The sequence below is a fragment of the Diadema antillarum genome, unplaced genomic scaffold (genome assembly GCF_040938485.1).
Source record: "Diadema antillarum isolate AM-2024a unplaced genomic scaffold, OU_Dant_1.0 seq00000649_RagTag, whole genome shotgun sequence".
NCBI lineage: Eukaryota > Metazoa > Echinodermata > Echinoidea > Diadematoida > Diadematidae > Diadema > Diadema antillarum.
In genome coordinates this window covers 763,270-835,358 of record NW_027271563.1, presented here as the reverse complement: position 1 = coordinate 835,358, position 72,089 = coordinate 763,270, and the positions used below count along the sequence as shown (strand labels likewise).

Here is a 72,089-nt window from a genome sequence, read left to right as displayed (position 1 = left end):
GCGGTTAGACAATAAAAGTAGATGTTCAAAATATGGACGATGGTTACAGCTTAGAAAGCGGCGTTTGGCAAACGTGAAAACATTGCTTCCCATTCGACCGCACATGAGTTTGTTTTCAAAGGAGAAATTTTGAGGCAATCAATATCTTCGAAAGATTGGGGGGAGGGGTAGAGATGGAGAGAAAGAGACGGCAAAATGCGTCTAAAACACAAAATATGTAAGAGTCCTTCGGGGGATAAATGTTCCAGCCAATTTGTTCATAATTCATTTCTAGCAGCCTTGAGTCTGTGAACACCGGGCGAGAGGGTTTCGTCCACTAAATCACACCGGACCATTTCGGCCATTTAAAGTCAATGTCCGGCCTCACGCCACAACCCGAGCGGATTTGCACGTCAGAGCAATAAATCCAGATTTGCAGCGGGCTGTTTTCAGTAGGCGCTGCGAATGTATCCCATGACATTATTCTGATGATGACATTGTATGCGCCATTTGCAAAACTTTTTTGTTTTTACATTGGCTTTGCATGTAACCCTGTGGGGTGTTTCACAAAGAATTTAAGTCGATTTTAAGTTTTTAGATCAACTTAAAAGTTATGATAGCCTGTGTGTAACTTCAATAATATTCTAACTTTCATATAAGAATAAAGATTTGGAGACTTTTTCATACAGGCATTAATAAACAATATAAAGTAAGGGACTTTTCTGTGATTTTTGATAACAATTTGAAGTGGATTCTTCAAAAAAAATATCATTAAACTTAAAAGAGAAACCAATGGCGTACCATAATTTTAAGTCAATCTGAACATTTAAGTTCAATCTAAATTATTCGTGAAACATCCTTTGACTATCAAAGCTGAAGATGTTTTAATCGCATCACCGTCCTTCTGCCAGACTGCTGGAAAATAGCACGGTTCGTAATTTGGTGCGTGTCACAAATTACAGTGATAGGTGTGAAACAGACTACATGTATTTCCAAATCTATACTATATGTACTTCGTTTTTTGCCACTATATCTTTATAATTTGTATCTGTCTGTTTCAGTATATCAAGATTTGTTGACGAAAATAAAACCAAACTAAACCATTCACTGAGCAATGTAATTATTGTTATATATTCATATAGATCTAATATCGAAAGAAATTAAGAGCACAGAATAGAAACATGCACGTGAATGTGATAACATTGATAAATTTACATGAAAAACAGAGACTGATCAATAGATTGATACAGAGATGGGTGGATGTACAGACAGACAGACAGATAGATAGATAGATAGATAGATAGATAGATAGATAGATAGATAGATAGATAGATAGATAAAAACAAAAATTGATTGATGTGTAGACCCCTGTAGAAATATATCGACCGTTATATGACGTCGAGACAAACAAACAAAACAAAACATCTTGGAATAAAGTCTTACGTAGAATAATATTAGCCTTTGGTTATCAGCGTCAGATATCGAGGGGACAGCATATAAGATCAAAGCAATAATATTTCATCTCTCAACCTTTCCTTCAATTTTGTTTGTGAACCATTTAGCCATTTGTTATCGAAATATCACTGTTGCTTCCATATGAAAGCTAGAGATTGCTAGATGTTGTATCCATATATACCTATAACTTTGACACCTCTTCAATACTGGATGATATGGAGGTTTAAAGAGCTAAAACACTCTCGGAGGAGACTGCCTATCTTACCGTGTTCTATATAGACGAATGAATGAATGAATAAGTAAATAAATAGATGAATAAATAAATGAATAAACAAATGAATAAATTAGTAATAAGAAGTAAATAGATGAATATAATTATTATATATGTAGGCCTATATACTTCTACGTTATCTTTTATAGATACATCTATGTTTATTATGCATATGCAGATAATGCATATGTATATATTCATAATTCAATTAGGTATTATTATACAGAATAATATCGCCTATTCACCCGGATGGTGCAGACTCTTCTGAAGAGGCAATTATTGGCATAGTCATAAAGATTCAAGGTCAAGGGGACAAACAACCAAATACCCTGTTTCTCTTTCGTTTGTTGATCCTTCCATTGGTGCAAATGCTTGTATGTGTGTCTGTCTATCTGTCTATGAGTCAACTACCTATTTCCCCTCACTCTCCACGAAACTCACTACACACAGTAACGATGGGGAACATTCCGTCATTATTATTCATTTACGTATTGCTTTCTTTTCTTTCTCAAAACGGAAAAAAGTGCATCGTTGCCTCGTTTGATTTCATTTTCAATACTTCAAAGATTATCGTGGTCATTATATTGCGAATTTAGTATGTAGATTTTTGTTCGAAATAATACATGTACCGTTAATTCATGTATGAGAGGGATTTTCACGGAGAAAATGCGGAAATAGAATCAAATGGTGACTGAACTGAACTTACAATGAGCAAATCGCGCTCAGCTGCGCTCACCAAGCTCCCTCACCCTTCGCGCTCTCTATTCCCGATTTCAAAGCGGTCTCTCCTTGATACTTTCCGTGGTCATCACATCCGAAAGCGGATAGACGGAATCTGCCTTTAAGGGTCTCTGACAAAACCAGCCCTGGACTCGGTAAATTAACGGCTGGGTGTCGTGTCGTTGAAGGATGCTGAGGATACATGGTGGCAGGTTTATGAAACCTTTCGATGCTCTTGGCAGCACATGTATTTATTTTTGAAAATAGTTGCCTTATTTGATTTATCACCACCCTACTCTCTCGACGTGTGCGGATACACCAAGTGATGATCGCGTCGCAAGAGCTTCATTTTTTAAAAGGAATCGAAGGGGAGGAGATGAAGAAAGGGTGAGAATTTTGGAATAAGATTTTACCACCAACCATCAGAATTCTTGAACAGGGAATCGCATTCTTTTTTTGGCAGATCTTCTTCATCGTCGTTGTTGTTGCTTTCATCTGTTATATTGTATTCATTGTTTCAGCTTTCGCAATCTTTTATTTAAAGAGGATGAGTTCTGCGCGATGTTTCCCCGCGTCCGTATCTTTGAACGAAACCAGAGATGTGGCTACCACGGAAAAGTTAGTTAAACCTGATTTAAGGTTCCTCGTATGTTGCAATTCTAGCACAACTATACTATACCAAGTACTACATACTTTCTTTACGTATTTTACGCTTTTTGAGGGGTGGGGCTTGCTACGAGAACATTTATATGTTACCAGGGTATTGACTTATTAGACTGTAAATTATAGACAATAAAAATTTACCCTTTTCCAGCCCAAATTGAATCCATCTTGTTGTCACACTTTTGGAAAAACTTTCAATTACTACGGATTATCTTATTTCCAACTCAAATCATGAGTCTGATATCAGAAGATTTGGCTTGTAATATGGACTACATGCTATCATAATTTTCCAGAGATTATTCTACTCACATATCATGGTTTGAAACATAAGACCCGTATGAAGACGCAATGAAAAACTCATTAACATTATCGCAACATGTTGCAGTCATTCTCTTCATTATAGCCAGATGTTTTGACATCAAAGAGGAACAAACATTTCTGTGGTAAGATCGCCATCACATCATTTCATTTTGTGATGATTGATTAGGTATGATTAAGAATTCCAGAGCCGATGTGGCGTTAGAAAATTTGAAAGCGACACGGATGAAAAGAGATGGCAGTAATTTCATCATCATTATTTTTGTCCGCAAAAATAAAATAAAAAGTGAAATCATCAAGCGTTTGGGGCTCCTATTTAGAAGCTCTATTTTTAGCAAATTTAACCTTTTCTGTGCCACGGACTTTCAAATATGTGTTCCCAGCTATGGGGTTTTCTTCTATGCTTGCCTGCAGGTATGATGTGTAATTTTACACTTGTTGCTGGTGCTGGTGCTGGTGCTAGTGCTGGTGCTGATGGTGGTAATAGTAGTTGTGGTGGTGGTAGTGGTGTTAATAGTGGTAATATTGGTGGTGGTGGTGGTGATGGTGGTAGTAGTGGTGGTAATGGTGGTGATATTGGTAGTAGTAGTGGTGGCAGTGGTGGTGCTAATTGTGGTAATAGTGGTGGCGTTGTTGTTGTTGGTGGTGGTGATGTGATGGTGGAAGTGGTGGTGATGATGGTAGTAGTGGTGGTGTTGGTGTCGATGGTAATAGTTGTAATAGTGGTGGTGGTGGTGGTGGTGGTGATGGTGGAAGCTGTGGATGTTTGTAGTAGTGATGGTGATGCTTTTAGTAGTGGTGGTGGTGGTGGTAGTTGCGCAGTAGTGGCGAAATTGGGAATGGTGGTAGTGGTGGTGGTGGTAACGGTGCGATTATGGAGGTATTGGTGGTGTTTCTCTAAATGCTCGGTGCTTACTGATTGATCGATCCTTACCTTTCTGTCAAGCACTCAGTAGTGTTACAGGTATTTGTGTCGTATGATTTCATTCATTTACTCTTCCTGCAATCTTTGATATTTTAGTATCGTTTTTGTCTCATTTTGTGTACTACTCTTTCATAACTTGTCGTTCCCGTAAAAGTACTTTGATGATTGATTAATGGGTGATAAGTCCCTTCATATCTAGAAAAGTTGCTATTGTGTGACCTTGGGGAGAGTCTGAAGGGTGAAGCCCACAGAGCGCTTGCAAGCACCAAGAAGCATACGCGAATGTGAGAAAATATCGCCAAAAACACGAGAGGGCAGCAGGCCAGGTATACTCGTGAGAATGTGTAACTCTAGTAGACAAAAGATTGCCACAAACAGCTGTACCTTTATTTGACTAATACTAGAACTAAAAGTGATACATATATATGATAACAAAGACAACAGATATAATAATATGATAGATAGGAATAATAATACTAATATGAGATGGTGATGATGTGTGTGGGTAATGTGTGTACGAGTGTGTTGTCCTTGTCATATTTTCCCGGTACACGTGGTTCAGTCTACAGTGTCCGGGCAGCGTGTTTTTTTTAGACGGCACAGATTGGGGAAACTAAAAATTTATCGGGGACCCTATCCCTAAACCTAACCCTAATCCTAATCCTAACCCTAACCATCAAACCCTAACCCTAACCCTAACCCTAACCCTAACCCTAACTCCAACCCTAACCCTAACCATAACCATAACCAAAAACCCTAACCCAACGTTTTTCCCATAGGTTTAACACGCGCCATGCCCCAATCTGTGCCGTCTTTAAAAAAAACGCGTCCGGGCATTAGCATTGATATTCTATTTTTTTTTCCCGACCTGCGTATCTCAATATAACTACATGTATATCTTTACAAATGACTTAAATAATATCTATCAAATACAATAGCTATAAAAAAAAAACCTCGAATAATATATTATTTACTCATTATTTATCTAGCGATCCACGTCCAACAAGCTTTGCTTTTAGTGGATCACTATTTTCCATAATCGAATCTATTTTCCGCACGCCCACGAAGTATATTCCTCTTAATTATTGTATGTATATATAAATATATGTTGTTATGATTTATCTCGGATACTACATGAATCTTTTGCAAATGTTTGAACAATATTATTTCATGACATGTATACTTTGTACTACGTTTTGATTTTCGTTGATTGGAAATGAACTATGATTGAATTGAATTGAATTGAATTGAATTAATGAAGAGAACAATAATGATGATAACGTTAATGATGAGATTCTGTTAGAATAATGACTGTTATATGATAATATAATCATGATGAGGAGGGTAATGATAGTTATAAAAATGATAATGTTATAAATAATGACAATACACTTATCAATAGTAGTAGTAGCAGTTATAGTAGTAGTAATAGTAGTAGTTATAGTAATAATAATAATAATATAATAATAATAATAATAACAATAATGATAGTAGTAGTAGTAGTAGTAGTAGTAATAATGATAATAATAATAATGATGATGATAATAATAATAATAATGATAATAATAATAATAATTATAATAATAATAATAATGATAATAATAACAATAAATGATAATAACAATACTGATAACTATGATAACAGCGATGATGTCAACGGCTTTCATTATTATCACTCTCATCATAGTACTACTTCTACGACTACCACACTATTGCCACCACTACTATTGGTGTGACTGTACTGCTACGTCTATCTACCGCACTACAAGCATCACAAGCACACTTTCTCCACCCCAAATCTTATTCTAAGATTCTTAAATTCTTATAGCATACACATAAAATAAAACCTGAGTAACTTTGATCTTCCGAAGTATGCCGGGTCAAAAGGCCTACATAATCAATGTACACTGAAGAAGACGACAAATTAACAGTGTTGTGTTCTTGGGAATGAAGTATGTTGTCTAAGGAGAGAATTAGTGTGTAATCCCTGTCTGTGATAATGATTTTAACCTTTGAATGATTGTAGTACTTGATAATTTGTTATATGAAGCCTATAGCTTAGGATTTTGAAAAAGTCAAGGGAGAATAGATTCAACTATATAGGCCTCGACTCCTCATTACTCCTGTATGACTGCACAACCATATACAATCAATTATTGCTGCCAAAACATGTCATTTCCTCCATTAGCTAGTCAATCGTCCTTTCATCGCGTGCTAGCGGAGAAAAAGAAATAACGAAAATTAAATGAATGTGATCTATTTATAAAATGCCACCATTACACTTGGCTTTTGCCCCGTTTTACATAATTGCATTGCCTAGGGAAGCTATAGGCGCTCTGCGGTGCTCGTAAGCACGGCCAACACGTATACAAACGCATGTTATACACTGTATGCTCAGAGCTGATTTTCAACTCGGTCGAGCTATTCAAAGCTAAAACACTGGCCGCAGTCTGCTATCATCTAATATCGTTGGCATGGAAGAGGATGTAAATGGACATACCGGTAACTCGTATGAACATGAAATAATTCTAACACCTTCTCCTTCTTCTTTTCCTTCTTTTTCTTCTTCTTCTTTTTTTCCTTCGTCTTCTTCTTCTTTTCCTTCTTCTTCTTCTTCTTCTTCTTCTCCTCCTCCTCCTCCTTCTTTTTTCTTCTTCTTCTTTTGCTTCTTCATTTACTTCGGCTTATTTTTCTTCTTTTCATTTTGTTTTTCCTTTGGTATGACACGGTCTGTGATTTCATACAAGATGATACGGTCTCTTATCAGCCTGGTTGCCTGTAAGGGTATTAGACGGATCTCTCCGATCTGTTTTCTTCGATTTCCACGTTTGATTACAGATTTTTACAGATATAGTAACAAGGTTCAATTTTGATATATGTTTGCAACTTTTTCAAACCTTAATGAAAAGACCAATGGATTCTTACTATACTTATTGTTATCTAAATGTAAGAGAGCTCTAGGGTGCATATGCTGTGTTTAATATGTTATAGAATGGTATGTTTATACGGAAATCATAGTTTCTACGTGTGAGACTATACAGTAAAAAGTATTTGTCAGATGAATAGAATGACATGAAAATAATTCATTCAGGGGAATAATTTTGATTGTCTTCAAAGAATTAATTTGATTGCATCTTATTTCACGTGAGAAAAGATTGACGAAAACTTAGATAAAAAAACGCTTAGATTAAAAAAATACCTAAAACAATAGGAGAGGCAAAGGACTAAAGATGACATATATTAATAACACTAGTATACTGAAAGAAAAAAAAACATGGATAAGACATGAAAAAATACAGTTGTAGTAAGCTCACTACTGCACTGTAAACATGAAGAATACGTGAGGCGTAAGATCATACAGTTCAAATTCAGGTTACCGTTACAGACCCAACTTGAAGTGCGTTGTCGTGAATTTAAATTCTCTCACTCTTCAAAACACACGAAATTGTAAGATTCACTATAGATATCCAGAAAAAAAACCCAGCATCAGTAACAGAGATTCAGAATTTGACAAAGAGACTAACTTGCAACTGATCTGTGCTTAACTGGAAGTGGATAAACCGAAAGATTGTAGGGTGGCAAGCCCTCGTATTTCTACGTCCATTTCTTCCCTTAACTCATATTTTAACAAAGAACTTAAGTGTGCTCTTCTTGTCTTATTCTTGCCTTTTTTTTCTTTGTCTTTTGCTAACTTTCATATGCACTAACACACTTACCATCTCTTTCTCTTTCTCTCTATCTCCCTCCTTTTCTCACTCTCCACAAAGATATGAATTTACCTTCTTTTGACGCGTCGTATTTTCCAATAAGATAATTGAAAATAAAGTGAAAAATGACTGTGGAGCCGGTAGACGTGTGAACCCCTTTTTGGGCACCGTTCCCAGCGCCATCCACGGGGGACGTAATTGCCGTCGAGGGAGTTGGAGCCGACGAGCGAATTAAAATTTCATCGGATGAACTCGCCAACTTTTTTTTATATATTTTTATGTTTAGGGTTAGCTTGCACTTTCGCCAAAATACACACCGGGCTAAAAATTACTTGTCAGAGCTAAAGTTCAAGGAGAGGCTTAGGTATAGCGATATCAGTGAGTAATAGGGACTGGAACAGGCTACCTTTTCATCGTCCTTGGAAATTACATAACTGCTCGAATGAACAAAAAAAAAAACAGAACTGAAGAAAGAAGAAGTATCATTTGTTCCTCATTGGTAGCTGTAATAGATGGTAGTAGCAGTAGTAGTAGCAGTAGTAGTTGTAGTAGTAATAGAAGTGGTAGCAGTGGTAGTAGCAGTGCAGTAGTAGTAGTAGTAGTAGTAGTGGTGGTGGTGGTGGTGGTGGTAGAAATAGAAGCAGCAGTCGTAGTAGAAATAAAGTAAGAGTTTATTGTATAGTAACAGTAGTATAGCAATACTTCTGCTGGGAATGAGGCCTAATTGGTTGTGGGTGGGAGACCCTCACAGACGATCTGATCACCAGGCAAATTCCTCGCCGGATACCATCAACAAAGTTTCCTAGGATATCGGTCTCTAGGCGATATGTTTGTATAGGAACTTTTCTATTACAATGTCAGTGCTCAGGATCAAACTCCCAAAATATGATAGTACGGATATTGTGCGGGTTAGGGTCAGGGTCAGGGTACTTTCATGAGCTGCATTTTCTTTTTGCTTTTGTTTTGTTTTTTGAATAAATGATTGTTGATTTCAGTATTAATTTCTCTAATTTGGAAGGACATGATGATGCCTATTCAACATTCTTATGATTACATATGATATATGTATGTATATATATATATATATATATATATATATATACATAATTATATATATGTATACAATTATATATATATATATATATGAATATATATATATATATATATATATATATGTATATATATATATATATATATATATTCATATATAATTTATCCTGGCGAGGAAATTACATGCGCTTAATTTCCTCGCCAGGATAAAGCGTTTTAATGCCATTTTAGGTTTTAATCTCATTCACTTCCGTTCGTTATTGATCAGTGACTACCAGGAAAGGCTGGTTGACTATCAGGTAAAGTCTGATTGACTATCAGGAAAAGTCTGATTGACTACGAGAAAGACCGTTGACTATCAGGAAAGTCTGATACAGTTTTCCATCACGGACAAGGCACAACTACTGGCTGGGATGTCTCTATGGGGGCCGGAGTTGTGAGTTTGCGTCAGTGAAAGACAAGATGAGGTGGGTCTCTGAACCGTTTATCTTCGTGATAGTAAATCGGAGCATGACGTTGGCAATGTAAGTCCATTGAAAAGCTATCAGGGATTCATATTTGTCATGTTTTTTTAACACTGATTTCATCCTTTCATCTTTGGCTGTTCGTGGAGGGAACCAGTCCATGGATGCGTCGTTGCTACGCCAAACGCGCACATACACACTGCGCGGTTACCATGCACTGTGGCAGCAACTACCAGTCTAGACGCATTCCATCACAAGCAGGTTAGTTTTGAAATCCGTCCGACCAGGAGCAGACGTATACCCTTGTGTGTATGTTCTGCTTCAGAAACGGATTTTTAATCTAACATCACATCGCATCCTGGTCGCTGATGAAGAATTGGACTAACCTGTTTGGTGCCTTTTCTAAAACATGCGCTTAATTTCCTCGCCAGGATAAAGCGTTTTAATGCCATTTTAGGTTTTAATCTCATATATGTACAATACATATATATATATATGTTATATAATTATACTTATCTTATAATACACATGTATACATATGACAACATAATTATTATGTATATATTCTCACAGGAATGATTTTGTGTGTATTCTTATGATTCTTTTGTTCTCTCTCTCTCTCTCTCTCTCTCTCTCTTTCTCTCTCTTCGTAAATTAAACTTTAAGATATAGTTTATAAAATCCTATATATAAGTTTTATATATACATATATATAATTCATATTTATGTGAGTCATAAACATAATACACACACACACACACGCACACACACACACACACATATATATATGTATATATATATATATATGCATATACATATATACATATATATATATATATATATATATATATATATATATACATATACTAGGAGAGAAACAGATTATTTATGATATCGGTGTGTTTGTTTTGTTTTGTTTTTTACTTGTTACCAGCAGCTCTGCAGAGCCACGCGTCTTAGTGCCTGTGTCTAAACAGAAAATGACAATGTGTGGGGACTCTTTTCTGAAGATATGTCTATATCATAGACATTTCTCTTCTACTGTCTGTCAATTCACTTTTCCCTCTCCCTCTTCGTCTGATTATCTAGTACCATGTATGTATAAATATAAATGAATGAATGATAGAGTAGATAAATGAATAAATAATAATAAATAAAAAAATAAGAATATATATATATATATATATATATATATATATATATTTATATATCGAAAACTTTGAGCAAAGAAAATGGGTTTTCATCGGGATTCGAACCCGAGACCTCCGGATTCCTTCCTTGTTTCAAAATGTATATAAATATATATATGTATATATATATATATATATATATATATATATATATATATATATATATATATTATATGTGTGTATGTATGTGTGTGTGTGTGTGTGTGTATGCGTTTGCGTATATGTGTGTGCATAGATATGACAGTGTGTATGTGTGTATGTATGCATGAATGTATGGATAAATGTGTCTATCAATCTTTTTATCTCTCTGTCTATCTCTGCATGTCTTTCTGTGTCATTTTTCTCTCTCTTCTTCTTCTCCTCCATTTCTTCCCGCACGACCCCTGCCACCGGAAGCCATATCTCACCACCAGCCAGCCGCTTTTCTTCTAAACATCCGGAGACGGGAATGAAAAAAGCACCAACAACAACTGAAGAAAGTCTAACAGAAAAAAAGTGGAACAAAAATAATTCGTGTCGACCATTTTCCATTCCATAAATATATCTACTTTCTCTCTCTCTCTCTCTCTCTCCATCTCTTCCCTCTCTCTCTCTCTCTCTCTCTCTCTCTCTCTCTCTCTGTACCTCTATTTCTCTTTCTTCCCTCTCTCTCTAGAAGACCGGTGCGTTTTCCCCGTTCTCTTCTCGACGTTCCTACCCAGGTCATCGATCACCAAAATGAACAGATGGGAGGAAAAAAATAGCTTTGTGCCCATCGCGCTTTCCATAATTATTTATCCTCTTGGTTGGTTACCAGTTTTTGACCTGTGGCTTATAAAGGATCTCTTCAGAGACGAATGAGAAGTTAAGGTGAGAAGTGGAAAGGTTCATCCATCAGTTCGTTTAGCTTACTAACTTTAAAGTTCCTTGTCTCTTTCTATGCATTTTGTTGCTTTCTTTGTTGTAATTGTTCTATTAGTACGACAAAGATTACAGTAATATTATTGATGCACACAAAAAGTCTTTACAGTTGTGCTGACACTTTGTTAAGTGTATTATATTTTATTGAAAATGGAATGCAGAAATAAAACTGAACTGAAATGAGCTGCTAAATTACCAAGTGACGTTAGCAGTAATGATAATCAATGATAATTATAAGTATGATAATAGTTGATAATGATAACTGTACTTATAATAAGAATGATAATAATGATTGAAAAAAAAATACAATAATCAATCGCTGTGATGGCCGACACACATATATGGTTATGATCACTTTTTCCATTACATAGATATCATACTATTACCAATATTGTTGTCAGTAATATATTGTTTCACTGTTTGACTTTTGTCATCTTTGTTATCATTATTTTTTACTGTTAACCTGACAGGCATCACTGTCTTGTAAATGCTTGTAGTGTCGTTATCAATACCACTGCCATCATTACCGCCGTAATGATGTAGTCCGGATCGTAGAGCAGTGGTAAATCAAGGCAATAGTACAATAGTTAAGTCGTAGTAGTACCAGTATAACACGCATCATTACTATAGCAGTGTATTATCGTTGTCATCTCATGTATGTAGGCCTATTACTGAATAGGCAATTCAGCTGAAAGAATTTACCTAAATACACAAAGATAGTGATGCACTAACGTTACAGTAAACTCTGGAAGCAAAGTTAACTAAGATGATATATAACAGTGATTCTTTACTATAATTGCTCTCTTTAAGTTCTTCTCTTGATTTTGTCTAGGAATATCTGTCTAGGATTTTCTCATAGGAACTCCTTGAGTGACCTACGCTATTCAAGAAATCGTATCAAACTGGATTGCTGCAGCGAATCTATATACATATCACTAAAAAAAACAGAGCCTGTTTTTCCTTTTTAATGAATCGTTATTTTTTTCTTACAATTCATTAGAAAAGACAGCTAAGGTCACAAACTTTTTGATATAGAAAATGAGGAGTCATACATGAACACAATTGTTCCCTCTGTCCGGGCAGATAAAAATTGGTGTCGGGCCACCAAAATTTAAGATTTAAAGACTTCAGTGGCCCTCAGAATGGGTCATCGGACAAAATTGAGCCCTGATATATAATGCTAATGATATACATGTATATTCATGTGAGTACATGTGTGTGACTGTATGTGTGTCTAAAGAGAGCGAGAGAGAGGAACATATGTACACATGTTAGAGATAAAGATATTTCAATGTATTGCCCGTGCAAAAGAATAAAGGAAATAGATAATTTAATATACCATTCTGGGACTGCACTGCTGGTATTACAATGTGCTTTGTTCAAAACCAAGAGGTGAGGTTCGCCTTCGGAGCCCACTTATTTGTTGACCCGGCTTCATCCAGCGATGCCTTGCCGTTCGACACATCACTAGCAAGATTTGTTAGAGTGCAGAAGAAGATTTAGGTCTTTCGATTCCATTTAAATCTTGACCACTTTGCCGAGAGGAGACGGAGCATATTCCTCGGACGTCAATAAAACCACAAACCCATAATTTTCTTCACGGTGTCCCTTCCATTTCACCTTCTCTATCTCCCTCTCTCTCATCATATCTCCCATCTACATCTCTTCTTCTCTCCCCCTTCTCTCTCCCTCTTTGTTTCCCTCCCTCTTTATTTAGATTTATATCCATTTCAATAAAAGCATACAACCATGATCTGCGCCATATCGATATTATGATTAGTATTATAGATTATATGATAATAATTTTGTACAAAATATTCTTATCATTACTGTTATTTTCACGATATTACTAATGTCATTAGCATCTATAGAAATATGCATGCAATATGTATTGTTAATCGATGTGCATTTGCATGTGATTCTAGTTCTCTTTCTCTCTTGTACACTCTGCTCCCTACATCCCCCTCATCCTCCCCACCGTCGCAACATCAGGGGCAAAACAAACAAACAAACAAACAAAGAATCACGACAAGTTGGTGGCCAGTATAGAGCCGAGTTTTTGTTCAGGGATTTCACGAAAATCCCAGTGTGGAAAATATATAAAATAGAGAGAAAGGAAGGAAGTAGGTGAGACAAAGAGATGCAAAATGACTATAACGAAAACGGCCGGGATTGCAAAACGAAAAGATGCTAAATCCAATCTATTAAGGGATGGGTCCATTTGTCTCTTATCCACGATGAACATCTCTTCCACTCTCCGTCGCCATGGCAACAGCATTTCGGCATGGGAGGAAAAAGCCTCTGCCCTTCGCGCTGACGCGTCAGGTACGGCGCCTCGGAGCTTTCCCGCAGCATCTCGCGGACAAGATGAGGCAAATCAGAGCCCGTGATTTCGTCCATTCCCCCTCCCCCACACCCCACCCATTCCTCCTTTACCATCTCCCCAATCTCTCTCCATCTCCCTTACCCTCCCTCCCTCCCTCTCCCACCGTCTCTCCCCCTCTATCTCTCTCAAGCACATGTTCTTCCTTGTCTTTCTTAGCCACTCACTTCACTTCATCCCACGTGCGAGCGATTAAGACGACTTACGACCAGAGATCCCGTATTTGACATTGATAGCCTTTTGCCGAGTACATGTTTATGGTAAATGAAATTTTGGCCTATTATCGGGGCTTGAGAACGCACGCTTATTGCCTGTGGCGTCACGGAATTATTATTTTTGTTTTATTCCTCGTACATGTCCCTCTTCAAGAAACAGTGAAAGAAGAAAGAGATATGTCCACCTTAACCCTATTGATACTAACATCAACGAGCTTCAATTCAACACATGGTCATCGTAAACCATTTCGATATGAAGGAAAATATTCCCTTTTTCTCTATCAGTTTTAAATCCCAGCTTTGACAATTCTCTGTGACTTCTCTGACATCTTATATTGTCATGCTTTCAGACACATGTTTTATTGTCGATATATTTACAATTTTGTCACCATCATCGAGCCTTTAAGACGTATAGCGAAAAATGAAGTTTGAAGCTCATTCCTTGACAAGACTAATCGTGTGAGAAGGATCAAGCAGATGACGAAAACCTAAAGTAATTGAGGCTGTTTCGGCAAATTTAGCCTATTATACTTGTTACCGACAGACAAGCAGAACGTAGATATATCACGTTGACCGTTGAGAAATTTTTGTGTAGAGCGATAGAAGAGTACATGCGTACATCGATGTCTTATCGGTCAGCTTCGCCAAGTCATGAGCATTTAAAGATTCGGTACATATTAGCTGTGAAAGGGGTCTCTTAAGCCCATAGAAGGTGATAGACAGACACAAAAGTGCGACACCACTCCATGATCTGCAACATTTTACGAACGGAGTGGTCAAAGTTTCTTAGTTTACCTACATAGTGAGGCCCAAATATTAAGGTTGGCTATCTTACTGGGGATCCTCCTATGTGATAGTTTGATTTTCCTTGTATTATTATATATCTCTGTATTCTGTCACGATTATTTCCTTATCTTTCAAGTGCAAAGTTAGCCATGATAAAATTGATGAATCAATGCGCATGTTTTCTAAAGTGAGTTGTTAATTCGTTCCTGGCAGAAACAATAAATGAAATGAAAATGGAATGAAAAAGATTCTTTAAAAGCTGAAGTAAGAAAAAAATCACATGATTTCACAAAACATCAGGTTGTAGTAATACTGGTCTTTACCATACTTACAGGGACAATGATGGCGTCCTTCCACCCTCAGACTAGATTTTACAAATATATTATATTTGATGATCATTATCCTACGAAAATAGTTCTTCCTACAAAAATCATCACTGTTTGGGTATTGCAACGCTATGATAATTTGCTTGCAAGGATACAAGTTATTATAATGTTTTATTAAAAAATAAACTCTGGGGAAAATAATCATGAGAGATATGTAATGAGATGGTTTCGTCTCACGTAATTTGCATGATAAGTGGCTTCGGCCATCAGCGTCACAACGAAAATATGTGTGATTTATAAAATTCTGTTAATTGCTTATTTCGTGTACGATGGTATTGAAACTTATACAATTCTTTGCAACTGATTGACAAATTGCCCTACATCGACGTAAATAAGCACTGACCATTGACTGAATTGATCAGTGTTTTAGTAGTAGGCATGATAAAAATCATGGGAGTACATACTAGAGCAGGATTCGAACCCACGACCTCCTGATCTCCGGACAGGCGTCATCTCTACCACACCACCGAGCTTCCGCCCGACTGCAAGTGTTGGTTCTAATTCTTATAGTATGCAGAGGGTACTGCGTAATTATTCAAATTCATGAAACTTCTGCCGTCGAGATGTTTTCATTGCAACTGATTGACAAATTGCCCTATATCGACGTAAATGTACGTAGTATGTACACCCATGATTTTTATCATGGCTACTACTATAAAAACACTGATCAATTCAGTGCTTATTTACGTCGATGTAGGGCAATTTGTCAATCAGTTGCAATGAAAACATCTCGGCGGAAGAATTTTCATGAATTCGAATAATTACGCAGTACGCTCTGCATGCTATAAGAATTAGAAGAATGAAAACATCTCGGCGGAAGAATTTCATGAATTTGAATTATGCAATTCTAGATTCCTATTTTGACTCTAGGCCTTAGAGACACCTTATCTTACACTCTAGCTGATTAAGATGACGTTCATGTCTCTGTCTCTCTGACTCATCAGTCCACCCTGTTTTCTCTCTCCCCCTCCCTCTCTCTCTCTCTCTCTCTCTCTGCCTCTCTTCCATTCGCTGTTTATTTTTTCTCTCGTTCAATATATATTCATCTCTCTTTTTCCTCTCTTGACAATAAGATTAGAAAATATCTGTTTCTAGTTAAAATCTAACGCTATAATAAAGGTTTACACAGACAATACAAACAGATGTTCTCATTTCATAACGTATATTTTGATCCTTTCATCTGTTCCGCCTTTATTCATCGTCTGTAAATTCAGATAAAAATGTGTATCTATTTGTAATGATATCATTTGTTAAACGTTCTTTCTTTTTGTTTATTATACAAGTAATCGATGATCTATAGTGCGGTCATCACAACATACAATTCCGTGTTTCAATTGAGTTTCAAAACCGCCTATATCCTTTTACATGTTTACAGATTAAGGCTATTTGATTCAGAATTTTCATTTCTTCATTTTTTTTTAATTCTTACGGATTATCAAAACATTCTGATCAAAACATTCTCTAATCCAATTTTGACTCATTGTCCCTCTATTTCGTCAAATTCATCAGGCCTCTGTTTGGTCGAAATCCTTAGAAGTCCGTCGCTTTTCTTTCACGACCAAGTTCTGATTCATGTTTGATTTTCTCTGTTGCGACGATGACGCTTCATTGGACTTGGTTTTCTAAATGCGTGTAAAGAGAGAGTGAAAAAACGAACACCATTTCATACTGCTCACACTCATTACTTTTACATTTCTATGCGGAAAACACTATTCATTTTAACCACCAAGCAGTTAAAATGGAACAAAATGACAATGAGTTAAAAACAAAACAAAAACTAACACACAAAGGAGTATGCTTTAAATAAGGGCAATATCTCTCAGGGTGAAATCAAGCACTCCCTACTGGAAAGAACACAGTGTCCAAAAGCGTGTACACAGTGTCTTCACAGTGTGTTCATATAGTCGACTATGTGAAAACGCTCGAATCTGACATTGTGAAGATGATTTCACACTGTGGTGTGTTTTTCACAGAATGTTCACATGGCAATGCTTTGTTGTTTCACACTGTGAATTGAAGACTCACATTGTGTTCACACTGATAAAACGCTCAAATTTAACAGTGTGAGAGATTTCACACTGTGTTCACACTGTGGTTTTCACACTGTGGGACACTGTGTTCTGTCCAGCGGGGCTTTGTTGCTGTCATTGTAGTAGCTTTCTTTAGAAATTCATGGGATTCAGTCGAACCTCAGAGTAAGGATATTTAGGGAGAGAGAGAGGTTTGATCTTCCTCCTGTTTTTACTAAATAGTAGTCACAATAAATGTGTGATAAATGTAGGGCCTAATATCTTTTCGCAAAATCCGACGAAGAGAGTGTTAAACCATGGCTTCAAAACCCATGTGGTAAATGTATCGTAATATTGTAATTAAATCTTGGTCTATCGTCTGATAATTCCGACTTTCTGGTTGTAGGGCCACTGTCCAACCACTGCAGTATATACGACAAAATTGATTGAATGTTGAAGAAATTCTCGTCGTTGTCATGACCCTTGGAAATGCTGCAACGTCAAAACTAGATATTTTACCCATCATGTGTCAGACTACATTGACACATAAATCCAGTTTACCTTTGGTGTGTCTTTATTTGTATTTTTGCATGTTGTTACAGAATCCAATGCGTAAAACATGATACGAAATATTCTATGATTGAGATATACGTATTATAATGTATACTTTCAACGGCAAAAACATTAGTACAATTGTTTTAATGGTGAATTAAGTCAACTGGAATCATCTAACCGGCGCATGGTTCAATTAGGTGAATTAAACTGAACAGTCAGTTCTTTAGTAGTAATGATCAAGCAAAACAATCTGCAATTCAGATTGCAGAGATCCCGAATTCAATTACGTAATTCACGGTGCTCACCTTTTTTTGCTAGGAGGCGGCGAGTTTGGGCACAAGGCCATTCCAGAAAGCCGCCGTGTCCGCCCGCAGAGCTCGGTCGGAGCGGAGGTCTGGTTCAAGAACCATGTACTCCAACTCGGGCACAGTGAAAGCCGGCCAGTTTGGCAGATCGGCAGAGTTAGGGTCCCTATGTGTTCGAGACAGTGAGAAAAATTGAAAGAAATATTATGATCAGGTGATGTACCTCCAATTTCGTCAAATGACAAAGTGATATTTCGTTGGGGCCAGAGCAGAGTTAGAGTCTAAAATTTACTTTCTGATTATCTATCTGTTCGGCACTTCAGACAATGTTTATACATAGAAAGTCACAAAGCAATATTTCGATTCATCATAACAGAGGAGCAAAATAGGCAGAAGTGGAAAATTAGATTGTGATACAATCAACGGAGTTGCTTTGGGCAAAAGGTAAACTTAATTACCATCAGACCATGACCCGAAGGTCTTGTACTCCACATTTACTCAACTATGTGTCAAAATCTGTGCATGAAATAGAAAATGACAGTCGCAAAAATGAAACATGGAGTCATGCAGGTAAATGTTACACGTACAGTGCGTGCGGTTACCAACAGTATAAGTTAAGTCCCATTTGAAATATATAGGGTAGTAAAAACATTTAATATTTCGTAAAGTTACCTATAAACTGTTCTTAGTGATTAATTGCGTGATTTTTAAGAACCTCGTTCAACGTAGCTCTAGGTAGACGCACATGGGATATTTAAACAGAGAAATTTGTTTCTACATAATTGTGCAGATACTAATTTTTTTTCTTTCTTCTCTGGAAACTTTTCCATCGATATGACAGCACATGTAGAGCATGCTTGGCAATAGGAAAGACAATGTAGGATCAATTATACTGAACACAAAAAGGGATGATTACGATATCACTTGCCCATTCTCCACGCTAGTTAGCGAATCTGATCATCCAGAACTGTATACGGCAGCATGTACTTCATTAACGGAAAGATGCCGCCCTATAGTTATCACTGTCATTTATGTGCTTAGCCATTAATCACGCAGGCAATTAAGGAGGAAGTCAGCAAAACCAATTAATTTTTTCCCAGTTCATTCTAGTGCATTTAGTTGAGTGGTGTGTACACCCCTCCCCTCAAAAAACAACAACAACACCCAACAAATAAACATAAACTCGATAAGTAAAGGATATTTACACCTCCCATCCCTATTTTCCTCCTTCACCGATCCCCGACACAATCCTCGCCTTCCTTGGAAACATCGGAATCAATGTCAAAGTTTTTACACCTCTTAATAACCACCTATATAATTATACCGACGTTTGTTAGATATCAAACACCTTGGAAAATTTGTATGCAGAAAAGACGAGGGGTTTAAACAGAGCATTTTGCCGTTAAAAACTCAAACATGGCCATGTTTTGCAAATCATTACATTGATGGGGCATCCATGGGGGGAGATCCAAGCTGAAACACTACTTCCACCTGTAGTATAACAGATGCAGCAGCAACAGCAGCAGCAGCAGCAGTAGTAGTAGTAGTAGTAGTAGTGAGTAGTTATAGTAGTAGTGAGTAGTAGTAGTAACAGCAGCAGCAGCAGTAGTAGTAGTAGTAGTAGTAGTAGTAGTAGTAGTAGTAGTAGTTTATAGTAGTAGTTGTAGTAGTAGCAGTAGTAGTAGTAGTAGTAGCAGCAGCAGCAGCAGTAGTAGTAGTAGCAGTAGTATAGTATAGAGTAGCAAAGATGATAGAGCAACGGCGAGGAGGAGGAGGAGGAGAATAGTAGCAGCTGTTGTCGATATTGCTGTGGGTTGTCGTTGCTGTTTGTTTTGTTGTTGTTATGCAGAATTGTTGTTGAAAAATTTGTAGTAGTAAGAGCGTGAGTGATGCTGGAAGAAGTGCTGAGATAGTGGGCCGAATGCATAAAACAAGCAATTGCTTGTAAGCAATTGCTTCAAGCAAAAGCACAAGCTCGTCTAGCAAAGGGTCTAGCTCAAGCAATTGCTTAAATCCATATGCATAACCTTTTGCTAGTGCTTATACCTTTTGCTTGTCCCGCACAAGCAATTGCTTGCGTTTTCAACAAAAGGGACGTCACGCCTGTGCGAACACATGAACAAAGGCGAGTGTGGCAGCATGTATTTGAAAGGGCATGTGTGTGCAGAAACATTTCCTGACATAGCAGAAGAGCTATGAAATGACACTCATAAATGCACACACAGACGCACACACACAACTATACACACACACGTATTACTGGCTGATTCCCATCACTTGTTACAGTAGCCCGGATCTGCCAGATCGCACGTGGAGAGGCGTCTTGCTCTCCACCGAAGTCAGACATCCTACCTGTTTTTTCATCACATTTTGCGTGCTAACCTCTGGGCATTCCGGTTGAAATTGAAATGAAAAATGTCTTACTCTACTTATGAGTAATTTCTTGTAGATTTATACCACTCCTTCACAAATGTGGTCTTTCTTCCATGAATATGAAAATGATACTTGAAAGGGAACGTCCCAGACAAGCAAACGCTCAAGCTCATTCTACAGAGCTTGGAAAATCGTAAGCAATTGCTAGCAAGAACTAGCAAAAGGTATGTTTTATGCATACGTTTTTAAGCGAATGCTTGGCCTCTAAGCAATTGCTTGCGGGCAGCAAGCAATTGCTTGTGATTGCTAGCAAAAGCTTCTGCTCACAAGCGATTGCTTGTTTTTATGCATACGGATTCGAGTAAAAGGCTAGCACAATTGCTAGCGTTTATGCATCCGGCCCAGTGACGCTGTAACCGTCACTTTTAATGAACAACGTTACAATATCAGCAAATTCTCCACAAGGAATTTAAGCGGTCTACCATTTCATTACGTTCGTATGACCTCAAGCACCTAACACAAACCCGCATGAGTCCATGCATATTTCTGTCTAATTATTTGTTAGTTTTTTTTTTGTTTTTTTGTTTTGGAATGAAACTCTAACTGAAGAAACTATTTACAGATTTCGGTTATCAAATATTAAATTACAAGACCTCATGCATTTTGGTTTGTTTGAAATCAACCTAATAAACGTCGTAAAGGTCATAACGAAACTAGTAAATGAAGCAAGCAACCAAAATTGACATATAGTTTGAAAGAAAACGTAGAGAAACTTTTACATTCATTAGTTGAGTGGGGAATAGCCATGTTATTCCTAGTAAGCTTATATTTCTATGTACTCTGAAAAAATATTTGCAGTAGATCTTATCAGCACTTGTTTCCGAATCTGACAAAATGGAGGGGGCGCTGTTCGACATATTTAGCTTCTAACTACTGGAAGTGGCGTATTTGGATTTTCGCATTTTTGGTTTGTTTCTCGCTTAAGAAAGCTTTCAGTTCTTAACTAGATTTCATTGCAGATATAGGGATGCATGGCCAGCCTATTCTCTATGCATGTTTTATTGCACCACGTTTCTTCGCACTTCCATATATTATAACCCATATCAATGTTAATGTTATTCAGGTGGCTCCAGCCAGCATTAGACATGGGCGCATTCATAATAAAAAGATTGTGCGAAGTGTGCCAGACACAACGGTGCGAAAGGCTTGGGCCCCTAATCCGGCCCATTTTTGTAAAGACATTGTTCTTTCTTGAAAAGGGTTCTAGAGGGTAATGTGTGATTCGTTGTATTTTCCTTCAATCTGTCTTTCTATTTTCCTTTGTCCTAAAAGGGAGAAAGTTACATACTACAGACTGAAATTGTCGTCTGAATATCGTCTTCTAATTTTTGAACAGACTTTTGTGTTCTGGAGGAAGTAGTGGAAGTGGTGGTGGTGAGGAGGATTTGTTCCGTTCCGGGTTGTGTGTGTGTTTTATTTTGTTTGTTTCATTGTTGTTTCGTTGTTGTTGTTGTTTTCATCAGAAAGCCGACGGCAACATGAATCAATGTTTTAATTTAATGATGGACTCACCGTTTATAAGTTTAAACTACTTTTTTGGGATGGAACCAGGTGCGAGAACGATTATCAACAATAGTGTTTACAGACATTCGGGCCAGGTGACGTTGCTATAGAACCAGTTACTATGGCGATGAATGGTAATGACATCACACTTTGCTACTCTAATCGAGAGCATTCTTCTATAGCTCACCCTGTCTTTGCAAAGTTGGTCCAGTACTGCATCATCTTCACCATGAACTCTAGCTCGTCGTCTTTCAGGTTGCGTCGATGCTGCTGTACCTCGGGTATGAAGGCCCAGCCGAAGACGAAAGGTATCTCCTCCCCGTGGGTCACGCCGAGCCAGCGGGGGCCGATCAGGCTGTAGCTGTACATGGACACGGAGGGCACGTGGGTCATCTCGTAGAGGTAAGCCTGGCCCGCGCCGTGCTGATAAAAGGCTCGGGCCAAAGCGTCGGCCGGAGCCGCGAACGACTGGTCGGTAATCTGAGGTAAGTTGACAGAGAGAAAGAGATGTAGAAGAGAGTTATTATAATACTACATCTGTGCATAGTTGACACCAACGACTAGGTTTTACATAATAACAGCACACGTTGTTTTCGAGGATTGTTGTATTCAAGTTCTTAATCAAAGTTACCACTATAATTACCATAATCAGTATCTTCAAAATGTATTTCATGTATCATTTTCGATATCATTTCAAAACAAAAATAATCAATTGTAGTCGTATGATATTAGTAGCATCAGCAATAGTAGAGGTGCTTAATTAGTAATAATTTCAAAGATCATAAAGTCATATCCAGTAGGGACACTGTGGCATAGTGGATAAGACTCCCGACTCCCAGTCGTAGGACCCGAGTTAGAATCCAGTCCAGTGCTTACATCCTTGGACAAGATGTTTTTACCCACCATGTCCCTCTCGACCCAAGTGTATAAATGGGTACCTGCCAATGCTATAGGGTTATGATAATGGCAGAACAGTCTGGTAGAAGAGTGACAACACTGAAGAGGCTGCCCTGGATAAAGAAGACCACATTGTTATCACTATCATTGAGTGATGAATATCTTATCATTAGCAGATATTCTAGGTCATGTAAGGAAAAATCAAAGATTAAACGATGTTACCTCATTCACGTATTGCTCAAGATAGTCCGCATTTGGGTCGTCAGCGACGCTCCAGTCAATGTACTGCTGGTCCATGGCGTCCAGTATGATGTCGTTGACGACGCCGTCAATGTTGTCGTCGCGGTGCTCGTCGTAGTCGGCGCGACTCATGTGCGGCGCCGTCCGCGAGAGAGTGTAGTCTGGATAGACGGAGAGAGCCCAGGCAGTACCTTCGTCATGGTTGCTACCTAGCAGGATGTTACGGTGCTTGAAGTCGCCAGACTCCAGAAGGTCTTGGGGATTGCCGGTGAGGAACCGGTTGTCGACCACGGGTGCGGACAGGATGGCGAACTGAGAGGAATATGTAATGAAGGTTAAGGACCTAGATGGGACTTGGTTTCTCAAAACATTTTTCAGATTAGTTGTGTTTACTCAGTAGTAGATGTGAAGTATGCCAGACGCGTCAAAACACACGGAGACCTCTCATATTAAAAAATGGTCGACTACTGAACAACTTTATAAACTACTCATGTTTACATTTTGCTCTCTGTACGGAACTCAGGCATAAATAGCAAGTTAGGGGAAAACGGATGCAAATGTTTCAGTTTTGTCTAACTATGCTCGGTGTCTTTTATGTTTATGCTGATTATAATGTTTCATGCTTTTATGTTTTAATGGAGATTTTATTATCATGTGTTCGTTCAATAGTGAGCTACAGACGCCCTCACCGACAGACCGAGTATATGAGTGGTCGTACTCCCATTTACCTTCAGTCCACCGACCAACACATCCACTGCCGACTTGGTCCTCAAGCAGTCCACCAGATCCGTACTCGACGACGTCGAGCAGCCGACGTTCTCTCCGAGCTTGAATGCCTCGCTGCGAGCGGCGTCGATGTCGGGATTGAAGGCAAAGGGTGTTAGCGTGCTGCCGCTCTGTAGAGAGAGAGAGAAAAAAAAACTATTATAGTTCCCAGGCTGGTAAGAACTACATGAAGTTATAGCTGGGGGTGTTTCATCAAGTTAGTCAGCGCTGACAAGTTGTCAGTCTCTGACAATAACCATAGTAACAGTCAGTGACCAGAGCATCTCAGCCAATCAAAACCAAGGATTTTGCTGAAATTGTCAGCGCTGACAACTTGTCAGCGCTGACTAAGTTGATGAAACACCCCCAGACAGACACAATATCAACCTTAACGCAAGAGTCATTAGGTCCATGTAGTTATAACTGAGTTGATGAACTCTTCTTCGCCTTCACCACGCCATACAGAAGATTCAGTTACGTTTGTGAATACCATTGCCTGGGACTATCATCAATCGTAGCAAATTGACTAAAATGCATCGACACACGTGTAAGCACTTCCAAGGCACAAACACCTTACAATCATATAATAAAACAGATAACATCACACACACATACACACTCACACATATTAATACACAGTAATACACTAATACTAATGCACACAAAGAGATATTGCTAAGTGTTTTATTCCAAGTTGACGCTTTAAATTGTAATAATTGGTCTCACTATCGCCTTGATATATGGCAGATCCAGTTGTGATCTTTTGCTTTTGTGACACTGGATGTGTGCAGAGTAAATTTCCTGGGTTATATCGATATAGATTTTGATTCATCCAGGTAGAATGATAGTAAAGCGTAAATTAAATATGTTCGTCTTGACTTACTTGTAAAAATCATAGAGAGTACAGTTTCGTGACTCGTCCGAGTCACTTCATCAGCTAAAGGCGTGATTCAGATGAATCACCGTGATTTTCACAAGTAAGTCCAGTCGAAAAAACAAAACACTAAGGTTTCTTATTTCTTTAAGGTCTACCTGCATAATGGCCGACTGGAACAAATCCTGACTTTCTTTGGAAACTACATGAAGGCCGACACTTGTACCACCAGCACTCTCGCCGAATATTGTCACTCTGGACGGATCCCCGCCGAAATCTACGGTTCGATTAGAGAGGAGTTTGCTATGATAAGCAGTCTGACTATGGGGAGCAGTTGGGGCAGTGTGAAAGAACGGACGTACTTCATTATAAGTACACTGCAAAAAGTCCGGTGTTAAATAGTGAACACCGAGCTGGTATTAAATTTTCGGTGCTCATTTCTGGTGTTAAATTAACACCTCCGAGTGTCATTTCCAAATTTTAAACTGTTTTTTGAAGAGTTTCTTGGTAACTGCACTTCTTGCTGATTTTTAATCTAAACAAGATGATTAAGAATTTTACATTAAAATACTAGATTTTTGAAAAATGGAAAATAAATTTACACCACAGTAACACCAGCTGGTGTGGTCTCTTATTGAAGCTGGACGGGTGTTAAACCATTGATATTAACACCAACAAATATCAAATCAACACCATGTGGTGTCATTTTTTAATTAACACCAGTACAGTGTCAAAATAAGACCAGGTACAGTGTCAATTAACACCACGAAGTGTCAGGTGAACACTTTTCAACACCATCACAGTGCATTTTCTACACCTGTGGGTAAGGTCCTTTATTGAAGTTTGATCGGTGTTAGATTTAACACCCGTGGTGTTGAATCTAACACCGATGTTTTTACAGTGTACATCAAAACAAGTATTTACAAATTAATTGACATGCTGTTGCACAATCGAGCATACCCGTACATGCTTTAACTAAAAAAATTAATAACGAGACAAAATGATGTTGTCATAATGAGAACTGTACAGTTTTCAATCTTTCATGTGTACAGAACTTGTATACGATTCACCGTACAAGAAATTCCAAACATGCTTGGATTACGAAACACTTATTGCTAACAGAACATTTGATAAATTACGTTTTGCAAAACTACTAGCCACACTCTCCGAAATGATATTTAAAAAGATCTCAGATGAGATTCCAAACAGATGAGGTGAACCGAAATCACAGACATCAAAGGCAATCAGACTTACTGGCAATGTTTTCCTGCACCCAACGCAGCGCCATCACTTGGTCGAAGGAGCCAAAGTTCCCCATGGCAGCCTCGTCCCCTGCAAACAGTCAAAAGGCTTGCAGAGATGAAGTTAGGTCTGCCAACAATGGTACATGTGAGGTTCCTTTCTTAACAGGCCCTTTTGATTCTTGGCGATTACGGGTCATAAGTTCCTGTCACCAACTTTCAAAGTTCTCAGCGGTGAGAAAGAAAATGCAATTTGTCAGTTTTATTCTGATTTTGGACCGAGTATGGCGTAGTGCCTTCCCCAATATAATGATTATAATCTTTGATGTTACTAATCTTTGACTTAGATTATTTATTTTTCCCATATCTTTACTCTTGTTATATGTTTGAAAGTCTCACGAGTAATTTAAATTTGATATGGAATCAACTTGGTCAATGATTCGCAGCATGACTTAGTTAATGTTAGTGGGCTGCGGTTATTTTTATTTCATGGTCTAGTCTGCTAGACGCTTCATACAACAGTGATGTAGTTTGAAGTAGTCACCAGTCGATGCATAACTAATGCACTTTCAAAGCAGTCAGAGTTATCAGTACAAGCTAAGGCAATGTTTATTTTTAGATAGACAAGGTAATAATTTAGTGCACCATAACAAATCAACAACGGGTACAAGGGAACTTTCACGAATGGATGCGACTAAAATGAGAACACTGTGAAGAGAAAAAGTAATCGTCTTATGTCTCTCCTTTAAAGACGAAAATAGATGAATAGATTCTTGGAGTAAGTTTTTTGAGTCTGACCTGTACTCAGAAATCCCAGTGAGCCAAGACGATAGTTGACGGTAACCACGATGACGCCCCCTACGGCAGCTAGAGGCACGCCACCATACATCGCTCGACCTCCGGTGCCTACATTGTACGCACCACCGTGTATCCAAACCATCACAGCTGCATTGGTGGGCTAGAGGTGGGAGAGATTGACATAGAAGATTGATCATTTATTTCGTCTCACATCCCTGATCATTATGATTAAAAAGTTAACGAAAAGTTTGCGTACCCTGTGTTTCAAATACTATGAGGAGCATAAATCTATGCATTCTACCACAAAATCAATATACTCTTTTTTGCTAATTCCTCTCTGACTTTCTCTGATATCATCTCTCTCTCTCTCTCTCCCTCTCTCCCTCTCTTTCTCTTCTATCTTTCTCATTGTTCGTCTGTTTTTGTTGTTTCTATTTGCAAACTTATGGAAAGAGTAGTAAACGCATTTGAACAGAATCTCTAGAAAAGATAAGAAATGGTGTAGTGAAGAAATTATCATTTTTATTATCGGGATCCAGGAATTTTTCAAAGAGTCCCTCTCATTACGAGTTAGGTGCACTTATGTCTACCCAGGGTCTAACCCCTTAAGAGAATTTCGGGATGATTTATAAAAAAGGGCAAGTTCACACAAGTCTTGAAACAATACAATATCTGGACAGGATACTGGCAAAGTTTCTGAATTTTCTTTTCCATATTGTTTGAATTTACGTCGACAGCTCATTATTTCGAAGGTTTGTTATATTTCGAAGGTTCGGTAATCCGAAAATAGAATAAGGTTCGTTATTTCGAAGGTTTGTTAGTACGCACCTTCTTTTCATTTTCGGATTGATGAACCTTTGGAAAAACTGACCTTTTATTCATTTTCGGATTAACGAACTTTCGATAAAACGAGCCTTCAGAATTGCGAACCTTCGGAATAACGAACATCATCCAACTTTACAGGGTTCGTGATAATTTTTTTTTTTTACAGTACATTTGCCTTGACTTTGGGGAAATATTAGCTGCCTTGGCGAAAGTTTCGTGCTCTCCTGGCAGGACTTTCTTGTTTAAATCTCTCTTTTTGGCTATTTACCATGGGGCTTGGTGAATAGACGTTGAGGTAGAGACAATCCTCGTCAACGCCGCCCGACAGCACTCCCGGCAACATCTGCAGACACATGGGCCGGTAATACGTGGCGTCGTAGTTTTCGCTCCAAGGGTCCGGCCGCTCCGGGTTGGCGAAACGGAGGTCGCCCACGGGAGGCTTGGCGAACGGGATGCCGAGGAAGACGTCGAAGTCGCTGTCGACGCCGATGAAAGATTCTTCCGTTAAGTGCTCCGTGAGACCTGAGTGACATCCACACAAAGGTATGTACATTATGCATACAGACAGTTACTTTACTTGTTCGGGTTGAATACCTTTAGAAGCCTTTCTCAGCTGCAGGAATCAGATTCGGTTGACTGTGTTATCATGTTGTTGCTGTTTGTTTGTTGTTGCTGCGGCTGCTGCTGTTGTTGCAGCTGTTGTAGTTGTTGCTGCGGCAGCTGCAGCTGCAGCTGCAAGAATCAGCTTCGGTTAACTGTGTTATCGTTTTGTTGTTTGTTGTTATTGTTGCTACGGCTGCTGCTGTTGTTGTTGCTGATGTTGTTGTTTTGGAGTGTTGCTGATGATGTTAATATCCTACAGTGATACGGGACATTCACCTTCAGCAAGATTAAGATGGTCCTGACCATGAAAAGAGTCTTTCTTTAAATGTCATGTTAGAGTGATTCAATAGCAATTAATTATCATGATTATTGTAATATTCCGTAGCAAGATTCAAATCGTCACGATCATGAAAATATTCTCTTTTTCAACTCCTGTAATAGAAATTCAATAGCAATTAATTATCATGATAATTGTAATATTTTAAGATAATATAAGACTTGTTTGGTAGTCCATATTGAGCCATCTTTCGTCTGATGTTCATGAAGACAACGGAGAAGTCATTGTCTTCATGCTGTTATCACTCATTGATTTTTGTTCAAAGAAAATAAACAAGTATGTGATACATACTGGTGATTATAGAAAAAGAGTTCCCTAGACACATCCAAAAGTTGTATTTACCTGTGACAGTTTCGACAACGATGAACTCTTTATTTGTATTTATCAACCATCCTTTAATATGAACTAATTTCGCAATATACTGGTGATTACATTAGAAAAACTGCGTATAAAATCAGACAAGCAACATTACATGTCAGAATACTCATATCTTTTATACTAACTCAAGTAAAATAACACTTTGAAATTGACAGTGCTTTAATAACATTAGTACTAATGGTATAACCTTCCTAGATTTCCATTCTCCAAGGAATGGGGCAACTCTTAAAGTTTTAATGAGTTGGCATACAATATTTTGTGCGTCAACCTCCGACGATTTTACAGGTGAAAACTACAGATTCTATGTTTGAGCAATGTTACCACTGCGGTACCATACAGCAATAGTCTTAAATGCTGGGAGGGGAATAAGTGATAAGAATTTGGTAAAGAATCACCTTCCACGGGTCCATACACGGTGTCCACCACCGGGCCGGCGTAGGTCGCCGACACCAGTCCGAAGATAATCAGCAACAGTCCCGTCATCGCCAAAAAAAAAATTGCTTTCTGTATTGTGTATACTCGTATATACGTGTGTGTAAAAATGGTTCAGTGGTACGTGTAGAGCGAGTTCTTCCGTGCGTTTGCCGTACTCTCGTCACAGACAAAGGGCAATAAGACTTGATATCATTGTGGTTAAAATATTATCTTACCAGCTGTGAAAGTTAACATCTGATGACAAATATTCTGCCATGTCGTTTTTATCAGTATTTGAATAAATAGTTACTGTGTCAGGCAGCACGTTCGTATTGCTGTGTTAACATGGTTAAAGGTCACATCTTCATTTAAAGGATCAATAATACTTATAACACTGGAATCAAAATAATTACTCTTTGAATTAGATTCGCACTTTGTAAGAACAAGCAAGCAAGCGACCAAACAAACAAATACATTGTCCAACACAGGAAAGACATCTGAGGGAGTGTCACGCCTTGACCAATTTGGGTTTGAATTTTCATAAGATCTTCACATTTATCAATTAGATTTTGATTGTATTCTAATACTACAACAGTACAGTTATACAGCGATGTAGTAGATTGACCATGATAGCTCGAGTATCGTTGTTTGCCCAAACTTGCATTCCAAATTTAGTTTTTAAACAGCAATACTTTGGTACAAGTACTCGAGTCCAACCCTTACATTATAATTCGATGTATACTGCATTAATGATGATGATGATGATGATGTTATTGACATTAATAACAGTTTTATCATAAGAACAACATACATTGAGTGATGATGGCACTGATTTATGTAATACCTACGGAACTAGAGGAACATTTAGCAGGGCGCACAGTTCAGAACACATCAGTACCATTTATTCCGAAGACAATTCAATTAAGTTTACAACATAACATTCGACGATATAGTTTTAAAAATTTACAAAATGCGCAAAGGTGACATAATACCTTTATGGGGGCATCGGAAAGTGAAAAAAGTAAAACACCATCTCAAATAGCAAAGCTTGAGTTGAGAAACCACTTATGCAACTTCAAACTTGTCATACCATTTTAACAACTAAATACGATACAAAGCCCGTCTCTTTATCATTTCGTTTAAAGGCCGTCCATGGAACATCCTTTGAGTTGATTTGAATTTGGTTTCCACATTTTTCCTCTTTAGTCCTTTATTTCGTCCATTTTTTTCCATTTTCCATCTTCTCCTGTACGTAGTCCAAAAGCCTTCTTTGAATAATTTCCCTTAAATTCGACATAAGCAGTGAATAAAATTTTCAAGTCCGCTTATTCCATTTACATTTAATACCGTTACATTCCCCAAGCTTCCACTCATGTTGTTTAAAACAATGATCAAAAGCAACATGTAAAATTACAGCGAACTGCGTTGTTACATTGACCTAATGGTGTTCAGTGTGTTAGAGTTGTTATCGAGTGATAAAGAACTCCATGCCACGTGGCTATTTTCCCACTGGTTTTATCGCGTGGAGTGCCGAAGTCTCATTTCGCTCGTAACCTTTTCGTCAACCTGCCAACCTTATACCTTGGCGGCTCCCTGGCGGTTTTCTCACATGATAACATAGCATTCTCCACCTGCATTGTACATGCAAATTTCATGATAAGATGCTTTAATCGTGTGTAACTGACAGCTGCTTAATGACAGTTGAGAAGTCGACAACTGGTAGAGTAAAATCATAATTATTCTTCTTACTCTTCATTCTCCTATTTTACTGCGTTCATTTTTTTTAAACCATTTCATCAATTTTACCGATTTTACTACCATACAACTGCTCATGTCAAGGAGAACGCTAATACTATCTTGAAAATGTCGCATTAAATTCGCTGAAAATCCATGATAGGTGACATACCGGTGTCGTTCTGGAATTCCTTCATAAGCTCCTATACATCAAACAAGAACCGCTTTATAAAAGACAATACAGCATGTCTTCTTTAATTTCGCACGCGTTTTGTTGCAGTGTGTACTTGTCTCTGCTCAGTAAAGGACGATATGGAAAATTATTGTAAAAGGGTTGAGCGCCCTCTTCGTTGAACTTGGCAAAGCTTTAATCACTTTATCGTTCACGGTGTGACGTCTTTCCAAAACTGCTGGGGATGTGACCGTCGCACGTTCTCTGCTGTCCAGCTCGAACTCCACCACAAACGATCTCTGTGACGAGTCGATGTCGACGAGGCTCTCGTTGAAGTCGACGCTCTCGTCAAGGTTGAAGCAATATCCCCTGCAGTATTGATGAAAACGTTGCCACAGTGTGCTTGCTATGCTTGTGCATAAACCGAACTATCACTTGAACTGGTTCATTCTATTAGCAAGACGTACAAAGCTCCCTCTAACAAATCCACTCAAAAAGAGTGTTGCTTGATCGTTATCACAGAAAAGGAATATAGCAAGTTTCCGCTGCGCTCATTAAATAGAAAAATATATCAAGCTAAAAATCTATAATGATGAGATTTACGATTTTCATTTCATTTTTTTTTTTATTTGCTGTACTCGAAACCAGTCATGCCAGTAAATAGAAAGATAATGAGCAGAGTGTCGTCCGAAAGAAGAACGTTGTAAAATCCGTAAACACATATGGCGAAAAAAACAAAAAAACAAATACAAGTTATTGTCGAACCATGAAAGTTTGCGTCAGATTTACGACAGAGATTGCAATAATGATTGTTGTAAACGGAATGTTTAAAAACCGAGGTCTCTTAGAGCTACTTCTAAAGGGTACAACTTAAATACATGTATGATAAATGGGAACATTAGATACTGTACAATACAGGACCCCTACCACTTTGCACTACATGTATAATATGGAGGAAATAATTAGACAGTCATATTCATTATGAATGGTTATCTTCCTAGGTCAGTTCGGAGTTAAATTCTGCGCATTCATGAGTAGATGAAAGTCATCTCAGAAAAAAAAAGACATAATGAGACAAAGATCTGATAATGAACAGTGCCATAAACAGCGCCTTTAGCAGTTTTCTTTACTTTGCAGTGAGAGAACATTCTAAAGATCTTAGATAGCTTGTTAACATAAACATGATAAAAGCGAGTTGGATTAGGAAAGTGGATAATATGTAGCTTCACGTCTTGTTTGATGGTTTAAAATTCGGGGTCATATATTTTGAACCATGGGTAACTGCGAACTGGTCTATAAGAAGGCAGCATGATAATAACCGAGAGAGGGAGACAAATTTGAAAAGGCAATTTTTAAGCCTTACGTGAAACGTCCACGAGCTCAGGTATATAGGTGTTCCAGAAGCTGCACGTGTCTGCCCGAAGGGCTCTGTCTGTTGAGAACACGGGTTCGAGCCTCAGGTACTGCATTTCCGGTACACTGAACTTTGCCCATGTCACAGTCGCGGGAGAATTTGGGTTTCTGACGAATGTAGGCGAGTAAGAAGAATTGTCCCTGGCTTAGTCAGTAATTAGGCTACCTACAGTTTCTGTTTTCATAACTAAAATTCAACGACAGAACATAACAAGATGTAAAAATTTAAGATATTTTCAGAAGAGTGCCATCCTCCTCTAGAGAGTTATTCTATTGCATCAAATCCAAGGAACACTGCATCTTCCACAACTCAAAAGCAGACACCTGGAAAGAATTAGATGTCTCGTGTCCTGTGCAGATTAAAACTTAGTACAGAAAACCACATTTGACCAGATACACTGCACATTTCTTGATGCAAAGTAGATTGAGTACACTTCATCGTCTTGCCATTGTGATATCACATTGAATATTGCTTGTCTACAGCACTGTTCTTAAATCTGAAAAAGAAATAGAATAGAATCCAAAGAATTTAAGATTAAAATCAACTCTATTTACTTAGCTGCTTAGTAAATTTTGAAAAAGAAAACAACAACGTAACATCTTACCCATTCTTGGCGAAATTTGTCCAGTATCTCATGACGTCCGCCATAAAGGTCTTTTCAAAGGGAGGTAGGATTGCTCTCGATTGGTCGACCTCTGGCAGGAAGGACCAGCCAAATACGTACTGGAACTCCTCACCGTGCGTAACGCCCATCCAGCCAGGTCCTATGGCGAGTTTCGTGATCTGGTACACCGATACAGTGGGGACGTGCGTCATGTGGTAAAGGTATACGTCACCAGCGTCGCGCTCCGCGTACGCACGGCTAAGCGCGTCGGCGGGCGCCACGAATGTCTGATCTGTGATCTGATTGGACGCGGAGAGAGTAATAATAGAAGAATGAGATGAAGAAAGAAAATTTAAAGAATTGAACGAGGAGGAGGGGGAGGAGGAGGATGCTGCGGAGGAAGATTTTTATTGATGGAGTTTTGGTTTTGTTCAGACAGCGTGGTATGGTTCGAGGGTTCTTGACTTGTGCTTGTCAAGTTGTCATAACTATCTCTGAATGACGTTTGAGCTCAGGATCCACAAGGAAAATTTTGAATAACCGGTGCCATCATGATTGTGTATAGCATACTGAATAGATGGTAACCTTGAATTCTGTAGCTTATCAAACTACATGCACAAGTTAATCATTATTTATTGGGAAAACTACGATGAGTTCTTGGGGTTTTGTTTTCTTGATTTTCTTGCTCTTTCGCATGACGAACGGGGAAACCACAACATCATACCCCTATTAGTTGACTATCAGTTCGTCTGATTATCCCCTTAAAATCGTCTTTTTAACTCTGCTTACGAATTGTGGAATCGCTGTGGAGTAGTAGATAATGCTTACGGACTGAGAGCCAGGAAATCTTGGACTCGATCGAGAATCTAGCTGGTGTGGGCAAACACACCATGTCAGGGATGTCTCACGAGCAATATCCTTCTTGACACAAACTAGATTATGTTTTACAAGGCTGTGAGCCTGCAGCTGTGATAGGCAATGCCTTGGCAATAACAAAACAAAACAAAACAAAAAAACTTCTGAAAGAGTGACACTTTATAGAAGTAAAGACGCACCCTGCGTAGAACCAACCTTCTTGGTTGACCAAAAAGCCGCCTTACACTATGGACTCACCTCGGCAACGAAAGACTCTAAGTAATCAGCCTCTTGGTTGTCCACTCGTGTCCAGTTAAAGTATTCCTGGTTCATGGCCTTTAGCACCAAGTCGTTGACGAAGCCGTACGTGAATCGGCCGTGCCACATATCGTACGTGTCGCGGTCCATGTGAGGCGGTTCGTCCGCCGTCATACTGCGGGGAAACGCCGCCAGCGCCCAGGCCGTGCCCTCGTCGTGGTTCGAACCCAGGAGGACATTGGTGCGCTTGAACCGACCTTGCGCAACCAGCACTTCCGGGTTATCGGGGAGGAATAACCCATCGATGACGGGTGCCGACAGGAAGGAGAACTGTTGGAGACAAATATAGATATGATCATCCATTGTGGCAATGTAACCACGTGACATGTGAGATGAAGACTTCCTAGGGAAAACTACACAGATCCCGAATGAATCACTCGGTGATATGATATTCTAATAACTGTGTGTAATATACTCACTCCATACTTATCTTTTATCTTCATATCAAAATCACATCAAACTACTTTTTTTTTTGTCATTGCATACATTTTACTCATTAAATTGAAAACCATGCCATCGAAAAAAATGATGTTTTATGATGGTTAAAAGTAAGATCCTTCCAGCTTACAGATTTCTTGCTGGCGAATTTTTGCATCTTTACCTGACTGTTTAACCGTGGTTTTATCGTTTGTTTGATTGATAATGTTTGCTTGCCTGACAGTCCGTTTCAGTCCGACAAATTTTAGCGTCTTACCGACAGAGCGCTGGCAAGGATTTGTGCCGTCGACCGCCGGCGCAGACAAGCGATGAGAGTTCGGCTGGTAGTGGTCTGGCAGCCGAGGTTCTCCCCGACCCGGAACGCCTCCTCGCGGGATCGCGCTGCGTCGTCCGAAAAGCCGAAAGGGGTCAAAGTACTTCCGCTCTGAAAAAAAAAACCCAAACAAACAAAAACAAAAACAAAACAAAACAAAAAAGCAATAAAAAACAGAGATGAGAGGAGAGGGAGATGGAAAGAGAAAGCGCACGCGAAACTATTTTATACATTGTCTTAAAATCGTAAACTTAAACGCAGCACGATGATGTCACAAAAGTACTTACCAGGTCAACAGTCATGAGAGTAGTACAATATGAAATGTATCGAATCATAGCTTGTCACGATCTTCATAATAAACCTAAACAAATTTCTTGGTAATAATTCAAAACTGATTTATCCCTTCACTATCTTATGTCATTTGTGTAAAAGATGTAAAGGAGTATTAATTTTTCATCCTGTGCCATGCAGAGTTATGACGACATTTACCACCACAATGATGTGTTTGCTATCAACTGAATATCAATTAAGTGCTTGATGACAGTATGGCGTATACATTATCTCTATGTCCAGTTATTAAGATAACAGTACGTTGTCATGAGCGATTGATCATTCAAGAATTTACTGCTCTCCCTACCTGCATGATGGCATATTGGAAGAGATCTTGACTGATGGGCGACACGACGTGCAGGCCAATGCTTGTCCCGCCGGCGCTCTGGCCGAACAGTGTCACCCTCGTCGGGTCGCCGCCGAAATCTGGGTCGCAATCAAAGAGCATTTTGGGTTATTGAATAGCCACAGCAGTAGACGCTCTATCGTCTGTCCTTTGATGCCAGATTCACCAGCTATAGGATCATCACAAACTGTTCTGGTTTGACAAATGCATTATCTACTTCTGTAGTAGTGGAAAGGCGAGAACAGAACCGCATATCAGACTGAAAATTACTTTACGTAGTTAATCAGCGCAAGGAACGTATGAATATTGTTATCATGACAGTAATCATGCTCCTATAAGCATGATAAGAACAACTCTCAGTTGATAAACTTTAAAGAGAGCAGGTCCTTGAGAATATTTGAATAAACTGTGTGCGACATTACAAAGGAAATCCACAATATTGACAGCGTATGATCAGCTATGCATCAAATTAGATATGGGGTAATTATCAACAAAACGGAGGCAAAGAATTTTCCATACCTCGAAATTCGAAGTCACTTGAAAGCATTTTTAGCAGAAAATGAGATGTTTGTTGAACAATGACAGCATCACATTTGGGGAGCAGAAATGGAAAGGTGCCTGTATGTTTGCTACGGCACGAATCAGACTCCAAACTCGAAGGGGTTACATTAGATTAACCCTCTGCGGGCCACTTTGATTTCCTATTGATAGATTTGTGCGTGAAATTAGCGCACATTTGGCACATAAACGGTTAAGGATGAATAGACGAAAGTAGACAAACTCAAAGGACAGATTAAGGGAATAGATAAAAAGGTGACTTTTGTTAGTTTTTTATGCAAACAGAACGAAACGGAGGTGCTAAAATATACTCACGGACTATGTTATCCTTCAACCAAGTTAAGGCCAGCACCTGGTCCATCATCCCGAAGTTTCCCGGGGCTGACTCATCTCCTGTCGGTACGAGTTATCGCCAAGAATAATTCATAAGCAGCTTAGATTAGAGAAAGACATAGAACATGTAGAATCACAAAGACGTCTTGTTGCAAATGCTAAGACAGTATTTCATAAATTTGAGGTATGGTGATATGCGTTGAGATATCTTTCCACTGCGTGACGAGGTTAGTTAATAAGGGCACCACAAATTCGCACTTCACTTTTCGTTACGCAGGTTACTGTACGTAAATATCATCTGCATGAAATTCTGATACAAAATGTTGCTTTTGCAGAAATGTTTAGCCCTGGCAAGAAAAAATAAATAGGTTCATCACAAATTTTACACTTTCTGGGATATCACCACTGATTACTACAAGACTTGTTTTCAAGAGGTTGCGTTTTCTTTTTCAAAATCATCTATTATCTGCCTCCTCTTAATTAAGAAAAAATGACTGTAGAATAAATTTTTGTGTTAAATGTCCAGAATTCCTTTTTATCTTTTCATCACTTGAAATCAAGCAGATCGAACACTTTCAATCAAATGACAATTGTTGTGCTTATTGTGAGGCCAAGGAGGTATTAGGCGAGCCTAGTATCTCCTTGGTGTGGCAAAGTCCGCATATTCAATATCAGTTCATGTCCTACATGATCAATTATCATTCGCATTTACTATTACAGAGGTCTCATGAAGAAAGGGATAGACAACAGGATTTATTGCAATGAGTGTCGATGTTGTTATCGGAATCAATATTATCAATAGATATAGCGTCTACTACTTTTATTATACCCAGTATAGGCGTTGCTGCAGCTGACAGCTGTAGAACTAGCTGTTAAAAAGGTTATACGTATAACACCACTCTCCTTATGATAAAATACGTGGTCTACCGATGCGTTTACTAGTATTATACTTTAAACTTTCGAATACTATATTTCCTTGATCGATGACAGCTGTGATTGAATCAACTGTTATGACTTTTTCCTTCTTTTTATCCTTTTTCTTCTAATTTTTCTCCATACCTCAGCCACCGCCACTTAAAACGATTCTTTCCGAGATACCTGTACTGAGAAATCCAAAAGGGCCAAGTCTGTAGTTTATGGTTACCACGATGACGTCACCGAAAGCAGCCAATGCCGAGCCGCCATACCAGGCCCGTCCTCCAGTACCCGTGTTGTACGCACCTCCGTGAATCCATACCATCACCGGCAAGAGGTTCACCTTTAAGTAGATAGCAGAGTGGTACAAGTTACAGCAAGCAAATTAGTTACATGCGTTTCCGGCAACTCTTCCTGCTTTATCGACCTAAAGAATTTAAAAGTGTTTTGTCGTTGTTGCTGTCATGGTTGTTTTTGTGTCACAGTTTATTCCGAATGAACGTGTTGCAGCTTATAGCATGATCACACATTGCTTTTATACAGCAGGTGAAGCGGCAATACTGCATTTAACCCTCTGTGTGCTTTTGAGTGCTGATTGACGCAAAAAGTCCAAAATCCCTGGCACAGTAAGGGTCAACTCTAATGCCAATACTGTGCTGACGCGGGAATACGTCATGTTCCACAGTGTAATCGACCAAACAATGCAACGTGTGCATGTTCAACATAGACCGAAAATTCTATCGTAATCTTTACTTTTTTATACGAGTATCCATTGGATTCGCCTATGAGTACAAGTTGTCAGTGCGAAGAAATTGACAAAAAAAAATAGAAGATAGATTAGGCATCAACACTCTATGACATAAAATGACAGAATTCGTGCTTGTGTGACTTCCCTTCTTAATTCAATCCTGATAATGCCTAGGTATAGTCGGCGAAAATGACTTCAAACCGTTATCTCTATTGCTAAATAAACAAAGCTGTCAATTTTGAAATCTACTGGGCTTTCACATACTTTGATGGACAGTTTTCGGTGTCCTCAGCCTTTGAACAGATATACATTTTTGTTGGGTGATGTTCTTTCTTCCGAAGGTTCGTTAATCCGAAAATGAAATAAGGTTCGTTTGTTATTCCGGAGGTTCGTTTATCAGAAAATGATATAGGGTTCGTTAATCCGAAAATGTATAGACGGTGCGTATGAATAAACCTTCGGAATAACGAAGCTTATTTTATTTTCTGATCGACGAACCTTCGGAATAACGACCTGTAACCATTTTGGTTTACAAGATGGAATGCCGTAACTGTTCAGTCCCTGTGTGACGCTTCAACGTGGTAATTACAGGTTAGGTCCCCTACTATTGGTGGTGCCTAATGTTAGGTGAGAAAATACGTTGTACCACTGTCGATTTGGACACATGAATTATATCTTGGAGCTGCAAGAGCATTCAGAAATGTTGCTAAGGTACAAGCAAATTTGTGGTTAGACGGATTTTTAATCCACGTAGACCCCGTTTACAGTGCGGGGCTGGGCCGAGCCGCGGCCGAGCCGCGGCTGAGCCCAGCCTCAATTGCAAGGCCGGGCCCCGCAATTTTGTCCGTTTACACTGCCGGGCTCGGCCGCGCTTTTGATTCAAACCTTTCAATAATGTTGTCGTACTGGCGCTCTGCTTGTGAACAAATTTGGTATTGTCTGGTTTTCAGACCCTTTGCCAAACGAATTCCGTGGCAAAGGCCTTTGCCGAAGGAAAAAATCCTTTGCAGGACAAAAACACCTTAAAGGACAAGTTCACCCTTATAAACATGAGGATTGAGAGAATGCAGCAATATTAGTAGAACACATCAGTGAAAGTTTGAGGAAAATTGGACAATCGATGCAAAAGTTATGAATTTTTCAAATTTTTGTGTTGGAACCGCTGTATGAGGAGACTACTATTGCTTATGAGTCATATGCGTACAACAGTATAAAGAAAATGTAAAGAAAATTTAACATATTTTCACTTTTTTCGCATAATAAAAGAGCACTTGACTTGCCCTTTTCTAAAGGGCAGGGGGAATAATATTACCCATAACATATGTCGGTAACGAGTCAAGGGAATGTGTACTTTTTTCAAAAGAAGAAATTTTGTGAAAATCTCTTTATATTTTCCTTATATTGTTGTACGCATGTGACATCTAAGTTTTTCATACACTGCAGTAGTCTTCTCATCCAGCGGTTACTGCACAAAAACTTCAAAAATTCATAACTTTTGAACGGATTGTCCGATTTTCCTCAAACTTTCAATGATGTGTTCTACTAATATTGCTACATTCTCTCAATCCTTATGTTTATGAAGGTGAACTTGTCCTTTAAACTATATACTAGTTTTCGACGTTGAGGGGGTTAATATCCTGAACAGCGAAATAGTACAGGCAGAGGGTTTGGAAGCCAGACTAAATTGGCCGCGCATTTGGCCCAGTTTACGTTTACACTGAGAAAAGGCCGGGCTCGGCCGCGACTCGGCCGCGGCCGAGACCACCTCCAGAGCGAGGCCAAATGCGAGCCCAATTTTGGCCTCGCATTTGGCCTTTTGCGCGTTTACACTGAAGCGGGGCTGGGCCGAGCCGCGGCCGAACCGCGGCCGAGCCTCGCACTGTAAACGGGGTCAAAGTCAGCCAAAGTAGGCCACAACTCGGATTATAACCTCTGAGCTGTCCACACACGACGTTCGCTGTGTAGCGTCTCAGTTTAGACCGATGTCACATAGCAATAATGATAGGATGATATCGGTTCTCGTCAGCCAAGATCGCCCAATCAGTTGGTAGATATTGATGTTTGCCATTGTGCTAATGCTACCTGTAACTCCCTATGCATGTCAAACGGATTTGCTCCTATTATGATCACAGTTCACGGATAACATGGGATCGGAAGGGGTGTGACAGCGGGTATAGGCAAAACAAGTTTACAGCAAGTTTTCGCCATCCCGCAATATTCTTTAAACGGCACAAAATGTTGAAGAAATAAGTGTAATGAAACAATATCTAATCCAATTTAGAAGGGAATATTATGTCCAATAGATCAGGATCATTACTCTTCTTCATTCTAGCACTACCGGTAAGGATACCACATGTCCGACAGCAACAAAATGTATAATATGTGAATTGTAACCAGTTTACTTTGTCGTTCGAAATTATTCTATACGCAGAAAGCAGAGTGGTATTGCAAGATAAATCCTATTTCAACATCAGGACCGACATGTTATGACAATAAATTAAAAGACACGGTGTCTAATAAGGTGATTCAATTGAATGTCAAGAAAATTTGCCTAGCATTTTGAAGGATGGTTTTCAGCACTCAGATGATTAGTGGCTGACAGTTTATATATCTAGCAAATATATTTAATACTTTCATCGTTTTCACAAAGACACTTACCGCCGGCTGAGGTACGTAGACATTGAGGTAAAGGCAGTCTTCGTCTTTACCGCCGAGCCGACCGGGTAGGACCTGCGGGCAGATCGGTCGAAAATACGTGGCATTCCACACCCCTGTCCACGCCTCCTTCGGCACAGGATTGGCAAATCGGAGATCGCCAATTGGCGGCTCAGCGAACGGGATGCCGAGATAGACGTCGATATCCCTGTCGACCCGCAGGTAGAAACGCTCGTCAAGATGGTCGGTGTAGCCTGAAAGATTTTGTGTGTGTGTGTGTGTGTGTGTGTGTGTGTGTGTGTGTGTGAACGTTTTGTAAGTGTAATACGTTCATACGTTTGCAATGATTTCTGCACGTCAATGTTTGTCGTAAACTAAGACTGACCAATATTTGGTCACACTTTCTATCAAGTGAATGCTTCTGAGGCGGTATTCTTTCTCCGATGAAATGAAAACCCATGCACACCCTATGAGTATAACGAGCCGAGGATAACTTAAGCTGGTAAGAGAAGTGTTCAGTTTGGTAGTTCATCCCAAAGGTGTTTGGAACGTTAACAGATATGTATACGTGAACAATCATAAAGACAGAAAGAATATGATGATGCATTCATATGGGTTGAAATTTGGTTTTGATTTGTGATTGTCCATGCTTACAACGCTAGGAGTTGAAGTATTTCAATCTGACCCTACTTTAAGTGTACCACTAACGCAGAAATGTCGAAGCTATTTACTTCACAGAAACAGGAATGTTTAGCAAAGGATCAAAACAAAACAGTTAGAAAAAATGATAAGGAAAGTAAAAGACTACAATCAAAGCGAAATGTACGGATAATGACAGAAAAATTACGCTCACCGTACCTTGTACAGCGCCTGCTGACGTATTCACTATGGGGCCCGCTACACCCGTTCGGATGGAACTCACCAAGACTGCTATAATTCCGACACAGTAATTACAACACAATGCCTGCATTGTTAATTACGTTACGATCTGATTTCACAAGCACGTATTTCCCTGAAGTTAATTCAAATTTTCGGAGAAAACATGCGTGTGTAACATTAAGGATGCGTTTATATGAACCGACATGACATCCTCGAGATCCTTCTATTTCCCTGCTCCGTTCTCGATATTAACGTTTTCAACGTGGACACGATTTCAAGCCGTCTGACCAAGCAGTCATGAATTGGTCATCCAATCCTTAACTGACCATTGCAATCAACTGAGCGATAATGGATATCTGATTCCTAGGTCAAGATTTCTTGTTCTTTGTTGATTTCCTTAATCCTTGTAACAAAGTAAACTGAGTAGAGATTTGTCAGTTGTGTCAAAGCAAACAGCGTCCTCTTTCCAGCGGGGTATACTACATGATGGCGCTATTCATTTTCCTCTACCATATTTCTTTTAGAGATTACGCCCGAATAGACCGTTTCTGTAATCTAAAACGATACCTTCTAGCAAATCACACATAGTCAATCTGTCATATCATTTGTCTATAGTTTTTTTATGTGTGTGTTTTGTTATGTTATGTTTTGTTGTATTTGTCGGTTTTCTGCCTATGTCTACACTTTGTACCTTAAAATTCAATTATTTTGTGCATAGTCGTACATAAGGGAACTAACTTTACAAGGCCTTTTTGGCTTTATTCAAGTTTTCTTTTTCATTTTCACAGATATTTTGTAACTGATTGATTATCTTTTTGTTTTGTATTGTAAAATTCAATACTGTTGTACTGAATTTGAAAATGAGATGAATAAACGAGTTGAAAGTAGAAACTTTTAACTTGGAAATGTCGGTGGAAGAAAAAACATAATCCCACGGCTGTTCAGTTTAAGATAATTGTACTCTGCACTTGGGATTGTTACTTTGTATAGAATTTCGATTTTAAGGATCGCTGAAAATATCATTTTCGTCGTTCTTATTCTTTACAGTTATTATTATAAGTGATATCATTGTTATCGGTATATCCTTATTGGTACAATCATGAGTGTCATTACGAGTTTATGTAATTATCATCATCGTGAATAGAAACTGATAATGATTACCTTGCACACAACCATTAACAAAGTCAGTGAGACTTTGGCCTGAACGAACCAAACTAACCAAATAAAAAAAGACAAACAAAGTGATACTCAGTACACTGCACCTTCCAACAACAGGGAGTACTTCATAACTGTCATTATGCTCTTTTGGAAATCGTCTATAAATGTTCCTATAACTCGACACATACCGACACAAAAGTCATATATGTTTCATTATGTTTCATGATCATATACAATATGAACAAGTGTCAATATATTGAGACTGGTGTGACTGTGTATACATAGATGTATATTTGTGTGTCTGTTGCATATGTGCACTCGTGTGACTGTACGTGTGTGCTTGTGTGTGTTTATAAACCAAATATTGACCCAGTGTGATACTTGTCGACCTTAGTTTCGTCTCGGGTCATACAGCATGCACGACAAAAGCACCTATGGTTAGCTTTGCTAATTGCGTTATTCACTGATATGCAGCGCTGAGTTGTTGTTATCCCTATTAAGCTGTTCATGAAAAATATTGGAATTTCGGGGTGCCTTCTTGAACAAATTAAGATCCTGTCACCCTAGGAATGCTATGAGCTAACTGCTGAATTTGGTAAGTGTTCGTCATGGGTTTCAAGAAGAAGCTGAAAATGTGAAAATTAAGCCCCAATTCGTCCCCCCCCCCGCCCCACACACACACGCACTCAGATCCAACATGAACAAACTGTAGGCAACCATGTAGGCCTACTTAGGCTTACTCATAGCACTACCAAAGCTCTTCTGTCGCTCCTTGTTCTAGACAAGAGGATGTTGAAAGATGCTTTAATTTGGGGGTTTTGGGAAAAAATCACGCACGACGTACGCCGGAAGACGAATGAACGCAACAGCTCACTTGAGCCAATGCTCAGTTGAGCTATGGTTTAAAAAAAAAGGGGGGGGCAATCGAAATTCCTTCCATCAAAGTGGAAGGGGGAAGGAAGAAACCACTATACCCCTCTCAATCCTCCACCCTGGTCTGGAGCCATTCAAGGCCCCCCCCCCCCCCCCGCACACCTTTTTTCAATAATTTTTATCATTACCATTCAAACAATATTATTCAAATGTGATATTGAAGCTGATACCGCTGTACAAAGTAAAAGAATAATCACACATTTTTAACGAAGTTAACAGAAGTGATTATACTCTTATACGCGCTCTCGGGCGCGCGCGCGCACACACACACACACACATACACACACACACACACACACGCCCCCCCCCCCCAAAAAAAAAAAAAAAAAATCATGTAATGTTGCTACTGTCACTATAACAACAGATGACGTCTTAATGGTTTATTATAGAACAAACAAAGGAGGGTGCGTTTGAGTGCATGTTCCAAGGGTCGGAACCCATTAAAAAAAGCAACAACAACAAAAACCCCAACAAACCCGAACATTACCTTCCACATCAAAGGGTTAGATATTGAGATATTGCATGGACCCGGATACTTACGATTTAGAGTATCATTGATTTTATGTGTGCTTTATTTTGTGTCTTTTTGATGATGATGTTTGATTGCTTATTGAAAAACGAAATTACTAAAAAAAAAAAAACAGCAATCAGCAATCATTATTGCATAGTCGAGTGTGTGTTTGTGGAGTGAATGTAACTATAGACATTGACCCCCCCCCCCGCTCTTGCTCTATCCATTTGTGATGTGATACCTTCGATTCGTAATCAAAATGCTTCACTTTACACATTCCATGTACATGTACTTGGACATTGCAAACATGAATCCATGCATAAGATTTTTAGAAAATGATTCAAATTAACACAAATAAGAGGAAATGGGAGGTAAAAACGGATAGATTATTTTGTTCATCGCAGTTTTTTTAATAATAGGAAATTTACATCAGTCGTAAACTACAAAAAAGTACGCACATTATCACGCGAGAAAAATTAAACAACCAAGCGTATTCTTTGGAATTTACAAAGCAGTGTGGTTTACGGAACACTTAAAAAGCGGAACTTCAAAGATTTCAGACCTTAAAATACGTTGCAAAAAGTTTGTCCTCGGCCAAACGACAGTATAACGTAATTACAATCAAAACAAATTTAGACACAAAATCATACTAATTTTCCTAATCCATTCTCTATATCAATTCCTACATGTTCTATACAGCACCGTATGTCGCTGACTATTCATGATTGTTTTTCAGGCAATAATTCTTTTGCAGTATTGAGCAAGTTCACATAATTAACACAATTCTTTATTATGTTAGAGCATCTACATACAGGACGTAGATTGAGTTATGTGTCTTTTATTTCCTTAATAGATTTACATTGTTATTTTGCTGGACGATTTGATATGATCAGCGTTCACCTGGTTTCCACTTCTGGACCTCCAAATCCTCAGATTTCAGACTCAATTTAGTACCGTATGTATCTACAAAAATACAAACACAAAAATACCCTCATTCAACTGATGTCATGAATTCGCATACCATTACATCATCATCGTTAAACTTTAGCGTACAAAATCCCTCTTGCGTCAACCCTACAACAAACTTAACCTTCCTCTTAGCAAAAAACACAGGCATATATTTCTATCATGACTCTGCCACCTATGGGGATAAAAGCATTCCACGTTAAAAACTTTGAACTATAAATAACTGTATTTATAAGAATATCCCTTAATTTCTTAAGATGAAGATTCTTCAATTTTTAAAATTTCCATGAGGACGGTTATAACCCTATCATTTACCAACATACTTATAACCTACTTGAATGTAACAAACACGCTAAATTAACAGAGTTAATATTTCTTTTTGCTTTAGATTTGATCGAAGTGGTTGCTTCTGTCTGTACCAACGAGGGAGATGAAACATATTGTCCTGGGTTTTGCTTGGGATTTAATTTCAAAGGATACTAATATCACAGCCCCTGTTGCATAAAAGTTGAGATCGAACATACGACAGCATATTAAACACAAGTCTCTGAATATTCACCTCTGATTGGCTGACCGCTGAATTACGTTTGATTTTGTGACTTATGTTTGATTCCATCTTTACATGAAACAGGGCCCTGGTATAACTGCCCCGGGAGTTACCTTCCATGGAGTGGAGAGGTCAATGGTAGCATGTCCAACAGCTTATCATACCGAGGGAATAGATTTATATATCAAGAGGGTGTAATTTAGTTTTCTAGAGCTGGCGCTGCAAAACTGAGATGTGGTAGAAGGCCTTCTCCAATGACTCGTTGGCTTCGATATCATGTTGGATGAGTTAAAATGAATGAGACACTTCCGAATACACGAAGGCTACTGAAGAAGGGAGTTTTCCATCGAAGCTACATGGGCGTGGCGTCGTCCGAAATCATTGTGTCAAGCACTGCAAAAAACAGTATAGAAAAATGACAATATTATGAGTTGACGACAAAAAAAAAAACATGTCGCGGCTTGAATGCGTTCGATTGTGCAAAGCATTTAGAGCTGGAGGCCATCATATTCATAAATCTGTGTCGAAACAAAAGTTTAGGATAGATGTAAAGTATAAATTGGCAAAGAGGTGTAGGACAAACCTCATAATGCCTTTTCTTATGGTGACTTGTAAATTATTCTTCTTCTGTTTCTGCTTCTTCTTTCTTTCTGTTTTTTTTTTGGGGGGGGGGGGGTGGGAGCGGGATTCTATAGTACCTCATGCAGGAAGTGTGTATGTTTACGCGAGCCAAAGGATAATATTTTAGAGATATTGGGTCTTTGTATTGATTTTATGGTGACTGCCTTCGTGTCATAACCCCAAAAGATTGGCATCTAACCGTAACATTTTTACGAACGACAGAACAAAGACTGAAATGATATTGTAATTCCTGTAAAAAGCTCGAAACGAAAAACAAAATGCAAGATTATCTTATCAAAAATTACAAAATGCATTCTGGTATTCCGAATTGGTCCAGAAAAAAACAAACATTTGATTTACTGTTCACACAATGACCAACAAGAATGTTGTTCTGCAATCTGTGCTTATGATAAGATTCTTTGGAAGTTAGTAAAATGTGACAAAGAGAGACCTTATTAATTGAAGCACAGGTTTTTGTCGAAACGGACAGAGAAGTGTTTCTCTTTATGACTCATTAAATTTGTCTGCTTATCACTTTTAGGCTCTTAATGAGGGATCAAAGTCTAAGTTAGCGTTTGTTATCAAAAATTCCTCGATAAGTTTCAACAGTTTGAGTATCGATTTGGTATGCCTTTGTGTTGTTAAGACAAGGTATGAATACGCATCATATCCCATTGCCGTTGTACCAGCTTCGCAGTTTCTTGTTTAAGCATCACTTGTGTTTCAGGAATTTGTGAACTTGGGAAGTAAATATAGCTATGTCTAGGAATTCGAAAGGGCTGCTTATCCCGCCAGAAATTCTGCTGTGTAATGCTAACACGGTACACATTCTGCGATGTATGTAATGTTATGCGAATTGTCCTTCGTATTATTATGTGAGCGTGGGGTTTTATAATAATGTGCGAAAAAGAAGACGCAATGCCATACATTTTTATACTGCTAGAGATTCAATAATGAATAAGGGGGGGGGGGTAGATGAAGTTTGAATGTGCAAATCTCCGCTAAGGCCATAGAAACGTAACGAACATATCCACCACATTTCATCTAAATCCGCCCAGAGCTTTACAACATATGAGAGCAATATATGCCAACAGAAAAATGATAAATCAAACTCGGCAAAAAATAACACTGTTGGAAGAGGAAAACATGAGTAGATACATTATGATTATTACTCTAACGGCTATTCAACAGACTTTTTTTTTATGGAAGTCTGTAATATTTTTGTTTAGTAGGTACATATAAGTCTGTATGTACAAATGTCTTTGGTATGTTCCAGGCAATATCAAATCCAGTGAAATCCTTCAGGATCAATTCAAGTCATACTGGAAACTCCCAGTGTGATATAAGATGATATCGACTTTAAGTATTTTGTCAGAAATATATTTGTGTTTTAAAGAAAGACAAGAGAGGGAAAATGGAGAAATATATATATGGGGAAATACATAAATGGTGAAATATATATATGAGAAATATATACTTACAAGTGCAAGCCAAACGAAAAACCAGGGCCAGAAGAAAATGCTTATGCAGCAATGGAGACAATGGTTAATCGGTGGTCTGAAAAATGAAAACATTATAAGAAACAAACTGCAATATAAATTGTAAGATAGACCAATAATGATCTGTTTAAAGAAAAATAGATACCTTGGTTTAAATTTTCACCATCGGAAGTAAAAAAATTCTAACATCGTGACACCTTTTTTCAATAGATGCGTTTCATTAAACAAGTCTTTGTGCTAACAGGAAAAAGAGCCTGACATGGCCTGATGGGATTCGAGTTGGATACAAGGAAAGTACGAGTTTGTTACGAGTGGGTTACGAGTAGGATAGGTGACAATTTGTCCCTCTTTCGCCTGTACAGGTATTTATTTCAACATAAGATATCCCCCCCCCCCCAAAAAAAAAAGATCAAATTATGTGTAACAATCATTCTTTCACATAATACGTGACGTGATGTGATGACAATGCCTTGTAAAAAAAGAAAGGAAGGAAGAGAGAGAGAGAGAGAGAGAATAATTGTATATGAACGAGAAAGGAAAGGCGCAACTCACTTTTCGTGAACCACAATTGTTTGAGCAACAGGTTGACCACCCGGAGCAACATAGGTCGTAGTCGTTGTTGTCTGAGATGCGCCATAGACCGGTGGCTGGTAACCGGGTTGTCCGTGGCCTGGCGGAGGGTATCCGGGCTGCGCCGGGGGGTATCCGGGCTGAGCCGGCGGGTATCCGGGCTGCGTTGGCGGGTAGGGAGCCCCTGCGTCGTACGGTGGAGGATAACCTTTATCCCCATCGGGCTTTTGAATTGAAAATACAAATAAATTGTTTGTGATCATGCAATGATAGCAGTGATATAACAATGATGATGATGTCATAAAAGCTTTGATGATAGTTTTGTGCAAGAATATAAATCTAGCCTTTGATAAGGTAATGAACATTCTGATACCCTTACTGCCTTGTCATGAGAGAGGAAAAAAAAGTCACGGAAAATTGAATACAAAGACAGGGCCAGATATTGTTTCATACCTCTCACAAGTGCAGACCGATCCGTTTGGTCCTCGGGGATTCGTCTTTGAGTGTTTGTGATACATGACTATAATGATAAGAGGGCATAATTTAAGTACAGCTTTTGACGGTGTGTATGGTCGTCTACAGTTCGCAGAGAGGTCTTAATGCGTGCTTTATCTATTCAGTATTGAATTCTACTTGTGATATTGCTATTTTCCTATTGTCTTTTGACATGTTTGACTCAGGAAATAATATTAACGGTGTAAAGAGATCCAGTATATCACCAGTATATTCCATAATACCAGGTTCGAAGTGTTGTATAGTATTCATTCGAGAGTAAGTGTCTTGGGATAGCGTCACCCGCTGAATAGACCAGTTCGTAATTCCACTTTGCCCATAAGCAGAAAAAGGTAATTTGTACCAACAGGCATTTTGGTTTGTGAATTCACTGAGATAAGCATCTGTGATGCGATGATTATTCACGTGATCCTTATCTAAATGGTGCTTGCCAGCACATCCACCTGACAGCAAGAATGGTATTTCGCAATATAAAAGGAAATAGGCTGTTATTGCATTCGATACAAGACAATGAAATAGATGCCTGCTGCTAAATTGTCAACTGATGGAGTATTCTGATCACCTGATCTAAACGCAAGTTCATTCTTTGAACATGAATTCCATAAATTGTTACGTCGGGCAAGCTCATACATTATGCCGCTTTGAAAACGAGTGAAGTGCCTAACCAACTGAGAAAAAAGAAAGGTCATTTGTACCAATGTGTATACATGAGCTAATTACGAACTGGCTTATTGAAATATTTGGATAATACACATTTAAAACTTGGTTCTAGATGTTTATCAGATTCTATTTCTGCAGCCGAAAGTAAAATAGAGAAAAAAATCAACGATAGCAGCGAACTGTTTACTACTGTCGTTATGTTGTAGCTCCCAGAATACACAGCAGATTAATATATATATATATATATATATATATATATATATATATATATAAAACGCCATCCAATCTTGTATTTGATGCAGGTCACTTATTTCCTTTTTACTTGTTGATTTAGGTGTGAAGGGAAAGAATCTTTTAGAAATTACCCCATGTCTAGTCTTCTTGCCCCCCCTTTTTTTTTTGCACATATATAAAGGCAACATCACTCACTTCATTAGACAGAAACATTATACAAACAGGTCATATCTTCTGACGAAACCAACGAGCAATGCGTTATATATACCAAGACCACACGGACCATGTAAACTTTGTGCTTAAACGTAATACATAGTCAAGGTATACCAGAGGTTTGAAACTGGCTTCAAAAATTTGACATGTCTTTGTATCATTTCCTTATTAATGCCGATATTTTTATCCAAGATTGTTAAGGGGATTAACTCAAGTGTGAATACCAATAGTCCATATTTTCTATGTGCATTCCAGTTGAGCAAATTTGTCAATTATCAGCCATATTTGCCAAATTGGTCGCCACATTCATATCAAAGATCCAAAATCCTTAATAATGATATCAGCAGCCAATCTATAAAAAGATTGATATTGACGTTTAGCATCACAATGGCCTTGTCAATAAAGTATCAGGCCAAGAATGTATAAAACGTGGTTTTCAAGATGTACAGTTTCCTAATTTGCCTGGTTTACATTGTGTGATAACAGCATGAAAGGGAATAATATATATACGCTAAAACAAAATCATTGGCAATTGGTCAGCTCGCTTCGTATTCTGATGAAACTCATCATAATTTTTATCATGTATCTCGATGTGGCTGCTATGCTATTACAAATACAATCAAATGTATATGCTTGTAACATCTAATATATTGTGCATGGCCATAATACTCACATGTTTTACTGTAATATTGACTGTTGATTCTTGTCGGTAACTCTGCAACCATCAAACTGGATAGGTGCTTATACTGTATCGAGTATAGTCTACAAGTTATCGCAAAGTTAAGTTTCTCGGCAACTTCATAATGACCACAACATATACAGACGTGTCAATAATAAATGGTACTTCATGAAAAAGAAAGAAAGATGAATAATTATTATAGATGAATGAATAATTATGAATAAGCTTACAGCTTCTGCTGGTTGTTGTCCGTATTCCATTGTCCTGTTCTCTGATTTCTCGAGCGAAATTCTGCCAACTGTGATACGCAAGGCGCAGACAGAATGCCTATCCTTCAAGAAAGACTTGGTTGGGTGTAACTACTAAAGAATGGATGACCTTCGTCTCTTGAAGACAATTATAGTGTTGCATCAAACGAAGTGCGTATATAAAAATGATATCATGGTGATCATCTTGCTTTATCTTATGGCTTCAGATAAAGCAGCCACGGTCTCATGAAATGGAATGTCGAACTCCCTCTATTGGTAGGAAATATACAGGATTGTTTATTGTGATTGACAGATTACCGTCATCTCTTTCTTTCATGGCGGCACGTAAATTTTACTAATTCATAACTTTTGAGTAGAATGTCCGATTTTCCTAAAATTTTACTGATGTGTCCTACAAATATTGTTGCATTCACTCAATCCACATGTATATTTGGGAACTACCCATTTAAACGTTAACAATTGGTAAATGCATGTCCCTAATGACAAAATGTAGCGATATCTTATAGTCATGCGTCTTGTTGATACCAAGTTACCAGCTCCTATACTTGATGATAACGGGTGATGTTTATTATAGTAGGTAGGTTCGTTATTCCGAAGGTTCGTTATTCAGAAGGTTACTGTATACCGTTCGAAAGTAAGTTATTCCGAAACATACAAATTCGGTATAGCTGGATGTTCGTTAGTCCGAAAATGAAATAACGTTTGGAATTACAAACCTCGCTTCATTTTCGGACTAACACATCTTTCAGAATAATGAACATCATTTCGTTTCAGGATTAGCGTACCTTCGAAATAACGATTAAGGTTGATTAAACTTGATCCAAAAAAATCCCGAAAACAAACTAGACTCTGTTATCCTTGCGTGATTTCTCATTAAGGCCTCTTGATCATGTTATTTAAAAATCTAATATCTATAAAGTGCAGCAACTAAGCAGAAAGAGAGAGTGTGAGAGGGGGTATGGGATGGATATTCTGCTATTAATATGTGCATTTTGGATTTGAAACTCAGCGATCTGGTGTGCACTTTGGACTGCCAGGAACATTTTCAAGCAAAAAATAATAGTAAGGCCGATACGTCATTCATTCTTTGCGATTGAAAAAAAAACAACAACAACCCTAAAAAACAACAACCTAGAATTATATTTAACATATTCTTGTTCCATCCCCCCCCCCCCCGAAAAAAAAGATCAAAAAGATAATGTACAGGCAGTAGCTATACCCCTTCCTGACACTAACCTGCTTGGTCGCTTCACTCCCTCAGAATGGACCACAATAACCAGTTTTGGACCCCATCCCCATCAAAAGCCTAGTTACGGGCCTTTAGCACTCCAAATATACTCTCCAAAAGCCTTGTAAGGACTTATAAATTTCCCTCTTCGAGTTTTCATATTGAGATGAACAATGCGACAGACAATACTAAGGTCTTGCTATAGTATCCGAAGAATAGATTATTATGGGCTAGTGTGGGATAGATTCCGGGGATAGATTAGGCTGCGTACGTGTCGCCCACAACGAACGAATATAGAGCAGTCAGACTGACCGTACATGCAAGTAACAGCTAGGTGTACTGTGAGTCAACACTGCCACAAAAGACATGAGAACGTTTTATTTATCTCTTCTTTTTTTTAACACGGAAGGGGGCTTGCTACATAATGCCCATGATACACAACTATTCGTTCCACAAAGCTTATCATTCACGGCTTTATATCCCGATGGGGCGGAGTTGTTGGAAGCGTATCGGCTGATCGGGAAGCATGTGGAACGACATTCATGAGTACATGTGTACGAGTTTATAAGGAACTTTGTACATTTGGGGGTTCTAAGTACTTTGTACTTGTCGATACAATAGAACTGGACTCGGGGGACCAATATTATACACTGCATGATCTGACCTAACGACCTACAGTTTGGGGCTCTACGTACATGTACTTTGTACTTGTTTTCGAATAGTACTGGCAAAGGGAGGATCTGTGTAGTATACACAAAAGAGTATAGAAGCGCACATACACTGATGACCTGAGCTTCTGTCGCGTGGAGTAAATGGGCGAGGTTTGAGAACCATGTCGAGCTACAAGATCACCTACTTCACAACTCGTGGTCGTGCCGAGGCCATCAGGCTCTTGCTCACCGATGCTGGAGTAGATTTCGAAGATGTCAGGCTAACTCAGGACGAATGGATAAAAGTCAAAGAATCTGGAGGTGAGAAATTAGAATCCATTGATATTTATGGTCGATGAGGAAGGTACCGGGAAATAGTGAGTAAAGGAACCTAGTCTACTAGTATTTGTCATATTGGTACGCAAACCAACAGTGATGGCAAACACAGGGGCCGGATTTCACAAAAGCAGTGGATCCAGAGAGGACCGTACGGGGCGCACGCCCCTCTTTTATTTTTGTTGAAACAAAAGAAATAAAAAGAAAAAAAATGGGGGAGGGGTGCGTGCCCCCTTTAATTTTGTAAACGTACAGCGCCCCTGCAAAAGCGGTACTAGTTTAAACCATGGGCATGATTGGCATTTTGAAACGTGATGGACTAGGACCTACTTCATCTTGGTAGAAAATTATACCATGGATTAAGCCTTGCAGTAATGCACGAAGCGCGGTCTTAAAATCATAGTCTAAAATATTGTACCATGGAATAAGTAACAATAATTATACATTTCGGCAAAGTTGAGGATGTTTCATTCCCCCCCCCCCCCAAAAAAAAAGAAGAAGAAGAAGCAAATGAGTATATGAATATAAGAACGACCCAAGTCCAATTTTTGGCCAAATTCAGTTTTTCATGGGAAATTGTAGCTTATGCATGGACTCATCTTGTGTGTAAATGATAAATCCTAATTACCCCCGGAAGTGCCTGAAATGAATGAGTTAAATCTTATATTAATGTAAGAATGAAGGACTTGGGTCATTCTTACATTCATATAATAGCGCCCTCTCTCATCCTTCTCTCATCTCTATAGCAGAATATCATGTATATGAATCAAAGAACGACCCAAGTCCATATGAATCAAAGAACGACCCAAGTCCACCACACAAAATGGCCTCTCCACAATTAAATGTAAATGTTAATTGTCATAATAACATATGTTCTAATTTGTATATACAATGTTGCCTTCCCATCTCAGTTAAATAGAATATTATTGGACAAATAAAAAAGATATGAAGTTTTTTTTAGTTTACTCGAAATGATCCTCCATGGACTTGGGTCGTTCTTATATTCTTATACTCAAATATTTGATTATCCAACTGGTTGCATTTTGAAACTTGAAATAATTACCGTCATACCCCTCCCTGACCATATCCCGCTCGGTTATTTAATTTTCCCTCTGGAACAGTCTAACAAGCCCGAGGCAATAGCCAAAACGATGAAGGAAATCACTTGTCCTTTGATAAAATTCCACTGCGCGACAACCATTCTCGCAAGTAAACGTTCTGCGTCATCTATATATTAACGCAACAGTGTCCAATCAGTGATTGTTTCAGCTCGTTCACGTGATCAGGCTTTTGTTATTATTTTACCAAACACATGATTTTGCTTGTGACCGGTCATGAATCAAGCATGATGACGGGTCATTAGAACTTTCATGTCGCGATGGTGGCCGCAAGGTGTTCATCGTTTTATTTACTCCCGCGGATTATGTAAGCCCTACTTACTGCGGAATCTTAAACGCCTAAACTTCTTTCAACTGAAGAAATGCAAGAGATGATATACTTGGGACTGACGCTGCTATTAATTTAGAGAAGTAGATCTAGTAACATACTGATTTATCAAACGACAATAGTCTGCTTCACTGCTCATCATTCTATAAACAAATAATGCACATAATTTTTCCTGACATTCTATAACTGCCCCCACTCCGTAACTTTGAATCAGTCCGAAACAACCATCGGCTATAGCGTCGGGCATGTTAAATAGTTCCATAGACACCTTGTGTGAGTAATACTTATACTAATACCCTCACTGTTGTGAATTACTGATTTACTTGTATAGACATTCTGACTTGTTTTTACTACTTTTTTTAATCTTCCCTACACAGATTTCCCTCTTAAACAGTTGCCCGTTGTTGAAATTGATGGCCAAACAGAAGTTCAGAGTAAGGCAATCCTGCGTCATCTCGCCAGAAAATATGGTAATGAACACATTCCAATATTTGGGATTTATGATGGATGCACTAATAGGTGTAAACGTGTCGGAACTGTAAGGAGTATAATTACCTTCTTTAGAGACTAATGGCTTATGTGTCGTCAGATATACAATTTTCCAAGAAGAATCTACATAAAAAGGAAAGAAAGAGCATCACAAAAAAAATGAAAGCCTCTATATGGAGCACAGGTTAAGGAGATGAACAAATTAATTCCATCTGTAGACCGATTCTGTGACGCGCTATGTGTATTTTTGGCATGGGCAGCGCCATTAACGAGGTGTCTCAGCCGTCCCCCCCCCCCCCCCCTCTCTCTCTCTCTCTCTCTCTCCCCCACCCCCTTCCGCGCGCGGAATGAAAAACTTATGTATGGTCGCTTTAGCCAATGGGCGTCTCATACTGAGTGCGCGAATGCTTGCTTAGTGCGCGAACCTTTGTTACAAGTGCGCGATAAACATGTTGCCCGGGGGGTGGGGAGAGCAGGGGGGGGGGGGGGGGTTCGGCTGAGACACCTCATGGCTGCTTCCAGTGCCATAAAATGTCTGCTGCCCTCAACGAACCCGAATCGGTCTATACAATGCTCTGAGAGATGAAGATGGCAGTGCGTATAACAATAACTGCAATGCGACGTGAAAATTTTCTATTTACTCTTATCAAATCAATTTCTACGGAGAATAATATGCTCGAGTTTATCCTTTTCGAAAAAGATCATAGCTATTGGATGAAATGTAGACTGCATCTGATCTCTCTTTCTCCCTATTTCTCTCCCACCTCGTCAGGTTACAATGGTCAAAGTGAAGAGGAAGCTTTCAGGATTGATGTTATCTGTGAAGCACTGGAGGACTTGACTCGCCCCATGTGGGACTTCGTGTTTGGTCAATTCGACGAAGAAGTGAAGGTTTGCTTCTCTCGACTTCCTCATAGAAGAGAATAAAACATAATCAAACACGATCATTGAGGACATCAAAATATCCATACAAGCACATGCGTTACTCAAGTAACAAGCTTTATAACGTCGCAGAGTCGCCTGTCATCAAAATTTATAATCGATGTGTTTCTTTGGCCTCGGTCACACATGAACGAAGACAGCATGGTCACATACCATTCATACGAACTCTGAAATCATTGGTCGGCAGCTGATTTTTAGAGATTGTAAACGGATTTTTGCGCTTGTTTTATGTTTTAAAGTCGACAAAGTAATGGTCGTCAATGATCAGTGACCGGTCGGTGACCGGATTTGGTGTGCTAGTGGTTTTAGATACTGCGTTGAAATCCTTTTGCCGAACTTCTGGTCATCGATTTGTTGTTAAAGGGTAGGCAACCGGTCGATATTTGGTGGCCTTTAGGACTGATCTCCAGCAAAAGCTAAGCCTCAACATGAAGGTTTGCAACCAGTTGTCGACCAATAATTTAAAGCGTCGAAAATGAAATTTGATAAGATTAAACAGTTTGATTTTAAAGTGATAAATGATATCTAAACTTTCAAATATAATCTACTGGAAATGGAAAATAACAAAATAATGCACAGTGTAAATTTTGTAATGAAAATGAATCTTTAATGCATGATTTGTTGTACTGTCCGAAGATAAGAAACATCTTGGCAATTTATTATTAGTTACCTTATTTTTGAATGTTCATGAAAGAAAAAAATATTACTATAGATGAGAAAATTTTAGTAGTCGGGCAGGAAATTTGTAAGGATTGTTTCTTTGTAAATTCAATAGTCAATTTTATGGAATACGCAAATTATACGGTGTATCTCATGGAAAAATACAGAAATCGGCGTTTTACTGCATCTTTTATGTGTCTGTTGTAAAAGAATTTAAATACGAAATTTTTTTATATTTAATGATATTGTCCCCTCTCCCCGAAAAAAGAGGTATTTGAGCAATAGATCTGTTACATACAGAATTTTCATTTGATATAAATTTAACTATGATTGTAATTGTTTTACGCTTGTATTGACCTTTACATGATTCTGATTGGTTTTGAATAAAGTCCCTCAGATTGAGGACAAAAAAAAATCTCTAAAATCACCCAAGGTAAGGGAATAGAGGCTATGAGACAAAATATGTGTATGGATGCAGAAGGGCCTACGTGTCTTCTGTCTAAGACTGCTGTGATTATGATGGTATAGATGCGCTACATGATAAACACACGGGCGCGCTAAAAATAAGTAAGTCTTTATAAATTTTTTAACAAATTATATGTGTTATTTATTAGTTATTGATTAATCATTAGTCAGATATCTCTAATAATTCTTTCTAATGCTTTTGTTTCCTTTTGCATTTCACAGGTGAAGCTAAAAGAAGTATGGCTGAAAACAACCTGTCCTCTGTACATCAACTTCCTGAACCAGAAGATCTCGGAAAACTCATTAGAGAGTGGATACTTTGTTGGCAAAAACGTGAGTACTCGCATTTTGGACATATATACCGATTTCAGTATATCTCATCGTGACGATCATGGTTGTATCAGACGAGTCTTCTGCAAGCTTTCTATCTTCACCTTTATTTATTTAATTTTTTTTTTTTTGTAAACAGTATATTGTCAATAAGCTTCAAGCATAGCCTTGTGAAAACGTTTTTGATTCCCGAGAGCGATGAGGTTCATAAGCTCTTGAGCTCCCCTACTCCGTCGATCTGGACTGTTGTACATAAGTATGTATTTGTATAAGCTATTTCAATGATATCTTTACACACACACACACACACGCGCGCGCGCGCGCGCGCGCACTTTTTTGATAAACTTTATTCTTCCACATTCAAACATGAAAAATAAACATTCCATCAACTTATTTCTGACATGTGTTTCGGGTAATGTTAAATAATGTCGTACTATTCATTAGAAACAAAAATTAGAATGGGATATTTACACATTTTGGCATTCCAAAAATGATTACTGAAAAAAAAACCCCAACAACAACAAATACATAGACACACACACACACACATTCACACTCAGACACACATGTACAAACAAAAGAAACATGCACACAGCTACGCATACGTTTTTGCTGTTGTTATGGTGACGATAATTAAAGGTATCTCGATAACGACGTAATTATAATGTCCCTTTTAGTATAATAGGTATCGCGATTCATTACACTTGTTTCTCTTTCTGAGTGTGGCTTCTGCATCAAACACTTTCTCCGTTTTAACTTTCTTCAGATATCTATGGCTGACTTCATCTTCTATGCTTTCATCGAGAGCGTGGTCAACATGGCGCCCGGAGCGCTTGACCAGTACCCAAAACTGCGCGCCAACCGCGAAGTCGTCAGATCTCGCGACAGGATCGCAACCTTCTTGGCCAAGCATTCGACTTCATTCATGTAAAAACCGCGCACAGTCATGTACATACGCACATAATTGACATCATGTATGGTATGAATAATAATGAAGTAAAGTGTCTCGTGGTCTCTTGTGTCCTGTTAGCAGAAAAGTCATCAATGGATCCACGTCTTGCCAGCTTAACTATAATAATTGCTGCAAAATGTATTGGTCATTTATGATGTTGGTTGACGCTTGAAACGAAAGCAGCTGTAATATCTAGTGTAACCGTCGTGTGATGTTTTCTTCTGTAGTAAGGTAAATAGGAGAGTAGGCCTACAAAAATATAAATGTTTTTTTAATTTTCCTACAAATAATACACCTATGTATGAACCTGTATACTCCATATTTTCGCAAATGAATTCCCATGCCTTTAATTAAGAAAATGCACCTTTAAAATATTCAGCTATAATGGTTGGCATGTCCAGCACTTTGCGTGTATTGGACAACTACACATCATCACTTAAAATTGATTAGATTGCTTATATCATACTTTAAGTTGGGTGTTTTTAAAGCACGACATTCGTTCAATTTTGCATTAACTGTACTATTAAAATGTGATTCATCCAGAACAATAAACTCATCATGACTTATCTTTTGGCGTATAATTGGCAGAACCAATATCATTTTACATCATGATCGGGATGCAATATTCCTGGAAAAGAAGGTAGATAATGTTCGCTATTCTGAAGGTTCGTTTACTAGAAAATAAAGAAAAATTCGTCATTCATTTTCAGACTATAGAACTTTCGGAATAAGGAACCTTATTTCATGTTCGGATTATTCGGAGTATTGTACGGAGTAATTGTGTGTAATTGTACATCCTACGAACACGAGACGGCGCTTCACGCCGTACACAACGACACACCGGGCAACTGCGTGTTGCCAACTCATGAGCATGGATATACTTTGTATGATGCTGAAATTGATGAATACAATAATGTACCGTCATGTCTCGGTAAGAAATAGAAAAGTATTTTGAGGTTAAATCTGGTAGAAGCTATTTATGTTCTTACTGTAAATGACGAAATTTCGAGGATATCGCCATGATTGGGAAAATTTAGAACGTTGAATAGTGGACTACACTTCATACTGAGTGATAGATGCATGTCCGGACATCGCAAAGTTATGTCGTCACACTGCATGGTTTCAGTTCATCTTCATGAATTTTGCCTGTCATCAGACAGAATTAATGATGCAATACATAATTCATTGTGAAACAATAATAATCATTTATTTTCAAACATCCAAAATCTATTGCGATGCGTAATCATTAATACGTAAAATGTGGTCTGGATGAAAAAAAAAATATGAAGATTAAGATGATTATCCGATGAGAGCATCGAGAGTTGGCCCTAAGGAAAGAAGGATACAGTATTCATGTCGACATTGCTCCTCATATTGAAAAACGATAGCCGTTCAAACGGGTGCACGTCACGAGTCCGACAGCCACGAGTCATAAAGTCCACGAGCTCGACACGTTAATTGAATATGGCCCATTAGTCCGACACTAGGTTTGCAAGGTTTTCATTGCATCATGGGGCTTAATGTGTTGGTATCGTGAGCCCTTTTTTTTTTTTTTTGCCTATAGTGTCGGACTAGGAGGCCTTGTTTATTGTCGGACTCGGACTCGTGTGCCTTATTTGCCCAGTGTCGGGCTCATGGGCTGTATGACTCGTGGGTTGTACATGTACAATGTATATACAATTCATGAACCTTCCCCCCCCCCCCCCCCATGTCGAGCTCGTGGGCCATATGACTCGTGGGTGTCGGGCTCGTGGGATGACCGGGCGCGAAAGGCATTTCAAAGTGAAATTGCGTGTGTATTACATCGAGTATCAAAGACAATGCTCAATAATTATTATGACTACATAGTACACTGAATTAGGATTTGATGATCATATCATGATGTATTGCGAATATCACACTCGGTTTTATGAAACAACCGGTACGCCAACTTCGCTATATAATGTTACTATACCAGCCAACGATAAACTTTACAGAATTAGTGCATCGTAATTAATGACTGCTGGCATACATCGTAAAAAAAAATGCAATATGCCCATGAAATCATGCACAAAAGTATAGCGACTGGTATATAGATTATCTATGGTATGTCACCTTCATGCAGGATGGACTTGACAAACTACGGTGTAATCTCACATCAGTTTTTTACAAGTATAATTATAAAAATCTTATTAACCCTCATTCAAATACATTCCTCATTTACATAATAACATATAACATAGACGATTGCAGCCGGCTGATTTCAGTTAGAATGATGAAGTACAAAACAGACAATATAACAAATTCAATCACAATCTGCAAATGGTACTAACACACTCAGCTATCTACTGCAGTCTTTATGCACACCAAACGCATAATAATTCATATCATTTAAAGGGATAGCACAGTTTCAGTTGAGATGGGGCTATAGGTCTTCATTTTTTTATTTATGATTTTTTTTTAAGCTAAGCAGAAATCTCTTATTATATGAGTACAGTATTCTGAGAGGAATTCAAAGTTCATTTAATAAAAATTGGTTTTGAAACGGCTGAGATATCTTGTTTTTGGATATCTCGGCCATTTCAAAATTGATTTTCATCAAATAGACTTTGAATTCCCCTAGAATTGTACGCTCTTTAACATTTCATAAAGTGGTTTCTCGAGGTATCTCTTCACCTCAACCAATTCAATGTAATTCCTTCAATGTAAAACATAAAACAGGCATTGCCTCATTTACATTCCTTAACGTAGTGCATTGTATAGCGTACGTAAGAGCAAAGAGCCTCGGACTCATGGGCACTTATATGGGTATCGAAAGTAAAGCTATGCTCTTCCTCCCTCTCTCTCTCTCTCTCTCTCTCTCTCACTCTCCCTATCATAAATAGTGGTATAGTGCTGATATACAATAGTACTTTTGGCTAATATCATCTTTGGCACGTTTTACTGGTGTGATTACAAAGGATGCCGCCGGAGGGGGTGATTTCTTTAGATCAGTTTTAGTACTACTTCTTCAGCTTTATTTGGCTGTGTGTCAATATATATATATATATATATATATATATATATATATATACATATGTATATATATATATATATATATATATGTATATATATATATATATATATATATATATATATATATATTATAATCCGGCCCTACTGCGACATCCTTCATCACACCAGTACAAACATAAAACATATTATATCAAGCATGATCCTAAGGTAGCCTCTTCAGAATTCTCACTGTTCATCAAGGTGGGCATGAATACATAAAAACCTCACTAGTGTCGAAGAACGTTAGACTCAGCACCTACTAGTGTGTTCGATGATATCCGCAGCATACCTGTTCTTGTCAGTAGTACTCATTTTTTCGCTTGGCATCTTAAAGTGACATCTGCCGTCTCATTGGTTGATCAATAGTGGTTCACAGACTGACGCGCTTTCCAACCTAATCCAACATCCGTGAGCACGTGGAGTATTTGGACTGAAAAATTAATTTTCACTAAAACATCAGGGTGGTTGGCATGAAACTTTGAGATAACCCAAGCTGTGTCCGTGTGTCTATCTCTATATCGTGTATTTTGCTAACTCCACTGCCCACCGCCCCCCCCCCTTTTTATTAAGGGGGGGGGGGGGTACTTCTTCATTAGCCGCGATTGCTGGTTACCGGTGGAGTGCCAATACAGTCATAAGATACAAAGCCTTTTGTTTTCAACACACTCCCATTGATTCCTAATCATCACAACAGTCACAGTCACAGTCCCAGTCCTATAAAACAAAGAAAAGAATAACACATTACATACAAATTATGTATAGATAGAGAGGGGGGGGGGCAAAGAGATATTTATATGAACTTGTCCCATTAAAAAAGTAAAGAGCGAGAGGAGATTAATGCGCATCTGTGGACCTTAAAATGGATTAAATTGCCTTGATGCAACTTTCATGAGCAGCCCCTTGAACGATGACATTAAGTTCATCATGTATGACTACATTACAGTACACACCTTTATTATAAGAGACCTCAAAAATAATTCATATCACTCTCTATCTATGATGGTATGCACACATCCATGCATTATTCGTTCTACCAGAAAGAGAGTTGACAGTTTCTATATTTAGCTCCAGTCTACAAAAATGAAATGGTAAATCCAACATGTTACCTGTCGTTACTCCTCGAAACTATCGTAAATGATAAATTCAACATTCAAAATATTGGATTTACCATTTCATTTTTATTCATTTTAGAGTGTCCGATAATCAAACCATGCAAGCCTTTTTCTTTAAACATGAAAATGTTTGTTGTCACACTTTGCCTCACTCAAATATCAATCTCTGATATGCATTGTCCAGACAGATTTGGTAAAGAAAATAGATGACGCATCATAATGAATAGATTAAAAGATGAGGAAAATTAAACTTTTTTTTCTTCAAAACTTTAGAAAATCCATATCCCCAACCCCGGCAGCAGTCTGGTTTAAACAACGTCAGGTATTGACTAAGATATTATATTGTAGACGAAAGGGCACTAGGGGGCGACAGAGAGAGAGAGAGAGAGAGAGAGAGAGAGAGAAGGGAGAGGAGAAGGATAGTGATAGAGAGAGGGGTAAACATAATTTATCAAAATGAATTGAGTTCGTCACGTAAGCCCCAATTTATTACTGGCATTGAATGTTGACGATATGCTGTCTCATTTATTGAAGCGTTGAATATGCAAATTCCCTCATATTATATCGTGTGTACAGGCAAAATCTACGAAAGCTGAAGAGTGATTGTCATAAGAGCCAACAGATATAACATTTATACAAAATCTGAAATAATTACAGGACTTCAAGGGAAAATGCAGATCTGTCAGTGGTTTAGCTTTTCTGCATTTTCCGTGTAAGGTGTTGTCACTGGCTGTTAATTGTCTCGTCTGGTTGTAAGAATGGAAAGCCACATGCCTCTTGGTGGGTTTTCATACATATACACAGGCTTTGACGCTCGAGTTGAAATTATATTACGCTGAATATTTGCTTGATGCAAATATGAATCGCTTATTTCTCCATGTTTCACAAAGTTAATAATCAACCCCAGCTCAAATGGTGTGCGATTTTTTTTTTTTTTTTGCAGTCTGTTTACGTTGCGCGCCACCATATTTGCATGCTGCCTGCCGTATTACTATAAATAACCATGATGCATTTGAGTATTATGACGTCACCCGAGGATTTTTTTTTCCGCCACATTTCAATAGTAATTTAACAAATAATGAGCGTATACATATCACGTGCACTTAAAGTAGAGAGAGAAAAGAAACGATAACCTCGCGACAATTAAAAGCTGCATTTCAGTGTGATTGATGAATATTTGGTATCAAAAATATCTCTCATAAAAACTACTGAATCATATTTTGGAAAATTAAATGTACCCCGACTTTTCACCTTAACCCAGATGATGTTTACGTCCCTTCTAAGACAACCCAATCCTTTCGATATGGACAGGTTCTTGTTTTAACACTGGTTGAAGGAACAGAAGGAAGTTTCAGTGTATAAGAGAAGGATGGAGAATAATATAAGATAGCTTCGCAGCCCGAACTACGAGGAAGTTCAGCATGTTCAGAGGAGAAGGACGAGAAGGTAGCAACTTTATACATTATTTATACAAGACATTACAAGAGGGACAAAAGAAGCACACAAAGCTCGAACACAGAATTATTCTGCAGTTTTCTAAGATGTCATTGAGGAAATGATGGGTGGGGAAGAATCCAGAAGATGTTCGCTTGTGAAAAGTAGTATCAACCACAGACATCATCTGTTGAATCTGAAATTATGAATTCTCTTTAATACAGATTCTGTGAAGGCCTCACACGATTTTCCCTGGGTTACGGGTTAATAGGATAGAGCTCAGAAAGAGCTATCCATGTCACAATTAACCAGCAGCCTGCGAGATTTCTAGATATCCACAGGATTTGGACAGGCCTTTCAAGGTTTCCAAGGGCAACTAACTGAGCAATGTTGTGTGTAATCATACCGTCCCCTCTATAGTCAGTGGACAAACACTCTGTCCCTCGGATGGGACATAAAATGGAGGTCCCGTGTGTGAGAGGGTCACAACTAAAAAGCCCCTTTTACACTTGTGTTTCTTAACCCCGTACTTTCTCTGACCCAGGACTATCGTTAGTCCCGTACCAATTTTTTCAGCTTTTTACACTCGCCAATAAATCCCGTACTAAGCTATTGTCCTGGGCTAAGGAGAAAACTGACATTTTTACACTCATATTTCTTAGCCCCGTACTTTCCAAACCACATGAATATTCATGATTACGCTGTGCACTGTACAAGTACACGCACGCATCGGCAGCACTTGATTACCTCGTTTCTAATTGGTCAGTGGGGGGTCGGACTTCGTCTCCGTCGCTTAGCCCCGCATCATTTTTTCGTTCTGTTTACACTTGCTCGGCACTGCAATTGCGGGGTTAGCACCGCAATTGCGGTGCTAACCCTGCTATTTTGCAGGGCCAGATAGTACGGGATTATCGGTGGGGCTAGCCCATTTTCGCAAAAACAAGTGTAAACAGAAAGTGGGCTAAGGAAAGTCCGGTACCAGCGGTGGGGCTAAGCCCCCCCCCCCCCCCCCCCCTAGCCCCACCGTTGGTACGGGACTAAGCAAAAATTTGCAAGTGTAAAAAGCCCTAAAGATTCCTCTTCATTTATGCATGGTATAGAGCAGGATGTTTAACCCAGTGAAGTGGTCCCGCCTCACACCCAACTGGACCCACGGAAGACCAGCATAGTTCAGCTGAATAATAATATGGGCTATCCAGCCCTCTTCTCAGATGGAAAATGAAACAAAAAACAAACAAGGGAGATTATCAGCCATGGCACCTAGAGTACTCGGAAGAAAGAAGCCTTCTTACCCCACAGCATCCATCGCCGTCGTCATCATCGTCACCACCAAAGCAAAAACTTAGAAGGCAACACACGTTACAATCGTCAGAATTATTGTTGTTACTGCACGGCCCAATCGAGAAAGATGTGTCAGAAGGCAGCAGGGGAGGGAGAGAGTGGGAAAGAACAAGACATAGATTTTAACTCATGCATTTTTAATCCATGACATTTTCACATTTGACAGTCCTACCTTTGGCATTTTAACTTCTAACATCTTTTTTTTTTCTCTCTCTCTCTCGCATTTTTACCTTAAACATTATAGTAGGGCAGATATGTAACAAAATTTGGTCGAGATGCTCACATCTGGCGGAAAGTATGAAATTTTGCTTATAGGGGTATTTTGGGGCGCGGAATTCAAATATTGCTGGATCCAAAAGATCTGACCACGGGGTCGGCCACCATTTTGAATTCCATTATGGCCGCCATCACAAAACAAATTTAAAGATCCCTATCTTCAGTTCTGAATGACCTGTGGCACCAAAATTTGGTACACATGAACGTTTTGACATATTGAATTTGATGACAGATTGATTTGAAGTGTCTGACAAACATCGAATGGCCGCCATTTTGAATTCCAATATGGCCGCCTCGACGAAATATTCAAAATCCCTATCTCGATTTCTAAGTGGTGAGTGACGCTGAAATTAGGTGTAAACAAGTATTTTAACATACTGAGCTAAAATATTAACTAATGTGATATGCATGACAAACGCAATACCTGCTATTTTGAATTCCAATGTGGCTACGAAGACAAACACCCCAACTAACATTCACGAGCATGTCAAAAAGTGCAGCAAAAGGGAAGTATAATGCACCTTTCACTTACGTCACAATGTAAATACAGCAGCGCACACTTAATCAGTTACAAACGTGCGCTCTTTATCAATCAGGTAGCCTAATTTACAAACCCGAGATAGATATTTTCAGCACTCCAACATGGCAACTATGTGTAAGAATTTAAATTGGCTGCCGTGCAGCTTGTCAGACATATCAAATAAGTCTGTTATTGAAGTCATGATATCACCATGCTTTTATGTATCAAATTCCAATGGCTTATGTCATTCAGAACTGAAGATAGGGATCTCTGACGGCGGCCATATTGGAATTCAAAATGGCGGCCGACCCCGTGGCCAGATCTCTTGGATCCGGCAATTTTTGAAATCAGCGCCTCAAAATACCCCTATATGCAAAATTTTATACTTTCCGCCGGATGTGAGCATCTTTTTCACATATCTGCCCCACTATTATGCTACCTCTAGCATTTTCGTTAATGATATTTTACCTCTTTGCAGTTATATATCTGATACCTTATCCCCGACATTCGCATCTAATGCATTCGTATCTGTGATATTTCTAACATTTGACATATTTTATTTCGGACATATTTTATCTCTGCATTTTTATTCCTCTGACACTATTACCTTAATTGCCATTTTTATTTTGGGAATTTTTTCACCTCTGATTCACTTTTCCACGACAGTTTTACATTTTAGAGCAATTATGGGGTGTATGATTGGGAGCACGTTAGTTGCGTGTCGTCCTAATCTTTCTCAGGAGGAAAGATTCTAGCTTTGTTTATATCAGAGACTCGAATTGCTCTTTGTTTCATATATAGTACTATTCAAAGATACTTCTATTCTTCTGTGGGCTATATTTCATATTATATACCTCATAATATCCTCTCATCTGATTGGTTAAAAGTGGAGTCATGAAAATAGCTGTGCCCCGTTTTTGATCAAAATGACGTCATGATTTACTGTGCCCGGGGCATAGAATCAACTGCGCCCTGTAAATAGGTTTGGAGACAGTCGCAACCCCGTACACATAGATCACTCTTAAATGTACGCACCAATGATACGACCGCCGCGCTGTCGATCAGCATTGATTACGAGTGGTGTAAAAGAGACTAGAATCTATATTTTCGGTATCTATATTTCGGAATCTATATTTTCGGTATATAAAATAAATAATGACAGCCTGATATTCGGGGCACAGTTAAAGGCCCTCGGTGATGTGAAATCCATAACTATGCCCTCAGCTTCGTTTCGGGCATAGTTATGGTTTTCACATCACCTTGGGCCCATAATTTTAACTGTGCCCCTCATAGCAGTTAAAGGAACTTTTCTTCTCCATGCAGTTTGCACGCTTAAAGTCTAATGGATTCCAAATTACAATGCACTTTGTACTCAACTTATGTATTTTACGCTACCGATATGTGTGTACACGCATGTGCAATAAAAAAAACACACGAACCAATCAAGTCAAATCAAATCAAAATCAAGATGCTATTTCTGAACGTGAACACGAAGTGGAGTTTCTCTCAAAGATTCTGCAAGTGCCACCGCGGTACCTTGTTCCAGCGTGATAGTGGGAACCTGCTCCGTATACAAAAGCGTCTACGACGTCATCTACTCTCTCCTCCCGTTTCTCCTCCTCCTGTCTCCGTCTCTCTTCCTCCTTTCGCCGCCACTCCTCTGCACTCTCGACGGTTACATGGTAGGCCGAGTTTCCGGGCGTGGGCTGGGCAGTAATGGCCATCGGGGGCTGACCAGTCGTCGGTCCTGCTACGGGCACCATGGCGATCTACACACAAAAAAAACAACACACAATTTTTTAAAGTGTCAAAACCTTTCTCTTTTGTTTTCTCTCTTCTCCCTCCGGTCTATATTATATCCCATTCATATATGCATTATACTTTGCATAGATGTAAACTATTGTATAGGCCTATTATATTATCAAGTATATCATACATATTAAATATGTTATATACAGGCCTTTATGATTATATATATACTCTCTAAAAAATCGAGTGAAAATATTCACTCTTGAAGGAGTGAATACAAAAAAAGAGTGAATTTAGAGTATTCACTCTTTTTTGTATTCACTCCTTCAAGAGTCGGAATATTTTCACTCGATTTTTTTAAGAGAGTATATATATATATATATATATATATATATATATATAATGTATGATTTGATTTAAATTGATATCAAGACAATACGTATATCATGGTGTGTGTGTTTTCTTTGTGTGTGTTTGTGTATTGTGTATTCGTAGTACGAATATCACCCCTGAAACAAAAATGTGATGGTATAGAACTACATTACGACAACAAGTGTACCAGTGGGAAATGGAGACAAAAAACAACAACATGAACAACAACAACAACAACAACAACAGAAAACGAAATTGAGGGATCCTATTTCTTGCTAGAGAGAAGACGTCGCCTAAAAAGGTTGCCAGAGAGGTACGCTCAGGGACTCGCGCATTATATAGGGTATCTATAGGCAGACAGGGGCACAGTTCCTAGTTACCTGCTCCACGCCAATAGCTGGGTTCTCTGGATACGGCAGCTGGCCGGTGCTCTGGGAGGGCTGTGAGCCATAAGCGGCCATGGCGGTGGTGGCGGTGATGGTGTGTGCTGTGCTGTGCTGTGCTGTGCTGAGCGAAAGATGAACACACGATGGCGGCGGAATTCAAGCCAGGGTCACGTCTCGGTCCCAAAATGGCGATGTATTCAAGTGGATCTACCTCCCTGCAAAGACTAATTCGGCGAACTGCTCTCGAGATACGTTCGGTCCATGTTCTATCTCATACGAGCCATGCGAATTTCTTCCTTCTCCCACATAATAACGATATTCCATTGCCTAAACCGACATACGTCTTGCAATATGAGCGCCAGCGCGCCCGTGTCTCGCAAGACCACATGATGTCGAAGGGCAAGTGCAAGTACAGTGTACATTTGTTTGAACAAAACCCGTCGAAACCCTTTCCGGCTGTGATTCAGATGACTGGACTGTGAAGATATCTGTTAGGCCTTTTGTTTGTTGAGATCAAACAGAATGTAGCGGGGGTGCAGATCACAGTAGGCCTACAGTCTGCTGTTTTGTGACTCGGAATATTATGATTATTACATTGTACTAATCAATGGAACTTAAAACCATCCCGCATTCGTCAGTATGCCACATTTTCTACTGTAAAATCCTTCTTGAAAAGACGTATTTATCGATTTATATAGGTGTTGTATGTTTAATACGTTTATCTTCACTAGTCACCTTGAATGCAATTTGTTGATTTGCTTTGATATAATTATGTGTGTAAAATAGATATTTTTTTTTCATCACCAGCTCTTAGTTTGTTATGACGCGCTATAGAAGCTATTATCTTTATAGCCATCAATTATCATTTGTTATCATAATTGCTGTCAGTACTGTTATTTTTATCATTTAATCGTCATCATTACTAGTATTTTTATCATTACTATGTCTATAAGAGATGCTTGAGTGTAATGTACAATACGAAAAAATTGGTGTCCCCTGTGAAAATGGCACGCAGAATCTTTTGTATTCAATCACGATTTGATTCACTTTGTCTTCAAACTTTAAAGTGAAGCTCAGTTTATATCTTTATAGAATACCTCCATACAGATTAACCGATCTCAAGCTGCATGATAATGATCTAAAGACAAACTTCCCCTTCTAGGGTAAATACCTCACACATCCCTGTCCAGGGAAAAAAAAGAAAACAAGAAACACATCCTGTCTTTGGAAACGTTAAGATTACGCCACGTGCATTCCCATACCTTTTGTTAATCAAAGTAGTAATGTACAGTGATTGGCAGATGATGTCGCATCAAAGGTATGGATAGAATTTTCGTTTAGGATGATTTCTTTTTTTTTGGGGGGGGGGGGGTAGGACGATCCAAGTAATCTACAGAAAATCATCGCAGAATACATGGAACATGCTATTGATAATCGGGGCATCATAAATCAACCAGAGTAAAACATGTATTTGTATTGTAGCATGGAGGTACAATACACCTACTTTGACCTCCATGGTATACTAGTAAGCCATAAACGTATTATCAGCACAAGAGGGCGTCTTTCACAGAGATACCTCTTATACAATCACTGCGATACATCGTGATGCGTAAAATGTGGTCTAGATGTATATATATATATATATATATATATATATATATATATATATATATAATCAGGAAGAACAAGAAGATTATCCGGTGAGAGCCTCGAGAGTTGGCCCTAGCTATTACAAAAAAGAACGATACGGTATTTATGTCGACATAGCCTTTAAACAAGGCGACTCGCTCTGCGTGCCCCCGTATAGCGCGTTTACCCCACAAACCTGTTGGCCGGCGAGTGGAGCGAGCCGCCTTTATCCACTCGTTCAGGGATGTGTACTTTTGTCGTTGTTGCTGCTTTATATTCTTTGACAAATTTGCGTACAAATTTGACGCAGAAAATACACACGGCACCAAGGCAAGCCTCGTAGGCTTGCCTTGGTGCCGTGTGTACACATCTGTGTACACATCCCTGAACGAGTGGATAAAGGCGGCTCGCTCCACTCGCCGGCCAACAGGTTTGTGGGGTAAACGCGCTATACGGGGGCACGCAGAGCGAGTCGCCTTGTTTAAAGGCTAATGTCGACATTGCTCCTCCTATTGAAAAAAGGGGGTAGCCGTTTAAACGGGTGCACGTCACGAGTCCGATACCCACGAGTCATACAGCCTACGAGCTAACCACTATTCAATTCAAGTGATTTCATTTTCACATAAAGTAATACAAAGCGATGTATATAACGCTAGTTTCAACAAAACATGGATACAATTATAACAATATCAAATTTGTTTTTAGATAAATAAACAAGCTAGCAATACAATTCTATTTTGTGACTATGATATGGAAAAGAGGAATTCACCAGAGAAGCATAGCTCGTAAATTTTGTGAATTACTCTAGAAGATGAGGGCATCTCAAGATCCGTCAAGGACTCCATGTGTGAACATTTGCTATCATAACACTATAAGCTAATAAAGCCCATGAGTCCGACATAGGAAAACAAGGCCCACGAATCCGACACACGATCATTATATCACGGAGCTTACTAGTAATGTGTAGGTCTCATAGGCCTTTTTCTGCCCGTAGTGTTGGACTTGTGACGTTATTTGCCCAGTGTCAAGCTCATGGGCTGTATGACTCGTGGACTCATGGCTCGTAGGCTGACCCCGTTCAAACTACGGCTGCAGATTATGGTTCCCGGTTGACTTGTAGTGATTGTTTGCGCGCGAAAGACATTTCGAAGTGAAAATTTGTGAA

General features: G+C 38.7%; 4 protein-coding genes across 4 annotated transcripts; 1 reads left to right on the top strand and 3 right to left on the bottom strand.

Annotated features, from left to right (window-relative positions):
* Positions 1–18,290: 18,290 nt before the first annotated feature.
* LOC139736477 (acetylcholinesterase-like) lies at positions 18,291–29,658 on the bottom strand. Its single transcript, XM_071647229.1, has 9 exons — positions 29,571–29,658; positions 28,126–28,379; positions 27,033–27,192; positions 26,248–26,325; positions 25,152–25,270; positions 24,083–24,250; positions 23,337–23,666; positions 22,405–22,697; positions 18,291–18,447 (listed from the first exon to the last, which is right to left on the bottom strand). Exons 1-9 carry the CDS (start codon positions 29,656–29,658, stop codon positions 18,291–18,293), a joined length of 1,647 nt encoding a protein of 548 aa, XP_071503330.1.
* Positions 29,659–31,706: 2,048 nt separating this feature from the next.
* LOC139736476 (acetylcholinesterase-like) lies at positions 31,707–49,226 on the bottom strand. The gene is made up of 12 exons (XM_071647227.1): positions 48,989–49,226; positions 45,704–45,766; positions 42,181–42,252; positions 41,326–41,576; positions 38,103–38,262; positions 36,987–37,064; positions 36,075–36,193; positions 35,381–35,548; positions 34,627–34,956; positions 33,514–33,812; positions 32,859–33,016; positions 31,707–31,864 (listed from the first exon to the last, which is right to left on the bottom strand). The coding sequence occupies exons 1-12, from the start codon at positions 49,224–49,226 to the stop codon at positions 31,707–31,709; spliced, it is 2,094 nt and encodes a 697-aa protein (XP_071503328.1).
* A 4,404-nt stretch (positions 49,227–53,630) lies between these two features.
* On the top strand, positions 53,631–59,162 carry LOC139736497 (S-crystallin SL11-like). Its single transcript, XM_071647247.1, has 5 exons — positions 53,631–53,773; positions 55,612–55,704; positions 56,496–56,614; positions 58,013–58,123; positions 58,887–59,162. Exons 1-5 carry the CDS (start codon positions 53,635–53,637, stop codon positions 59,049–59,051), a joined length of 627 nt encoding a protein of 208 aa, XP_071503348.1. The 5' UTR covers positions 53,631–53,634; the 3' UTR covers positions 59,052–59,162.
* A 3,211-nt stretch (positions 59,163–62,373) lies between these two features.
* LOC139736496 (uncharacterized) lies at positions 62,374–69,370 on the bottom strand. The gene is made up of 4 exons (XM_071647246.1): positions 69,290–69,370; positions 68,325–68,557; positions 65,944–66,037; positions 62,374–62,819 (listed from the first exon to the last, which is right to left on the bottom strand). The coding sequence occupies exons 1-4, from the start codon at positions 69,368–69,370 to the stop codon at positions 62,784–62,786; spliced, it is 444 nt and encodes a 147-aa protein (XP_071503347.1). The 3' UTR covers positions 62,374–62,783.
* Positions 69,371–72,089: the final 2,719 nt, after the last annotated feature.

Coding starts and splice junctions, on each gene's coding strand:
- LOC139736476 (XM_071647227.1), bottom strand. CDS start 49,226: ATGGGGATAAAGGTTATCCTCCACCGTACGACGCAGGGGCTCCCTACC. Junction 38,263..41,325: donor TCTACGTACCTCAGCCGGCG/GTAAGTGTCTTT, acceptor ATCTACTTAAAG/GTGAACCTCTTGCCGGTGAT. Junction 31,865..32,858: donor TGAGCTCGTGGACGTTTCAC/GTAAGGCTTAAA, acceptor TCAATACTGCAG/GGGATATTGCTTCAACCTTG.
- LOC139736497 (XM_071647247.1), top strand. CDS start 53,635: ATGTCGAGCTACAAGATCACCTACTTCACAACTCGTGGTCGTGCCGAG. Junction 55,705..56,495: donor TCATCTCGCCAGAAAATATG/GTAATGAACACA, acceptor CCACCTCGTCAG/GTTACAATGGTCAAAGTGAA. Junction 56,615..58,012: donor AATTCGACGAAGAAGTGAAG/GTTTGCTTCTCT, acceptor TGCATTTCACAG/GTGAAGCTAAAAGAAGTATG.
- LOC139736496 (XM_071647246.1), bottom strand. CDS start 69,370: ATGGCCGCTTATGGCTCACAGCCCTCCCAGAGCACCGGCCAGCTGCCG. Junction 68,558..69,289: donor CAGCTATTGGCGTGGAGCAG/GTAACTAGGAAC, acceptor TTTTGTGTGTAG/ATCGCCATGGTGCCCGTAGC. Junction 66,038..68,324: donor CACTATCACGCTGGAACAAG/GTACCGCGGTGG, acceptor TGGGCCGTGCAG/TAACAACAATAATTCTGACG.
- LOC139736477 (XM_071647229.1), bottom strand. CDS start 29,658: ATGACGGGACTGTTGCTGATTATCTTCGGACTGGTGTCGGCGACCTAC. Junction 23,667..24,082: donor TGTTGGTCGGTGGACTGAAG/GTAAATGGGAGT, acceptor TATTCCTCTCAG/TTCGCCATCCTGTCCGCACC. Junction 18,448..22,404: donor ACCAACTTTGCAAAGACAGG/GTGAGCTATAGA, acceptor TCGAACACATAG/GGACCCTAACTCTGCCGATC.